Source organism: Acartia tonsa, chromosome 13 (genome assembly GCF_053477335.1).
Source record: "Acartia tonsa isolate MP-2025a chromosome 13, ASM5347733v1, whole genome shotgun sequence".
Taxonomy (NCBI): Eukaryota; Metazoa; Arthropoda; class Copepoda; order Calanoida; family Acartiidae; genus Acartia; species Acartia tonsa.
In genome coordinates, this window is record NC_137272.1 from 39,050,097 (window position 1) to 39,122,185 (window position 72,089).

At 32.3% G+C, this 72,089-nt stretch overlaps 1 protein-coding gene across 1 annotated transcript; it reads right to left on the reverse strand.

Annotated features, from left to right (window-relative positions):
* Positions 1-683: 683 nt before the first annotated feature.
* LOC145303726 (uncharacterized) lies at positions 684-23,685 on the reverse strand. Its single transcript, XM_080145330.1, has 15 exons — positions 23,621-23,685; positions 21,793-21,900; positions 19,828-19,872; positions 18,775-18,878; positions 15,683-15,783; positions 15,175-15,299; positions 14,302-14,410; positions 13,472-13,526; positions 4,455-4,505; positions 3,961-4,074; positions 2,784-2,842; positions 2,208-2,294; positions 1,617-1,701; positions 1,305-1,412; positions 684-869 (listed from the first exon to the last, which is right to left on the reverse strand). The coding sequence occupies exons 2-15, from the start codon at positions 21,886-21,888 to the stop codon at positions 824-826; spliced, it is 1,185 nt and encodes a 394-aa protein (XP_080001456.1). The 5' UTR covers positions 21,889-21,900; positions 23,621-23,685; the 3' UTR covers positions 684-823.
* Between the last annotated feature and the right edge of the window lie 48,404 nt (positions 23,686-72,089).

The window sequence follows — 72,089 nt, forward strand, 5'->3', positions numbered from 1 at the left end:
GCATACATGTTTATTTCCTCAAAAAGACCTGGCATTTATCAGTTGGGAAGCGGAAAAAGACTTTTTATTTAGAAATACCATCTTACATTACTGTTACTGAAGAAAATAAATATATTTTCTACTTCCCAACTACATTCACAGTGTGCTAAGAGCAAACAAAAGGTGGTGGTGAGTTTAAAGCTAAAAGAAAACCACTCTGGCACTAATATTCTCCTGTCAATAAAAGTTTTTAAAATTGTATTTTTAAATAATTAATAAAAGGGTCAGTTTAAAAAGAATAATTAAGAATTAAATCATGAAATGTTGATAAAATTGTAAAATTTCTGCCAAAAAGAAATTATCTAAATCTTATTAACAGGAAAACTTTGATATACACTAAAAATCTAAATGTGCCTCTCTTTTTGGCAATTATCATACCTACAACTTTTTTTAGTCTAGCACATTGTGAATTTATATTACTAATAGGGTTGGGCCGGATACTTTTTTGGCCGGATACCAGATAACCGGCTGATTTCTAATGCCGAATATCCGGTTCCGGCCGGATATCTGGCCAACGTTCGATATCCGGCAAATTACCGGATATCCGGCGTCAAAAATCAGCCGGATATCCTGTAACCGGATAGTTTAAATATCCGGTATCTGGCCGGATATTGACAATGGCCGGATATCCGGAATGGCCAACCCTAATTACTAAATTACAATAATAGAACATATTAATAAATTACTCAATATATTTATCAGCAAGGGCAAATCTCTAATATTTACAGCCTGTTACAAAATTTTTATAATTTTACATGATAAAAATAATAATTTTTGTTAAAATTTATATTACATATTCATTACTTGAGTGTGCATCGTTCTCTTGATTGCTGAAATTTAATAAAAGTAATTAATCGAATCATATGATAGATAGATTTCCGCGGATATTAAAATATATAGATAATAATCGGTTTTGTTAGCCCAGGTTAAAAGAAAAAATGGTAATAATTTTAGTCTCGGGATGGTTTTAGGCTGTACTATCTTAAGTTTTGGAATGGTTTTAGAATATTTTTTCGGCCCCTTTGACTATTAATCAATAAAAACGGGATAAGATAATGGTTAAAAAATTTATGTACATCCCCAATTATAATACAAAAAAACTTCTGTAGATTACAATTCTAGGTTGAAACGTTTAGACATTCAACTTAATGAATTAACCAATAAAAATTCATTAAAAGTTTAAGTCAGCAAATAAGAAAATGTTAATATAAAACTTTTGAACTAGAGTAAAAAAACAGCCCAATGTCCCCTTCCTCCCTGTCTACCTGTCATATTCAGCTGACAAATCAGACACGTGATAGCTGTCATACTCCTCTCCAGCAGTGATGTCTGACCGACCTAGCCTACTGTATTTATTGCTAGATCTACCCAGCCTAGATGAACATTATCCTTGTTTTAATATTGCAGCTACTCCATAATAAACCTTTCATCGCAATGTGTAAATTTAAGAAACATTATATTTTTAAAAAGTCCATAAAAATCGATATAGAATCAAAACTATATTAACATTTAAGATGTATTTAAAGAATGTGCCTAATTTCAATAGGAAGCACTATTTAAATAAGGATAATGCCTGCCTGCTATATTTATTAGGTGACCGGCCTAATCTGCTGTACATGTTATCTGACCGGCCCAATCGGCTGTAGGCATTAGCTGATCTACCTACAAGAAATAGAAAAATCACATAAAAACCTTTCCAGTATGGCTTCGAAACCGCTGTTTTACAATCAGTTCTAGGCCATACTGAAACATCATGTATCGCATCATATTATATACAGTTTCCAAAAAATATAATAATGTACAATCATAATATTAAAACCACTTTTATATCCGCGGAAAGCTGTTTATAATACGATGCAATAAATAAATATTCCTTAAGTTTTGAAGTTGAATTAAAATTTCAATAATTTTGGTGATTGATATGACTTAAGAATATCTATTAAGTAGTTTTATCTAATTATGTATAAGGATAAATACCCTGAAAATTAGTTTTAATAATCACTCAACCTTTGCAACCTTATTTGATATATTTTTTAGCAGAAATAATATGTAAAATGCTTATGCTTAAATACGTTTACCTTAGAAAAAACGTAGTACACTTGTTTTGTGCATAAGGGATGATTAAACAAAAAAAATACCTACTAAAAAAATCACTCAACCTCGTTTACCTAATCTGCTGTATTTATTGGGAGAGCGACCAAGCCTGCTGTAGGTATTTCCAGATCTTAATTTGTTGGGCTTTGGGACTGATCTTCCTGTAAAAAAAGGATGACAACATCAATAAGTACAAAAAATCATAGATAAACAAATGAACAAAGTAAGTTATATACCAGATGCCCATTATTCCATATTGTAACAACAGATCTAAAGTATAGATGTATATACAGACAACTACCTCCCTTTCTTTTTCAATTACCTTTCTCGTCTGCTTCTAAATTATTTTCTGCTACTTGGCTGTGTTAATATAGGCGACACCATTGGTTGATTTTCATTGCCCCAAAAGAAAGGTTGCACAAGAATGATGCGATTGGGAGATATAGTTATTTAACCCTTTCTCCCTCTAGTGTTTTACTCTAATATTGTAACATATGAAAAAGATATATTGTTCAATAATTCACTAAATCCTTAAAGAGATAGAGTGTCTATGTCTTATGAAGCATAACTGACAGACCGACGAACCAAGTAAATGATTTGATGCTAATTTGTACAAAAATATAAATTCGGAAATGTTTTGAATAGCTTACCTAATCTAGAATATTTATTTGAACTTCCTCTAATTAATTGGTTAGCAGCCCTTCCTAGTCTAAAATAGGAATTATTTATATAAACGTAGAGGACTGCAATTTCGCTATTCATATTGATAGGAATGTTGACAAGAAGTTTCAGCCTTATATCTTTTACAGAAGCCGAGCAAATCAGCTTTGAAAAATAAAAGCGGCTAAAAAGCTGCTTAAAAGCTTTCTGACCGCTATTGATGTTTTATACTTAATAATGCTTCATATCAATAAGATTGTTGACAAGAAGTTTTAGCCTTCTCTCTTGTACAGGTGCCAACCAAATCAGTTTTGAAAAATAAAAGCGGCCAAAAAGCTGCTTAAAAGCAGTCCAACCGCTATTGATGTTTTATACATAATTATGCTCCATATTGATGGAAATGTTGACAAAAAATTTCAGCCTTCTATCTTTTGTAGGAGCTGAGAAAATCACGTTTCCTCCAAAACGTTTCAGACATACAGACAGACATTTCAAATTATAGAGTAGCTTCGCTACTAAAAAATGTTAGTAGGGTAGACCTGAAAAGAGAAGGACAGAGAAATGGTTATAAAATACATGCATATTGTGAAAGTTTCTAATAGTAGAATGTTTCTGTAAGCAGGCTGAAATCAAAATACCCCCATCCCTCTCCCTTTATGACTCTACCACAAGCCTAAATTAGAAACCTAAATTGTCGTAAAAAATTATCCTGTCACAAAATCCCTACATTACCGGCTACGCCCCTAGAGGCCTCTAGGGGCACTTGAGGAGGAAAGAGTCGAATTTAATAACCGAATTTCTTATTTTAGATTTTTAAAAGAAAAAGTAAGAAAAAAAATTTTTAAGGGGGCGATTTTTTTTTTTTTGGGGGGGGGGGGTTCTCCCTTTCACTCATTTTAAACTTTAGTTAAAAAAAATAATTTTTTTTGGGGGGGGATGGTTGGGGCTGTCCCACCCCCCAAGAAAATAGGTATAAACCTTCCCGGGATCTATGAGAAGCTACCCTGTTAAGGAGAACCTGATCGGTTCAGCGGTTAGCGAGATCCTTCGGTACAGACACACAGAAACACAGATACACAGACAAACAAACATCCTGTTACTTTAGTATAAGGATTTATATCCATTAATAGAGAGAAGGGTAGGATAGAAAGCTGAAAAAGTGTTTACCTAGCATACAGCCGGGAGTCAGCAGCCCTTCCGAGCCTGGTCACCTTAGCATCTGGGGCTGACCGTCCTAACCTGGAATACAGGGTGGGGTCACGCACCACCCTATCCCCTGCTCTAAACATAGATAAACAATTTAATTAATAAATAGATACAATGTTTGATAAAATAATGAGTGACAGTAAGAAAAAATAAAAGTTTGATTTTTAACTAGAAGATAAATAAATAAGATAAATTGCTTAAAAGCATTCTGGGATCAATGCAAAATTTGCCTAAAATGGAAAGCTTAATCAGTTCAGAAATTAAAGAAATCTTAAGCAATAGAAAAAAAAGCCATACTACTTTATCTAATAGGGTATTTGTGCTTATGGTTGCTATTAGATATAGATGCTTTTATGAGTATTTCCATAGCCATCTATTTTGTTGTGTAGACAAAATTAATAAGAATTTCTCAGCTTCTATTCAATATAGATATAAGTCCGAGATTCTTTTATTACCTTCCAGGGCTGGGAAATTTAGATTTTTCTTCTGCTCTTTTCATCTTTGTACTAAACATAAAAAGATATTGAAATCAAATAAAAAAATAGTTTAAACCTCCCTCTTCATACTTTTTTTGCTAAAACATTTAGATGATGGTCCTATCAGCCCCTAAGGGATCGAGTAGCAGTCATCATAATTTTGAAAACTAAAAAAATGTAAGAATAGTTATTTCTCACATCGTATTATAAACAGCTATCCGCGGATATGGAATGTACAATTATGCACAGGCTAAAAAAACTGGTTTTAATCTTATGATTGAACATTTTTATTTTCGTAGAAAGCTGGATATAATACGATGCTAGACAATGATGTGTCTACTAGATATTTTAAATATTAACTATTCTAAACCCTAAACGTATCGTATTTCGAGTAAATTTGGAAGGGAATTTAGACATATGAAAATATTGAAATTGGGGAATATTTATATACGTGTGCAAGAATTCTATTTCAAAAATAGGATATTAATTCCCCTCTCACTTCGTTCAAAAATACATCCCTATTTCTATTTTTCTAAATATTCAAATTTCTTAATATTTATATACGAAGTACTTGGTAAATAAATAGAAGATTTTGAAAAATAATAAATTTTTACGTTTTATATTTCTATTTCGAAATAAATCACGCAATCTTAAATTAAGTATGTTCGTTAAACAATTCCGAAATAAAATTTACTAGATATATTAGACTTTTAGGTTCTTTCTATGAAATTAATGTGATGACATAATTTCCTTACTCCAAAAAGTCTACCTGTTAAGAATACGACATTTTAGACGTCTTACTTTTTTCATTGCTTTTTTTACAGGGTAAAATAAAAATTCTTCCTAATATTAAAAAAGGATAATTTTGCATTACGTAAAAAAAGTATATAACGATAATGAAATATATTAAAGTTAACTTATAATAGTTTGTAATTGTATTTGTAAGTCTAGATTAATCAAAGAAAGACATTTTGAACTTTAGACATCTTCCATTACTTTTACCATATGTGAAAATAACATTTAAAAAACATAAATAATGTTGATAAGTACTCCATCTCTCTCTCTCTCTCTTTCTCTGTTTCTCTCTCTCTGAGAAGAGTAATATAATCTGATCGGCTGTCCCCTCTTCAATTTTCCGTTCAAAATTTGCAAAATATCCGTGAACTAGAAAACTCTTTCCTTTTCTTGTAATTCTACATTACTTACCCCCTTCCCTTTTTTAAATATGTAAGAAATAATAATACACATATTTTTAATACAGAGAGAGGGGACAATGGACTGTTTATTGCACTAGTTCCCAAAGTTTTATAAAAATTTGTTTGCTTGCATAACAACTTTGGGGACTTTTTGATTGGTTGGTTAATTAAATGGGGTGTTTAATGTTTTAACCACTAATTTTAAGCTACAGAAGGGTTAATGTTGTGTATCATGATCGGGGATGGACATCAATTTGTTGGCCATTATCTTACCCCTTTAGATCCTTGCATTTATGATCTATCTATTATCTATATATATGTCTATTTATCTGTGTGTAATTTTTATTTTTTAGGTCAAATGAATTTTTAATGCGTTGACTTAATGTGTTGTCCATACAAAGACATAATAATATTTAGTATATGTTAAAGTGTTAAAGGGAAGATTTAACACAACAAGGACAATTATTTTTGATGAGCAGTGCAGCATTAAAAAATTACAAATTTTTAGATGCTTAAACCACAAATTGTAATCTAGATAAGGCGTAATTATGTGTAGCATCATTGGGATTTACACAATTTTTTAGGCAATTGTCTTATCCCTTTAGATCCCTGAGTTTTATAGTTATTTAACGCTTCGCTTTCCGCGGATATTTTGACTGAGAACTGGTTCTAATCCAGCAGATATTAATCAATTTTAACGGATAGAAGGACACGCCCTTGATGTAGAAAAGGATTTTCAAGTCAATTTTTGTGGTATTTCCAAAAGGGATTGAGAGAAAGAGAGAGAGGGGGGGGGGAGAGAAAGAATACAAACGTATTCCGAAACGGTGTGCTATCACATCCACTTATTAATATATCCAATAGAAATAACATAAAATATTTAACATACAAAAGAAAGCATTTTAAAAACAGAGAGAGAGAGAGAGAGAGAAAGAATGAAATAAAGAAAGAAAATTAAACTGATTATATTCTTTGTCTTTTTAGGGATCTAAAGAGATAAGACAATGGCTGATAAATTGATATACATCCCCAATCATGATACACAAAATTGATTTTTGTGTTGTCAAGTGTAATTTTTATAACTTTCCCTTTTTTAACATATTTATGGGGATAATTAAAGTTGACATTTTCTCCAAAACACTTTTCATGTGTGGTGTGTCTATATTCCCCCAATAGTTTCATTTTTGCTAGTTGTTAAAACAGTCTTAACTATACCTTATACTTTGCCTCTCTTTCATCATTGTACACTCCTACTTTTTTGTATTTTGTTTATTATCATTACTTTAAGTCTGGTTAGGTTAGGTTATATCAGTTATATTTGTAGCCCCGCTGGATTAGAATTATGCCCTGCAGGGGTTAGGTATTGAAGAAAAACCTACCCCTACCTTATTTTCAATTTATCATAAAATTAAATGGCGCCTCTCATAGGAAAGCACTCAATGCAATTAATTATTATTTTTTAGAAAAAATAAGTGGAATTATAGACACACCCATATGAGTAAGAGAGAATGAATAGATAGATAGATGGGGGTGGGATAGAAGAAGGGTGATTTTTGTATCTTTACTCTGAGTGACCTTGCACCCCCTCCCCCCACACACACACACAAACACGTTCACATATACTCTGATATGCCTACCCACACATTCTTCTTTTTTTGTCTTATCTCCTTTCTTGAAATCATACATTATTATATTCTCTATATTTATCACTTTTTACAAAGTCTGTTTTATGAGTTGTGTAATACAATTTTGTCTAAACATTTCAATAGTATATTTATTATTTATACAACTTTACAAAATTACTTTTGTTAAAATGATAAAAGGAATGATAAATAATGTGTATGATTTTCACAGGGGAGATACATACATGGCTTCATTTAAAACTTGTTGGCTCATGATTTAAAGTTTTAAATTCACATTTTAAAAATATATTTCAATTATTTTCATTTATAATTTTACCCCCTCCAAATAAAAAAGCAAGTACGTCCTTGTATGTCTGTATTAGTTTTTCTGTCTGTTTGTGGGTACCAAAGGATCTCACTAACTGCTGAACAGATCGGGTTTTCCTTTACAGGGTAGCTTCTCATAGGTCCTAGGAAGTTTATAACTATTTTGGGGGGAGGGTACTACCATCCTCCCAAGAGAAAATTAATTGTTTGAATTATAAATGTGCACCAGGATATCAAAACTGAAAAGGATCAAAAAAATGTCCCCTCCCCTCATTCTGCCCTCCAAATCTTATAGGGTTAATTTGAAAAATGGGGGGGATAAAAATTTTTTTAAGAGGATGGGTATAATTATTATAATTAGTGCTGAATATATGTTTGTGTTTTATAATGCTAAATAGTAAACTTTGTGTCTATGAAGTTTTCACCCCCCCCCCTCCCCCCGTCTACTTGTTTCCTAATGAGAGAATGTTTCCCCTTCCTCCACCAAACCCCCCAAAACTCCCCCACATTGTTTTAATTTTTCCATAGCAACATAAATTTCCTTTCAACGATTTTCTCCTTTTTGATTTTTTTATGCAAGGCTCACAAACAAGGGAAATTTGAAGCTATACCAAATATCTTTCTTAAGTTAAAGACAGGCGAATAGCTAATTAAAATGGAAAGCTAAAATTTTTGGTGAAAACTTGTAAGACCTATGCACATCAAGGCTACATACATCTTCCCTTATTATATTATACCAGGGAGGGAGACGACATTGGGCTGTTTATTACACTTGTCCACAAAGTTTTTTTGTCGAACAACTTTGGGGACTTTTGAAGAATAATGGTTGGTTAGTTCAATAAGTGTCTTAACGTTTCAACCACCAATTGTAATCTACAGAAGGGGTAATTTTGTGTATCATCTTTGGGGTTGTACATCAATATATCTGCCATTGTCATATCCCTTTAGATCTCATACATGCTCCATTATTACATTATACTGTTTAAATTTCCCTCCTTTTTATGAAGTTCTCATGATAATACTTCACCCCCCCCCCCCTCTTTAACAGTTATCCCACGAATCGATGATGAAATTGACTATAGGATTATAGGGGGGAAGGGGTTTGTATTTGTAACTTAAGAAGGGGTCATCTTAAACGGGTCAACAACATATATTTTCTTTGGGGGAGGGAGAGGATTAAGAATAAAATGAGAGATAAAAAAACAAGGATGACAACTTCCTTAAAAGCAAAATGGTAGTACAAACAAACATTAACACTTGTATTTTGTCTGTTGTTATAACTGAATAATCAGAATATAAATGTTTAAGTAAAAACAAAATTATAAGTGAATATTATAGAGTTGCTATGTTTTCTAAATTGTACAATAGAACAATACTAACAAGCCTAAATTCTAAAAATTCTAAAAAATCTATCTGTTCCAGATGTACAGACGGACGGACGTGCAACCAACCCCAATTATAGAAAAGAAAATTATGATAAGAGATATCAGTAAAGGACGGAGCGGCCTTGATTATAGAAAAGCTTCGCTTTTAAAAATTGGTCCTTAGAAACACATTCTTACAAAGGTATATCTAACATTGTCTCACATGAAAGTTTGTTTTGTTTTAAAGATATGTATTTCATAAAGAAAAGACATATACATACAGAATTACATATTATAGTACGAGACTTTTATTTACATCAACATAGCTTAGTAGCTAGAAATTAATCAGAAAAACAGGAATCACTGTGTTATTAAAAACTCAAGAAAATCAGAGATAAAATTAGTTTCTTGCCCTGCATTTTGTAACAGTTTGAAGGAAAATTGGGTTAGGAGAATTGTATGGGCATGCAGGTTGTTTTTATTCCAATTTGAAATACAGTCTTCTTTGCTTAATTTGAGTGATTTGTCTAAAAGCGAATTACTTAGGTAAGATTTAGAAAGCGTAGCAACTCTATAATCAATTTTGCATCAACTCTTATACATTTATAATCTGATTATTCAATTTTGACACTATACAAGTGTTAATGTCCGTTTGTCCTACCAGTTCAGCGCTTCGCTTTTATGGATGTTGTCATCCTTGTTGTTTCTATAAATGCTCATATTTAAACTTCCTATTGTATAGGATTATGGGGGGTGGGGTGTGATCACAGGGTTTTTTAACCCCCCCCCCCCCATATTCAATTGAATATGATTTACTTTACAAGGCATAGGAAAAAAGCAAGCCGTTCTTATTTTCTCTGCTCCCTTCCTGAACTACAAATGAATTCTTAAGAGCAACTTTTTTTTTTGGGGGGGGGGGGGGAGGGAGATTAGAATATAGAATTAGTTTTTTTCTTCGGCACCTCGGGGCTAAAAAAACTGGTTTTAATCTTATAATTGTACATTCTATATCCGCGGAAAGCCGTTTATAACACAATGAAAGAAATAACTATTATTGTCCATGTTTTACCTTTTACCTTTATTTTGGCAGAAAATAGTAGTAAATCATATTCAATTGAATATGGGGGGGGGGGGCAACTCTGTTTAACTTTAGCCAAATAAAGGAAATCGGAGGGTTTATCAACAAGGATGACAACATCCATAAAAGTGAATCAGTAGTACAAACAAACAGTAACACTTGTAGATTGTCAGAACTGAATAATCAGAATATAAATGTATAAGTATAAACAGAATTATAAGTTAATATTATAAAGTTGTTCCACTTTCTTAATCTATCTGTTCTAGATGTACAGACGGACGGACGTGAAACCAACCCCAATTATAGAAAAGCTTTGTTTTTAACAGCAGTAGATATAATTAACACCCCTTCCCATATCATCTTACATGTATGATATGACCCTTCCCCCCTCTACCTACCCCTATTGGATAGATAACTAAAAGCTTTTCCTTAATCTCTTATAATATTACCCCCCCCCCCCCCCACGCCAAACATGTATAGACTCATAGAGTCATGGAAAATTTTAATTTAAAATATATTTCTGTTTTCATAAAGTTAATATTTCACAACTCTTCCCCCTCCCCTAATTATTATCATATCAACAAAGTACAATGTCATAAGCAAAGCATCTCTAAAATTGATTCCTAAAAATGTAAGTATGTACTTCAACATTATCCTGTATTTCAACAAATTTACTAACAATTTTGTCTCTACTTTTATACATTTAAATTCTGATTATTCAGTTCTGACACTCTACAAGTGTTAATATTCGTTTATCCTACCGTCCCAGACCTTCGAGTTTAGGGAGTTTATGTCATTCCTGTTTTATAGCTTAAATGGTAGTATCAAACAGCGTTAATTACAGCTTTAAATTTTATTAAACAAATTTAGCTGCTAGTCAAAATATAACCATTCTTGTTATATAGACAAGAACGATGACGTCAAGTACTAACGAAGCTTTGTTGCTAAATCAAAATTAGAGTATTTTTATTTTAAACCATAAGAGCCGGCCATTGGATTTTAAACTGATCCAGATTTTTTACAAGACAAAATTTCATGGACATATAAATAAACAGACCACTGAATAAAGCTATTAAAATATCTAACTTTTTAACCATGCATAATATTAGTATCAAAGCTTTGCCTTTTACCTTTTATAACATAAATTTTTTAATAGATATAATAATCCTCTTTATCTTATTCTTAAAATACTGATTCCTATTCCATAAAAAATATATTTATAGTAAAACAAGGATGACAACATCCATAAAAGCGAAGCTCTGAAACGGTAGAACAAACGGACATTAACACTTGTATAATGTCAGAACTGAATAATCAGAGTGTAAATGTATAAGAGTCAAAGCAAAATTGTAAGTAAATTTGTTGAAAAACTGCTTGATACAGGATAATATTTATGTACATACTTATATTTTTAGGACTTGATTATAGAGTTGCTTCGCTTATAATATTGTACTTTGTTGTCCCATGAATCAGAAAACCAAAAATCAATTCTAACATGCATAAATTAACGAAAAAAGCTATCCGTTACGGACGGACGGACGTATGGACGGACCGACCCTAATTACAGAAAAGCTTCGCTACCCCTTGTTTTCAATTTTATGGGAGAAGGGGAGTTTATCTGCACAATTGGGTACTTCGAGTGAAAACGCCAATATATATACTTCTATTTAATAATTTATTTAAGTATTTTAAAATTATTTCTCGTATTCATTTAAATCCGGTGCAGTGGTTAGGCACCGGTTCTCATCAATACGAAAAAACTATGTCTATCATCGTATTATATCCAGCTTTCTACGAATATAAAAATATACAATCATAAGATATCCGCGGCAAGGCGTTTATAATACGATGCGAGAAATAACTATTCTTTTATCTAATTTAAATTTTTGCTCATTGTAAACAGCAAAGAAATTCTACAATTAAAAATAAAATATTAAATCAATTTATCGTCCATTGTCTTATCCCGTAATAATATAGTAATTGTATAAAGGTGTTATTTGGAGGTTTCCTTCATTTTCCCTTTTTAAAAGCTAGGTTTTTCCGTACGAATGAGATGGATAGCTTTTTTCATTAATTTAGGCATGTTAGAATTGTCCTAATTATTAGCATTTCCCCGTAGGGGGGGTGGGGGGTTCAAAAACTTTGGGGACTTTTATTAAATCTTGACTTGACTTCAAAATTTAATCTGCAGAAGGGGTGATTTAGTTTATTATCTTTGGGGATGTAAATAAATTTTTTGCTCATTGTCTTATATAGAGGAGCTTCGCTTCTAAGAACTATCTAAATGTATTATTTTAGATTTTATAGTCCTTGTTTCACCTTCTATTTTTATTTTGTCGGAGAATGGTAGTAAAGTAAATCATATTCAATTGAATATGGGGGGGGGGCGGGGTAAAATCTCTGTGAACACCCCACCCCCATAATCCTTTGCAATAGGAAGTTTAAATATGAGCATTTATAGAAACAAAAATTAAATTTTACTTTTATTTGAGCCAATGTTAGATATACCCAATGGTAATATTTAAAATTTTCACTTGGTTAAAAAGTGAAGACACTGCTAGTTTTAACCAACCAATTAAAATATCCTTGTATTTATGTTTTGACATGTCCTATACTCAATAGGCATCTATTAAATGTAATCTAAATAAAACAAGGATAACAAGATTATCATCCATTGTCTTATCTCCTAAGTTGTTTACAACCCCCTCCCCCACACATACTCACACAATACAAATACACATAATAAATACTAGGATATGACAATGAAAGAAAAATCGAGATTTTTGGAATAAAGAAAGGGGAGAATAAATTATTTAAAAGTCTTATCTATTATACAAATTTTATATCTAAGTTTTCATATTTATTGAATTGTTTAAAAGTAAAACTGATATGGTTCTGAGTTCTGATATCGCAAAAACCAATCAACCAATATTATTTTTTTTATAATTCATTCTATAAAAATAAAAAACTCATCAATATTTAATTTTTAAAAAAAATTGTATAAAAAGTAAAAAAAAACACTGAGAAAATATTAGGTGTAGAGGTTTCGTGTTTTTTCTAGACAGCCATATTGGCTATTTTTCCAAATTTTGACGAAACGAAAAAATTTATTGGAAAATATCAGTAAATATTAACTTTCAGGATCGTATAAATTTAGAAAAGATTTTAATATTTAGGTTTCCTGTCCAAATTCAACCCTTTCCCTAATTATTATAAACGTCTTTGGACAGTTAGAATATAGGGGGAATATTAAAGAAATATTGACCCGACAGTTTCAAATTTCCATCGTCTAAGATCTATTGAATAGATTTCTAGTAGACATATGTCTGATGCTAGACATAGTTTTTTCGTATGGATGAGAACCGGTTCCTATCCACCGGATTCGAATGAATACGAGAAAACTACTTACCCTAAGTCTTCAACTAAATTTGTCTCCATCATTTCAAGACTTGAACTGTTTGTACCTGTAAAAGATTTAAATACAGTAAAAGGATCTCTGTTTGTTTGTCTGTACCAAAGGATCTCGCTAACTGCTGAACCGATATGGTTCTCCTTTACAGTGTAGTTTCTCATGGAAAGGTCCTAGGAAGGTTTTAAACTATTTTTGGGGAGGGTGTCTTTAACTCCCCACCACGTCCCCTAAAAAATATTTTTACTCTTTTGAAACTCAAATTTGAAATGGGATGAGGGCAACTTTTTCCCCTCCTACCTTAAGTGACCCTAGAGGCTTCTAGGGGGTGTAGCCGCTAGTATTAAATAAAGTAGTAAGTTTTTTTAATACATCTATTAAGATCTCGCAAAAACTGAATCAATTGTCTTCCATTTTAGGGCAGTTTCACATATGTCGCTGTGATATGGTTTAAGGATATTCTGTTTTATATTAGTCTTCTTGGAATGGTCTAGAGAGCCTCTAGATGCTAAGGGAGCAGCCGCTAGTACTAATGTAAAATCTTTAAAATAAAATTATATTCTTCCATTTTTATCCCAATAATTTTAGTCTACCAAAAGGAAGAACTTTGCTTATTACAATTGGTATGTTAATTAATTCACCAATCATTGTTTGCACAGTCATTATGAACCCAGCTATCCTAATTTTAATCAATTGATATCATTTCTGTGATCGTCTTCATTTCAATCAATCAATAAGTGTAAAAAGAGGCTCTTATTGGTCTGCATTTAATCAAAAACCACAAATGCCGCGCAGTTTTATATAATAAAATGACAAGAACAAAAGCTTACCAAGAATTGCATCAATTTTGTACAGGATATGCGCAACTTTCTCTGGTGAAAAATGTTTAAATTCTGGAATTTCATCGCTTTCCTCTTCAGTAAATATCTTGTTAAAATCCTTGATAAAATAAGTTATATTAGGGGTGAGATCAATTTTTACCTTCCTTATTACTATCTATGATACAAAGTAGAATGATGTATGTCCGTCCGTCTGTAACTTAAGATCTTGGTAACTACTGAACCGATCGGATTCTACTCTTTAGGGAATAAACCTGATGGTCCTGTGGTGGTTTTAGGCTATTTTCTTGGGGGTTGAGACACTCCAAACCCCCCCCAAAAAACAAAAAAAATCCCCCTCCCATTTTGTTTATTTTTTTAAAAAAAGAATTTTTCCGAATATTTTTTTTTATTATTTTTTTTCGGCTGGGTAGGTAATAGAAGATGTAATTATTTCGATACTCACATCATTTTTTAGGCACGTACCTAATGTTTTTTTAATTACCTCTAGGGGCGAAGCAAAGCCGCTAGTCCAATTAAATATAGGTTTATATACACTTTCAATAGTTGTCTTATAAACAATTTGTTCTTTTCTTGAATTTTGATTGGTTGGTTCTAAACTAGTAGTGTCAAAACTTTAAAAACACGAGTTATTTTTAAATTATTATTGTGTATATATATAAATTTATTGCCCATTGTCTTATCCCTTAAAATCCCTGGAAACAAACAAGCTTTGGACGACCAATTCCGTCAGTTTTATAATTAAGTCATAAATAACATACACACAAACAAGAAACAACATGTTAGACTTTGCAGTATGGCGGTCCGACTGACATGCTGACACATTCGATTGACAAATAAAATTTATATCAGCTTTACACTTACCTTTACTACCATCTTGAAATCCGGATCTTGCATGAGAGCAACTCCATCTTCCAATAGTGCAGTAGTATCTCTCTCCTTGATGTCGCTTTCATCAACATTACATATTGAGTTCTCCTCGCATACACCTATTACAAGGATTAACTTGGTCAGCACTAACAAGATTATGATATTATAGTCAAAATAATGTACAAGCATATTTGAGCACTCATCTTCAACTTATTTTTTTGAATTAAAAATTAGAGGGGAGAGTTTCTTATTAGAGTAGGCAAGGTTACAATAGGTACTAGGTAGGACCGAAGGGTTAGGACATCGCAGGTATTAAACCTGTGAGGGTAAGGAATATAAAAAAACTTTATTTGGTAAATGTAATATGATCTACTTCTAATCTGTTTTATCTATCTATCTACTTAAAAGTAAAACAACATTTTATCTTTTATTTTATTTTATTTTACTCAGAGTTTCATGCTTCTGCAATCATCAGAAAGATCTAACTAACTATCTATCTTACCATCCAAACAGCAGATCCCATCCAGGGCACAGAAACCTGTATTCTGGTAGCCACAGGATTTAGCCTCCGGCCGACACGGGATAGGGTTCAACATTTCATCCCTAAAAATTCAGAATTCAGTGATATGACTATTGATGATAAATAAATATTCCCCCAAAGTCTTGTGTTTTTAAACATATCTAGGGGAAAAAAGGTTGTAAATTCATAGATTAAACAAAATCAAACTTCTGTAGTAAAACAAGGATTAACTAATAACTTAAAACTTCAAATTTTCATATTTTTAAAGAAAATACTACATAGTACATATTGTTAAAACTCGCGATGGCCTTGGCATCTAGGGCTCAGAATATATAGTCTAAGATAGGGGGTAGAACATTACTCCAAAACCTAACCTTAATAGTGTCAGCCAGAAAAATACAGACAAACAAAACATCTTACTACTGTATACAATGTGATAGTTGTCATTCTAAATTTACTTGTTTAAAAGGAAAAAAACACTCTAAATTTAAAGACATTGTTGTTTATTTGTAAAATCAGAAAGAAGGGATATGGCATCGAAAGAAAAAAACACGCAAAATATATTTAATTCATTAAGCACAGTTATTAAAAGTACCATTATTTCTTTATTTGCCAGTTTATTAAGTTTTGTCTTCAAATTAACTTATTGACAATCGTATTTTTTATGTTTTGTTTAAGTCAGGCTGAATAAGGTTATTGAAAGCCCCTAAAGGCTCAAAAGAAGGTTTTAAGTTTATAATAAGGATTTATGTTGTTTTTTTAACGTAGACTTAAAAATGTTGACCAAAAATATTTTTTCTTTTGCTGCAATTTTCCTTATCCCTGGTCTAAGTAAATGAACAAAATGTATGTCTGTCTATCTAGCTGAGCTACTCTTGTATTACAGAGGTCCCTCTGTTCAAATAAAATAGACAGCTATTTGAATAACATTAATTTCTTGGCTGCAATTAAAGACAAACGCCTAAAGTTAAAGTAAACAAAATATATGTGTTTCGTCTATTCAGTTAAACTACCCTTAACTGACGAAGCCCAAAATACATAACTTTTGCACCACGTCGTTTTCCTGTGACGTCATATTCTCCATCTCTTTTTTAGGGATTTTCTTTCCCGCTTCTCCTCTCATCTCCCTCATTTTATGACGTCACAGGAAGACGACGTGGTGCAAAAGTTATGTATTCTGGGCTTCGTCCCCTTAAATTACAAATGTTGGTCTCTCCAGAAATTTTTAAGATAGACTTCTAAAATGAATCAGGCAATTTAATGGATATCTCAAGATAACTTCAATTTCTTAGTTGCAATTAAAGATAGATGGCTCAAATTATGTGAAATATTTTCTTCTGTTTGTCAGTTGGTAATGCTACTACTACTTAGGAATCTAATTTGAATTATTTTCAAAAATTGTTCTGTTTTTTTCTACTTATGGATATTATCATGCTCGTTTTTTATTTACTTTTCCTTTTCTTTATAAAATGAATGGCTAAACTAATTTGCCTAATTTAAGATACAAATCTAGGACTGTAAGGTATTTTTAAAAGCTAAGCTTTTCTATAATTAGGGCCGGTCCGTCCATACGTCCGTACGTCCGTAACGGATAGCTTTTTTTGTTAATTTAGGCATGTGTTAGAATTTTCCTATCGATTTCAAACTTTGCATGGTGATTCCTGTAGAAGTTAGGTACGAGTTAGAAAGCGTAGCAACTCTATAATCATTACCAGAATGTCCGTACGTTCATTTTAAACATGTTGATTTTTTTTTACTCTTTTAACAACAAATTTTTATGTGATCAAATCATCGGATTGATCTGATTTTTGGTATATTGATTCCTGGGACAACAAAGTATAATGTAATAAGCGAAGCAACTCTATAATCAAGCCCTAAAAATGTAAGTATGTCCATAAAAATTATCCTGTATCAAGCAGTTTTACAACAAATTTACTTACAATTTTGCTTTGACTCTTATAAATTTATATTATGATAATTAAGTTCTAACACTATACAAGTGTTAATGTCCGTTTGTCCTCCCGTTTCAGTGTTTCGCTTTTATGGATCTTGTCATCCTTGTTTTTATACTTATGGATGTTATCATGCTCGTTTTTTATTTACTTTTCCTTTTTTATAAAATGAATGGCTAATCTAATTTGCCTAATTTAAGATACAAATCTAGGACTGTAAGGTATTTTTAAAAGCGAAGCTTTTCTATAATTAGGGTCGGTCCGTCCGTCCGTCCGTACGTAAGTAACGGATAGCTTTTTTTGTTAATTTAGGCATGTTAGAATTGTCCTATCGATTTCAAACTTTGCATGGTGATTCCTCTAGTATTTAGGTACGATTTAAAAAGCGTAGCAACTCTATAATCAAAACCAAAATGTCCGTACGTCCATTTTTAACATGTTGACTTTATTACTTTTTAACAACAAATTTTTATGTGATCTAATTATCCGATTGATCTGATTTTTAGTATACTGATTCTTGGGACAATAAAGTACAATATTATAAGCGAAGCAACTCTATAATTAAGTCCTAAAAATGTAAGTATGTCCATAAACATTATTCTGTATCAAGCAGTTTTTCAACAAATTTACTTACAATTTTGCAACGACTCTTATACATTTGTATTCTGATTATTCAGTTTTGACACTATACAAGTGATAATGTCTGTTTGTCCTACCGTTTCAGCGCTTTGTTTGAGAACAAAACAGAACAAATTCTTCCCATCTTCTAATAAAATAAGTAAAGAGACAAAAAAAAGTTCCGTATATTCAACTCCTCTGGCTTCAACCCTGCAGGATCCTATAATTCCAGAGAGAGATAGACTATAGGCTGTTTTATCCCCAAAGTTTTATAACAATGTTTTCTTATTCGTTGGCTTAAAAATTTGGGGACTTTAGTGAATTTTAATTGGTTAGTTCATTAAGTTGAGTATTCAAACGTTTCAACCACAAATTTTAATCTACAGAAGGGATAATTTTGTATATTAACATTGGGGATGTACATTGTACATCATTTTATCGGCCATTGACTTTCTGTTAAAGTGAAATCGCCTAAATTTGGAGTGCAGCAACTATATAATTTACCTGCAGGAAGCTGAAAACCTTGACATTGACAAACAGCCAAAAGGTCCACAGCAGAGGTCGGGGCCAAAGCATTGACCCTCCCGCCCAGGCCCGCAGGGGGGACACTAGATAGAAAGAAATTTTACAAGACAAAAATACCCAATATATATGAGAGGAGGTTAGAAAGAAGTAACTGTACAAAGTGTTTAAAAATCAGCCATGTGATGTCATAAAAATGAGGGAATATCCATCTTTTTTTTATGGGTTTTCTTTCCCATTTCTCCTCTCAAATCCCTCTTATTTATGACGTAACATGGCTGATTTTTGAGACACTTTGCAAAGTTTCTGGGGAGAAGGGAGGGATTGCGATTGGCAAGGCACCTAGAGGTAAACCACCAGATGTCTGGGTCTATCTTTACGTCTATTGCTCACAGTTTGGTAAATTCTATTGCGGACATTCTGGTGAATCCTAATTATGGAGTAGCTACTCTTTACAAAAATATAATTTATAGCATTGTATTATAGACAGCTTTCCGCGGATATTAAATTTATAATATCAATTCAAGTTTTAATTGACTGGAGAGACCGGATGCCTGAGCCAACAAAACTGGCATTTTCATTTTATAATTTGTGGATAATTGTCTTTCAAGTTTCATACGATACGATACATGATATTTTAGTATGGCTGAGAACCGTGTCTAATCCAGGGGATATTTATCGGATTCGGAGCCATACTAGAATAGTTATTTCTCGCATCGTATTATAAACAGCTTTACGCGGATATAAAATTATGAAAGATTAAAACCAGTTTTATATTCGTATACGATGCTAGACATGTTTTTTCAGTATGGCTAATAATCTGTTCTAATCCAGCGAATGTTAATGGGTTCCGGAGCCACACTGGAAAAGATATTTCTCGCATCGTATTATAAACATGTTTACTCGGATATAAAATGTGCAATTATAAGATTAAAACCAGTTTTATATTCGTATACGATGCTAGACATATTTTTCAGTATGGCTGAGGACCGGTTTTAATCCAGCGGATATTAATCGGATTCGGCAGAGCCGTACCTTTCTTATCCCGGAACTTCTCTTCCCAATTCTGACTGACCTTCCCTAAATTAAAAAAGAATATTAAAAATTCATCCAAAATTTTATATTTTTGGTAACTTGTAACAAAGTGTCTCAACCATTAGCCATGTGACGTCATAAAAACGAGGGATTATCCATCTTTTTTTATAGGTTTTCTTTCCCACTTCTCCTGTAATCCCTCTCATTTTCTTGACGTCACATGGTTGATTTTTTAGACACATTGTAAAGTTACATATTTTTGTATCTTAAAAGAATTTAAGAAAATTCATGGCGTTACAATTACAGCACAAAAATAGAAAATTCAGAACGTCATACTTATTTAGTAATCTATTTATAAAAAATCTGTATATATAGAAAATATGAAAAACAAGGATGACAACATCCATAAAAGCGAAGCTCTGAAACGTCAGGACAAACGAACATTAACACTTGTATAATGTCAGAACTGAATAATCAGAATGCGAATGTATAAGAGTCAAAGCAAAATTGTAAGTAAAGTTGTTGAAAAACTGCTTGATACAGGATAATGATTATGGACATACTTACATTTTTAAGACTTGATTATAGAGTTGCTTCGCTTATAATATTGTACTTTATTGTCCCAGGAAGCAGTATACCAAAAATCAGACCAATCGGATAATTAGGTCACATACAAATTTGTTGTTAAAAATGTAAAAAAAATCAACATGTTTAAAATGGACGTACGGACATTCTGGTAATGATTATAGAGTTGCTACGCTTTCTAACTCGTACCCAACTATTACAGGAATCACCATGCAAAATTTGAAATCAATAGGACAATTCTAACATGCCTAAATTAACGAAAAAAGCTATTTAAAAAAGTAAAAAAATCAACATGTTTAAAATGGACGTACGGACATTTTGGTAATGATTATAGAGTTGCTACGCTTTCTAAATCGTACCTAACTACTAAAGGAATCACCATGCAAAATTTGAAATCGATAGGACAATTCTAACATGTCTAAATTAACGAAAAAAGCTATCCGTGACGGACGTACGGACGGACGGACGGACCGACCCTAATTATAGAAAAGCTTCGCTTTTAAAAATAGTTTTATGATGTGTTTTTTAATTACAGTATAAAACTGAAAACAGTAGAAAGTTCCATCAAAGTGTCCTTCCCCCCTTACTTTTTATAAATGTATTATAAGAGGGGTAGTTTTTCCTTTTGATATGGTTAGGTTAGGTTATATTGAGTACTAGAAGCCCTGCAATTATTGGCTCTGAAGGGTTAGGGACTCCTAGAGAGGCTTGGAATAAAAATAACAAATACCACCACCCCATAATTAAAAAATAAGGATGGGTTGTTTTTGTTGCAACAGTTTATAAACCATAAATCACCAAACCTTCAAAACCTGGGCTGCCAACTTTTACTTACATTTCTGACATTATGCAGACAATTTGAAATAGTTCTGTTTTCATAAATAAGGAATTTAACCAATGTTACATTTATACCCTTTTTTCATATTTAAACATAAAAATGTTGCAATAGTTTAACAATAAATCACCAAACCTTTATAACCTGGGTTGCCAACTTATTACTTACCTCTCTGATATTATGCGGACTATTTGAAATAAGTCTGTTTTCATAAATAGAGAATTGTCTGGATCATGGATCAAAAATGAAGTAGCCGGTTTCGTCGTGTTTTCACGGTAGCTTTTCTCCAATTTCTAGTCCCTTTGGGGAGCTCTTTAACCCTGTAGTGCAATCATTAGCATTTACCTAACCTAACATAAAATAAACTATCAAAAGCTACTGTGAAAATACGACAAAACCCTCTACTTTGTTTTCTTTCCATGATCTATTTATCCCCTTGTTACATTTATACCCTTTTGTACATGTATCTAAACATAAAAATGTTGCAATAGACATAAAATAAATCACCAAACCTTTATAAACTGGGTTGCCAACTTATTACTCACCTCTCTGACATTATGCGGACAATTTGTGATAAAACATGCGTTGCAAAGGTCAAGAATTAAACATACAGTTGCCAACCATAATACACGTACACGCATAACAACCTTCCCCTGAAGAAAATAAAAAGATTTGTCTGATTGTTTTTCATGATACCAACGTAAGTGCCCCTAGAAACATCTCAATGGAATCTAGTATGAAAAAGGGGACAAATTATACAACATTTGGCCAACTATTTCAAATGACGTCATATTAGAAGGCAATTTTACGTCAATCAGGATACTTTGGCCAAAATTTCTCCCTTTTTACACGGCACCATTACCAGCTTCAATGAAAGGGGAAGAGTCATTCCTTCCTACAAAAGTAGACATTTGAAGGTAAATACTGTTTTTTTTTTCAAGGGCAATTTTAATAGAAAGGATTAAAATAGATAAATATTTAACCATGACATATTATAGGCTGTAGTGAAATTAAGAATAATGACAGTCCAGTAGTTGAGAATGCTTTTACTAAAAAAGACAAACAGATAGACATTTGCTGCTCTAAAAAGGACGAGCGACACATAGTTTTTGGCATTAAGTTTTTATACTAGTATCGAATGCTTCTTAAAGTCAAAAAGACATAAACTTTAATATCAAGAAAATCAAGAAACACGTCCAAAACAATTGAGAACTGACAAACATAGACACACAATTATACTAAAGACTCTTAAAGGTTAAATACTAACTGTGTACAATCTACTTGCTGCTGCAACCCTAGCTTCTTTAATTTGAAAATAAAATTGATGAAACCCTGTCCATGGGACTATTATAATAAAAATTATTATAAAAGAACTTAACCATATCAGAGCTATGCAAATCTTCACAGACTAAAAAATCCCTTACTACTTTACAATATAGAATGAGCAAAATTTTAAGTTTTAATATTAAAATAGTTTTTCCCTGGTACCATATCCCTCGTTTAAATTATTTTGGATCAAGTCAAAATTAACAGAGAAGCATTATTTACACAATTAAACCAGTATAAGAAGGGCTACAAATATTCTATAATAACCAAGACTCAATGCAAACCTTTTAAAAACATAATAAACAATCTTTTTTAAAAATACTTTTATGACAAGTTACCCAACGTTTGGCAGTCCTAAATAGACAATCTTTGTATTCCCGTCTTGATCCAAATATTAAATCTGGGGAAGTTCACGATAAAATGTTCCAGGGATTATATCCAAAAATCTATAAACTTTTAAGAGACTGCTAGCTGTTAAAAGAACACAGCGGCATAGAAGACCTACAAATAATCTATAATAGCCAATATCCAATGATGCCCAAGTAAAGCTTGACTGAAAAGACGCGCATTAAATCAGCATTTTATTGCGCATTTATGTAGGCTGTGAGATACCGTGTGCATCGTTGATGTATGTATGGTTATTCTAGATTATTTATAGGTCTTCTTTTGTCGGTTAAAACGTTATGCGAACATAATATATACATTCAGCCGTTTGGAACTTAGCAGCTATTAACGGACTAAGACTTTTGGAGATAATCGATCCCAGAAATAATTTTACGGTCAGCTGAATCCAAATATTTGACTGATAGGTAGCTGTCTGTAGTGTCCTAGCAAAATGGGGATAGATGTCACTGCGTTTGGCCTACCTATTCTATATTAGGAACTTCCCTATACCCCATCTCTTTTCTAGGGGGTTTCTTTTCCCCATCCCCTTCTCTTTCAATCTACTATGACGTCAATTGAATAGGTTGGCCAAAAGCGGTGATATCTCCCCTAATTTTTTTTAGGGCACTAAACACAGCTACTGACTGTTGTATCTGTTCTTACCTGTCTCTGAGTGTTGGCAGTTCTGGGGAGTTTCTTCCTTTTATATACTCTACTCCTCCACACCCAAACACACCCAATCACTCACACACACACACACACATACATTATGCACAGAAAAATCTCCAAATATACATTGACGCAAATAGAGTACTTTTTGTATGAGATAAATGGTATCATAAAAAACCACAAATTTATCTATAATTCAAAGTAGAATGATGTATGTCCGTTCATCTGAAGCTAAAGATCTCGCTAACAGTGATTAAAGGCTATGGGCTAGTATTTTTATAAAGTATATATTTCAGGAAAGCAGATTTTGGCATATTAGTAACCCCAAATGATTTTTACAGAATACAGAAAAATTACATTAGGTAAAGGGGCAAGGGCCAAGGATGTCCTAGCTTTAAATATTTTTTTTAATTCATAAAAATCTTGTATGGGAGCCGAGGGCTATTCACGATTATAATCAAAATATCCAGAACAGATGGACAGAAAAAAGTATAGTTTGCTATCTTCTGAAAAATCTAAAATGTATGAACACCACATGAATGAGCGCTCTCGAATAGTTTCTTCATATTCACGCACATTAGAGAAGTTCTCTGCTTTTTAGCTCATTCTTAAACGCGAAGCTTTTCTATAATTAGGGTACGTCTGTATGTCCGTCCGTACGTCCGTACATAACCATTAGCTCTTTTCGTTTATTTAGGTATTAAAAATATCCTATCAAATCCTATATTTCAAACGTTGGATGATAATATACCTGTAATAGTTAAGTATGATTTTGAAACCTCAGTAACTATATTTCTCGTATTCATTCGAATCCGGTGGATAGGAACCGGTTCTCATCCATACGAAAAAACTATGTCTAGCATCGTATTATATCCCGCTTTCTACGAATTAAAAAATGTACAATCATAAGACTAAAACCAGTTTTTTTAGCCCTTGTTTTTAATCTTATAACTGTACATTCTATATCCGCGGAAAGCGGTTTATAATACGATGAAAGAAATAACTATTCTGTTACCATATAGTCCGCACGTCCACTTAAAACATGCTAATTTTAACTTTTTTGACAACAATTTTGTATTATTATGCTGCTATTATCGCTATCGAAGTATCGCTATAAATAAATCCTAAAATGTAAGTTTGTACTAACATTTACTACATTTACGCAATTTTGCAATAAGTTAATAAATATACAATTGTGGTTATACTTTTGAATAAATATTCTGCTTATACAAAATTGATTGATTGATTACAAGTTAGAAGATGTTGGATATTTATGTCTTTATTGCGTGTTTAAAAATATCAGCAAGAATGGTTTACATATAGACGATTAAAAAAATTGGTGATTTATCCCCTTTTCCCCGCTAAAAATTCAGTAATAAGAGGGGGGGGGGGGGAGTAATTTAAAATATCTATTAAGGGAAAGGGGATAAAAGAGTTATTTAAAAAAAATGTTGGAATATAAGAAAACACTCCCCCTTTAATTTGCATTACTAAAATTCAGGTATTCAAGGGGTTATTTCACTGTAATTGTAATCAATATAGAAACAGTTCAATATTATTTAAAATATATTTCTTTGTATTAATTGTAATCATATATCTATGTTGTTTTTATCCTAAATAGAATTTCCATTAATATGTTTTTTATTCGAGTGCTTTATAAGTGGAAAGGGGAAAAACACTTATTTATCTATTTATTAGTAGCGATGCTACTCTAAAAATAGGTTCAATATTAATCCGTGGTATTTAAAAAATTAATTTGCAACCAAAAGACTGAAAATTATATTAAACCATGCGCACTTTTAGACATAATACTGGTGGTGATTTCACTCAAAGTGCCTAGTGAACACAGAAACCCCCTATTCTAGAAATTCATTCAAAATAAGAGATGCGGCTAGTTTATGCCTAATAACCTAATCTAGCTTTTCTGTGATTGGCTTGGAACTTTGAGAGAAATCGCCAACTACTCAAATATCGTCTAAATCAATAAATAGTTCCCCCCCCCCTACATTTGTATTCTGTAAAAACTAAATGAAATTTTTTGTTGGGGGTGTATTTTTTTTTTTGGGGGGGGGGGGTACGTTGGTTGGGGTTTAGTTTATGGCAACAACGAAATTAATTTTTAAAAATTCACATCACCTATATGTTATTTTCAGCTGTCATTGGGTGCAACACATAATAAAATTTACTATCTTTTTCATTTGCCCAAAAATCTTATTTTAGATTTTTTTCGCTTATTGGCTAAACCTTATTCCTGGTTTTGGGTACCTGTATAATTTACCAATATTCTCGTCCTCCCTGACATAATCCTTTTAATAACCCTCAATAACAAGTGCTAATAATAATATACTTTATTATTAATTTTTTTCTTCTAAAAAGCAATATTACAAATATCATTCTTTTTATAGTCTGTTTTATTTACTTTTTCAAAGGGTGGCTTCGCCCTTTCCTCGTTTTTATTCTTTTTCTTAAAATGAAATTTTAAAGCTATGCATTCTTGAGAATTGGGGATTCATTGGTCCCAGGGATTTAAGGGACAAGACAATGGCCAATAAATTGGTGTAAATCCCCAATGATAATTCACAAAATTTACCCTTCTGTAGTAAATTAGTGGTTGAACGTTGGAACACTAAACTTAATTAACCAAACAATCAAAATTCACGAAAGTCCCAAAATTTGTAGAGCCAACGAATAAGTAAGCGTTATTATAAAACTTTGGGGACTAGTGTAATAAACTGCCCGTCGTACCTTCTCCTTCTGAATTGGTCCAGCCGTTTACAAGATCTTACTAAACGTAAAGACAAACTCCCCACTACTATATACCAGGATATATACCATATTGTTGGTTGATTAAATCGTAACTGAAATAGGAAACGTTCATACAAAACAAATAAAATTTAAAAAACAATAACAATAATTTCTATTAATTGTGCAGATATAACCAGCTGATAAGAACCTTAACATAAAAAGAAAACAGTCAAAAATAACTTTTGGCACATATTGGCAATAAAATTTTCTAAATATCTGGCTAATATAAAACTGTTCAAAGACCTTGATTTCTACACTTTACATTTCATGAGTAAGGATACTTTGTGTCTGTATGTCTGTCTGTCCGTCATTCTGTAAAGTAATTTCTCTCTATCTCTCTCCGTCTCTCTCTTACACTATTACTCTCTTTCTTTCTCTTTCTTCCACCTAAATGTCATTTTAACTTAAAAAAACTTAGCGACTATTGGAGGTATTTATAATTGTTTTAAAAACACAAATATATTGTTTTATTGATTTTTAACTATAATAATCTTAGTTGCGCTGTTGTTTAAATATTTTTGGTTGTTTTCGAAAAACATAAGTTGAATTAAATTGTTGAATTTCCCTTTTTTTCTTGTTTTGCCTACCGTGAAAAATTATATTCCCACACTTCGAGTGATTTATTTTCATACAAGAAGATTATTAAGTCCCCTCTAGCCCTTTCATATATCGTAGATGCTCTATAACTCAATTAATTAAGGTATGTACGTACATATATTAAGGCTGTTTAAACTAAAATAAGCGGTACAACTTTATAACTTATTTCATTTTGATTTATTTTCATACAAGAAGATTTTTAAATAAATCTTTAAATAAATAAATTAAGGTATGTACGTCTATATAATATATATTAAGGCCTTTTAGACTACTATTAGCGGTACTATTTTATACCTTTTTTTATTTATTTTTATAATAGTAGATTATTAAGTCCCATATAGCCCTTCATATAGCAGACATACTCTATAACTCAATTAATTAATGTATGTACGTCCATATATCAGCCCTTTTAGACTATTTTTAGCGGTACAAATTCATAAATTAATTTTTCTATACAAGAAGATTATTAAGTCCCCTCTAGCCCTTTCATATATCGTTGATGCTCTATAACTCAATTAATTAATGTATGTACGTCCATATATTAAGGCTGTTTAAACTACAATAAGCGGTACAACTTTATAACTTATTTTGTTTGATTTTCTTTCATGCAATAAGATTATTAATTCCCCTCTAGCTACCAGAGATACTCTATAACTCAATTAATAAAGGTATATACGTCCATATATTCAGGATGTTTAAACTACAATAAGCGGTATAACTTATAACTTATTGCATTTTGATTTTTTTTCATACAAGAAGATTATCAAGTCCGCTCTAGCGCCCTTTCATATAGCAGAGATACTCTATAACTCAATTAATTAATGTATGTACGTCCATATATTAAGGCTGTTTAAGCTATTATTAGCGGTACAACTTTATAACTTATTGCATTTTGATTTTTTTCATGCAAGAAGATTATTAAGTCCCCTCTAGCGCCCTTTCATATAGCAGACACACTCTATAACTTAATTAATTAAGGTATGTACGTCCATTGACTACTATTGACAGAATAACTCATTTTCAAACTTCCCAAACAAAGGTCATGTAATTAAAGGATTACACAGTGCCTTCGAAGGTGCTTTGACTTTAGTGTCAGAACCTAAATTGGGACATAGTGCACTTCATTACCCTAGGTTAGGTAACTTCATTTCACTTTTCAATAAAATCTAAAATGCAGCGGTTTTTGAGAAAATCAGATTTAAAAATTTCAAGTTCATTTTTCATCCACTGGGAGTTACCGCATAATCATGACAAGAAAAGCAAAGATTATTTATTTAAAATTTTGAACAACTTTGCTTTTATAAGTTCTTCATAAAACCACCCCTGAAGTGAGTTAATTAATGGCCATTTTTATCAATTGCTTTGCTAAGGTCACGGATATTCGGCCTTAAATAAATCATATATAGAGAGGTTTTATGGCTGACTTTATAAAAGCAAAGTTGTTCAAAATTTTAAATAAATAATCTTTGCTTTTCTTGTCATGATTATGCAGTAACTCCTAGTGGGTGAAAAATTAAATTTTTAAATCTAATTTTCTCAAAAACCGCTGCATTTTAGATTTTATTGAAAAGTGAAATGAAGTTACCTAACCTAGGGTAATGAAGTGCACTATGTCCCAATTTAGGTTCTGACACTAAAGTCAAAGCACCTTCGAAGGCACTGTGGTTAGTTGTCTGCTTAATTTTCCTATATGTTTAGACATAGTTATCCTTGGCTGTAGTACCTGATATTATAGTGTCATAGATAGCCTAAATCATGATACTTATGGATGTTGTCATCCCTGTTTGCTAAAAATGAAAATAAAAAAGTCATAACATAAGGCAAGGGAAGTTTCTAATCGTTTATTGTTGCAAAATCTAATAATAATTTAGGACAAAAAAAGAAAGCAGGGCTCGGCAACCGATTATTTTGGCGGATTGTAAAATAAATGGAGTATTGCTAATGATGCGAATAGTTAACAATATAAAAGCGGTAAACTGTGGATGGCTACTGAACGAGTCACCCCCCTTCTCCCATAAATAAATAGTTTGACGGCTTAGTCTTGCTAAAAATGCATTGAACGCTGTTGCGGGTGCAACGTTCTTAGAGAAAGCTATCTTTTTTATCAATAATTTCAAAATTTTACTTATTCTTTCGAAAATTTACGTTAATTAAGGGGGGGGGGGGGGTAATACCTGAAGAAAAGGGATACAATAGAAAATAAATTTCTTATTCTTTCTAACACTTTTTTTAAACAATTAAATTTATATATTTTTTTGGGGGGTTATTCTTTTGACCTTAAAAAGACCAATATGTAGCTTTTCTGATAGGAGAGCCAATTATTTATGCTGTTTATAAGAACTTAAGTAACATACAGCTTAAAAGACAAATGGACATCCAACATCTTCTAGCTAGCTTTCATCCAATTACTTTCTTTTTTGGTTAATTTTCTGTTTGAAATTTTGACAGCCAGGGGAAAAACAATAAATTTTAGGAATAATTATTTAAATGCTAAAAAACATGTTTCTTTTTATTAATAAGTTCCGTTTTTCAGATCGGTGAAATGAGATAACATACCTTATCGGATAAATCAGATTCAGAGCTTTAATGAATTTTATTAAAATAAAAATTCACGAAACCTGTAGGAGAGAGTAAGGATGTTTTAAAGTCAAATTAACATCTTTTATATTTCGCTATTAATTAATTTAAAATCAAAGTGACTCCACCATTTATCACATTTCATTCAATACTTGAAACGAATAATAACATTTTCATAACTTTTTGACCAAAAATAAGATTTTATTTTAAAAGAAGTGAACTGTTCTTTTTAAAAACCATTTAAATGAATATTTTATCTCGCTTAGCACTGATCTGATCTCTTTCTGTATTTATAATGAAGTGTCTCCATGCTAGGGGCGCAACCGCTAGTTCTAAAATAAACAAGGATGACAACATCCATAAAAGCGAAGCACTGAAACTGTAGGACAAACGGACATTAACACTTTTATAGTGTCAGAACTAAATAATTAGAATATAATTGTATAAGAGTTGAAGCAAAATTGTAAGTGTAAATTTGTTGAAAAATTGCTTAATACAGGATAATGTTTATGGACATACTTACATTTTTAGGACTTGATTATAGAGTTGCTTTGCTTGAAACATTATTCTTTGTTGTCCAAGGAATAAACATACCAAAAATTAGATCAATCGGATGATTAGATCACAAAAAAATTTGTTGTTAAAAAAGTAAAAAAATCAACATGTTTAAAATGGACGTACGGACATTCTTGTAATGATTTTAGAGTTGCTACGCTTTCTAAATCGTACCTAACTACTAAAGGAATCACAATGCAAAGTTTGAAATCGATAGGACAATTCTAACATGTCTTAATTAAAGAAAAAAGCTATCCGTTACGAACGGACGTACGGACGGACCTACCCTAATTATAGAAAAGCTTCGCTTTTAAAAAGTGTACACTTAAATAAATTTCTCCATTTTAAAATATATATTACCTACATGAAGTAGAATAACCCTACATATTTCAAAGAATAATTATCTAGAAAAAAACAAAGAATAACTTGTCATGGAATATAGCTTCTAAAACAGTCTTTTGGCAAATGTGCACCTACTCTTTAACTCACGTTATCTGTATGCTTTGGACATGTGGGGGATATGGAATTAAAGTAACAGGATGTATGTGTATCAATAATATAATAAGGTTTATCATTTTGAAGAGAGAACCTTACATAGCTACTGGAATAGTTTTATGTTATTCTTTATCTGAATTAAAGTCTTTATTTAAAGTTTTTAAAATCTATTTCTTGCAGGCTATTGTAAAGGAAGCTTGCAAGTAATGCACCGATCTGACTGTTGATAATTTTGCTTCTAACTTTTTGTTATTGAAGATCAGCTATGGTAGTCTTTCAGCAATAAAAGTGGTGTACTTATTGCAGGCTTCCTTTAATCTCCATATGATTGAAGACCCTAGATGGTAGAGAAAATGCCACTTGCATGTATATATAAATAGTGTATCTACCTTATATTTGTTACTCTAGGGTTTGGTCTAATACTACATGTATTAAATATAATATATACAAAACTATAGTATAACTACTCTATACTTGTTACTCTGTGGTTTGGCCTAATACTACTTACACTAAATATAATACATATATAAAACTATAGTATAACTACTCTATACTTGTTACTCTATGGTTTGGCCTAATACTACTTACACTAAATATAATACATATATAAAACTATAGTTTAACTACTCTATACTTGTTACTCTATGGTTTGGCCTAATATTACTTACACTAAATATAATATATAAAACTATAGTATAACTACTCTATACTTGTTACTCTATGGTATGTCCTAATACTACCTACACTAAATATAAAATATAAAACTATAGTATAACTACTCTATACTTGTTAGTCTATGGTTTGGCCCAATACTACATGCACTAAATATAATATACAAAACTATAGTATAACTACTCTATACTTGTTACTCTATGGTTTGGCCTAATAATACTTACACTAAATATAAAATATAAAACTATAGTATAACTACTCTATACTTGTTAGTCTATGGTTTGGCCCAATACTACATGCACTAAATATAAAATATAAAACTATAGTATAACTACTCTATACTTGTTACTCTATGGTTTGGTCTAATACTACATGTATTAAATATAATATACAAAACTATAGTATAACTACTCTATACTTGTTACTCTATGGTTTGGCCTAATACTACTTACACTAAATATAAAATATAAAACTATAGTATAACTACTCTATACTTGTTAGTCTATGGTTTGGCCCAATACTACATGCACTAAATATAAAATATAAAACTATAGTATAACTACTCTATACTTGTTACTCTATGGTTTGGTCTAATACTACATGTATTAAATATAATATACAAAACTATAGTATAACTACTCTATACTTGTTACTCTATGGTTTGGCCTAATACTACTTAAACTAAATATAAAATATAAAACTATAGTATAACTACTCTATACTTGTTACTCTATGGTATGGCCTAATAATACTTACACTAAATATAATATATAAAACTATAGTATAACTACTCTTTACTTTTTACTCTATGGTATGGCCTAATACTACTTACACTAAATATAATATTTAAAACTATAGTATAACTACTCTATACTTGTTAGTCTATGGTTTGGCCTAATACTACATGCACTAAATATAATATATAAAACTATAGTATAACTACTCTATACTTGTTAGTCTATGGTTTGGCCTAATACTACATGCACTAAATATAATATATAAAACTATAGTATAACTACTCTATGCTTGTTAGTCTATGGTTTGGCCTAATAATACTTGCACTAAATATAATATATAAAACTATAGTATAACTACTCTATACCTGTTACTCTATGGTTTGGCCTTATACTACATGCACTAAATATAATCAGAGTCATAGTTCTTGAATTTCAATCTACCATAGCACAGGGGTAAATATATTCAATCATTAGAAATGTGAAAACTTAGTAATAAATTTGATTCTCGGCCCAAATTGTGTAATAACCAAAGACATTAAAAATTTTACTGCTATGAAAGATGTGCAACATTAATACGAAGAGGGATTGGCTTGGCCCAATGTCTCACCCCCTAAGAAAATAGACTAAAACCACCACACGAGCAGGTATATTCCCTGAAAAGTAGAATCCGATCGGATCAGTGGTTACCGAGATCTTAAGCTTCAGACGGACGGACGGACAGACATCAAGCTACTTTGTATTATAGATATTATGAATTAATTTTAAGTTTATTTACTTGTCTACTAAGAATTTTTGTAATTTGTCTAATAGGCAAGTTTGTATAAATTACAATTTTACACTAATATCTGAGGAATAAATAAGTTGAACGTATGATTTACTGGTCTAATGTCATCTACATATATGACACTGACTTCAGAATTATTTTTTTTATAAAAATTATGTTTGCTATTGAAGTCAATAAAAAGACGTAAGGGGGGGGGGGTTGCTTTTACTCCCCAAAGGAAAATCTATCTATTGTTGTATGTGTGACATTAATAGTTAGATTAGGGGGAATGTCTTGGCCTAATATAGCCGCAACTCATTAGCATGTACAGTTAGGACTATAGACTAAGGTCGTGCAATCAAGAAGTTGGTTATCTGTTGGGTGTTTCTAACATTACCCACCCCCCGAAAATATTTATCCCTGTTTCTCGCGCATAGGCCACCACATGCCGAGATTCAAATGAACACTTTCGTTTCAATGCTTTTCTTCCTATGCCAGGACATTCACACAAACCAACAAAATATTTAGAATTCTTTTTAGTTACAGTACACAAATATTTTACATTTAAAAGCAAATAAAAACCTAAATCAACAAGGATGACAACATCCATAAAAGTGAAGCTCTGAAACGGTATGACAGACGAACATTAATACACTCTTACACTGAATATACAAAATAAGAATATAAAAGTTTTGACAAAGTTATACGTAAATTTGTTGCAAATTTTCTTAAATACAGAATTCTGTTTAAGGACATACTGACATTTTTAGGACTTAATTATAGAGATGCTTCGCTCATAATATTGTACCTTATTGAAATTGGAATCAGTAATCCAAAAATCAGATTAATCGGATGATTTTATCGCATAAAAAATTGTTGATTAAAAAGTTAAGAAAACAACATGTTTAAAATGGACGCACGGACATTCTGGTAACAATTAATTATAGAGTTGCTTCGCTTTCTAACTACTACTACAGGAATCACCATGCAAAGTTTGGACTCGATAGGACAATTCTAACCTGTTCAAATTAACGAAAAGAGCTAACTGTCTGTGACATACGGACGAACCGACAGTAATTATAAAAAAGCCTCGCTTTAAAAAAAACATCAATACTATAAAAAAAGTGAGAAAAAATACAATTAATTTTCATTTTTTCTTAACGGTCAGCAGAAAGCATATATTTATAGAGCATCTGCGCCACTAAAATTATTGTAAAATCTGCTAATCCAGAAATCTTTCTATATTGCATGAACAACATTTTCTTTTCAACTATTGAGATTTCTAACGTTCTTTAATACCTTAAAATTACCATACGATTATGCCTATAAGCTGTTATAATGGTATTGTGATTTTATAATTTTGGAAACCACATCAATTAAACCCGTTTCTATCTTATGTAATATGTATCTTGAGTAGACTATAAGAGAAATTATTTTTCATCTATCTATCTGATCAACCAAAAACGTCCTATTAACAAAAATATACAGGAATAATGCCTTGATTTTATGGTATTTCGGGAGGGAAAATACGTGAGAAAGGTTTCGTGATTGATTTCTCTATTCTTGATTTTAAAAAATACTCCTCGTCTCTAATCCCGTCCATGATTTTTTATGCTTTAAATTTTATGGATGTTGTCATCCATGTTTTTAATAGCATGGACGCGTTTGTATAAATACAGAAAACAAGGATAACAACAACCATAACATTAACTATAAGATTGGTAAATGGTAGGTTTTTTTTTTAGGATCGTTGTTTCCCCATCTTTGCCCACCTTTTATGCAGAATTAAGAAAGCTTTACATAGTGTCTATAAAATCAGCCATGTGACGTCATCAAAATGAGGTATTATCTATCTACTTTTTTAGGGGTTTTCTTTCCCACTTTTCCTCTTAATCCTCATTTAAATGACGTCACATGGCTGATTTTTTTAGACACTTTGTAAAGCTTTAGAATTAGGGTGACTAAAGCGAAACTACTCTACAAGTGTTGGTGTCTTTCTGTATTTTTTGTTGTCTTTCCTTCTCATTTATGTAGAGATTCATAGATAGGACAAAGAACGATAAATTAATCTTGACTTTAATTATAATTTTATAAATATAATTAATACATTATTAGTTTTTTTGGAAAAACAAGTTATTATAATTTAAAGTTAGAATGTTTTTCGACCTATTTTTTTAAAATACACTATTATGAAACATTTAGCAATCATTTACAATTTATTTTGTCTCTTAAAAGATTATTTACCGTCTTTTTCCTTTAAAGCGCATATAATGTGAGAACCGACCGACCGACTGACAGACCGTACAACCTACCTGTTATAATTAGAGAGTAGATACGCTACTAATTCAAAATGCAGACTATGGATTTAAATTTTTACGCCATATTGTCTGAATTTAATAGATTTTTCATATACATAGAAAGCTGATTAATAGTAGGGTTGGGCCGGATATCCGGTGTGGCCGGATATCCGGCCATTTTCAATATCCGGCCGGATACCGGATATTGAAACTATCCGGCCGGATATCCGGCAATATAATATTTTATGTTTTACAACAAATATCTCTGTTTTTTAAATCTTAAATGGCTGTAATTTTCTTATTATTGAAGCTAGAAGAACATTTTTTTTCTGAATATGTTTATCTTCATTTAAATTTTATATTAGAAATCTCAAAACATAAATTTTGGCGGTGGCAGCAGTACTTGGCAGCTGCTAGCCGCAAACTGACGGTTGGCAGGTAAACTGCAACGGATTTTTTGAAATTGTAATATGTCATGAAGATATATAAAAAAGCCTAAGTTTAAAATTTGAAATCTTCAAGTAAAAATTTGCGGTCACAGGAACCGTTTAAAGATTTCTGGAGACCTGGAGGTTCAGGACTTGCAGGATTATACCTGGAACCTGAAATCGACTTGAACACATATATTACATATGAGGATGTACGACTATAGGATATTTTAGTATTAAATAACATGAAATGCTTTGTTTAAGTAAAAAAATATTTTTACTTTTTATTTGAATGACCTTACCAGATTTGCTGGCATCCTGTGCCTGCCAAGAAGGAGGTATTAAAAAAATTTCAACTCTCAGTTATGTGTCATACCCATATTTCGAAAGTCACTCAGTTATAGCCCTCTACCTTTTATACACAGAAAATAGGATAGAAAAAACAAGGGGGGGGGGGGGCAGGCATTCAACGCCACCTCCCCGCCCATCCTCAAACCATTAAGGGTTGATATTACAGATTGAGGATAGTAATAGTTAATTAGATTTATTTGCTAAGAGGATAGATCATTTAATAGTTACTTAATTTTTACGTTTTAACCTTAATTTTATCCTATTATAAGTAGTAAGCTTTTTTGTCTGTAGCGAAGGATCTCGCTAGCCTTTAGAGTGAAGCTTTTTATAGGTCCCAGGGTGGTCTTAGGCTGTTTATTTTTTTTTTAAATCGTTTTTCTTCACTTTCATGTCCCTTCTAATATCCCTAGATACTAGAGACGCAGCCGCTAGTATAATAAAAAACACCAGTTTATGAAGAATTTTTTTTTTGCGGGTATAGTCCCTTTCGTGGTAACGCCCCTTAAAGAGCGATTATTCGTATTTTCACAGTAGCTTTCCCCCTATTTCTAGCCCCTCGCGGGGTACACTAACCTTGCGGGGCAAATTGTCTAACCCTACGGGGCAATCACCTGACCAAATATAACCTAACCTAACCTAAAATAACCTATTAAAAGCAATTTTAAAAAGTCAACGAATCGCCCCTTAAGGTGCGTTGCCACAAAAAATGGACTATATCCTTTTTATATACTTCAATATGTAGTAATTTGGCCAGTTATCCGGCCGGATATCCGGTAATTTTGCCGGATAACCGGATATTTGCCGGATATTCGGCGTTGGCCGGATATCCTGTATCCGGTATCCGGCCAAAAAAAAACCGGCCCAACCCAAATTAATAGGTTTAAGAATCCCTATGTACTTTTTCGAAGGTCAAATTTTCTATAACTATGGTCTGTCTGTCTACAAACCACTATGGGACATTTCAAAACAAATTTTTTTTTTCTCAGAGTTTCTCAGAGAATTTTTTACATGAACGTGTAGCTTTTGATGAGTAGATTTGACTTTATTTCATCCACTTTAGGTAAAAGTCCCGACTATTATGCTTTTTTTGGCTTTAAAGTTTTTGTTAAAAAGTAAATGATTTGAACGATAAATTTTAGTGCAACGACATTTGTTTGCATAACATTTATATGTTGTATGATCGCCTCAAAACTAGGGGGTGTGTTGTGCGTTAAAGGGAGGGGACTTTTAAGAAACAGGGCTAAGATTAACTGTCAGAAGAAGGGGGAAAAATGAGATGAAAACATCTTTAAACATTTAGTAATTAATTTTAATTAACCAAGATAAAATTTACTTATGAGGTATAAATTTATATAATCAAACATATTTTAATCTAAAAGTTAAAAACTGAATAAAATGTCAAAATAACCCCCTAAATTTACCTATTTAAAAATAAAACAATTTTAACTAACCTTACTAAATGCATGGAATACAATATTATATTTTATTCCTTACTTTTATTCTTTCTAACTAATAATGAATTACCTCATAACTATATGACTTAATTCTTTCTTAAAAGTTTAAGTTTTAAGTGATTACTCTTAGCTTGTAGAAATAAGATTCCCCTTTCTTTATGTGCACCTGGGGGTGTTCTTACAATACTTAAAACATTTATTCATGATTATTAATTTTATTAATTTTTTAATTCTTAGAAACACATGGAATACAAAATCATATTTTGTTCTCAATATATTTTTAAGTTGCTAAAATGAGTAAATATTTTGCTGAAATGTAAGACCACCTTGGTAGGTGCTAATTTCCCCCTCCCCTCAATTTCTGGGATGGGATCGGAAATATCATATGTTCTAAGATTGTAAAATTTCTATAATTAGATTTAAAGACAATAAGTAATAAATATGTCCTTAACAGAGCTCTCAATTAGCAAACTTTAAATCTCAGAAATGAGTTTGATATCTTAATTATATTTTATACAGATATCAAATTTTATAACCTTTAAGTATGTACACTATGCAAATAAACATAGAAATGTATGAGAATAATAATAAGATGATCAGAAGAGAATTTTTAATTTTTTCACACATCTTTCCTTTTACAATTGTTAGGTACATACTTTTTATCCCTTTCTTAATTATTTTACTAAGTATGATTGTTTATGAATATTAAAAAGATTATTATTTAAAGATTAGGTACTCAACTAGTTTTTTGGAGCAAAAAAATCTCTTCTATATAAGCACTAATGTAAAAAAGGGTACTAAATATAAATCAGATTATTAAACTAATGACTTTTAAAATGTAAAAAAAATATTTAAAAATTCTAAACGTTTTTATAATAGAATCTAAAAGAATTAGATTGGTGAAATATAATTTCAAACTAATATTTTGTATCCCAACCCTTTGAAATTACATAAGAAGACGAAATGAATTAAGTATGTCGTCATTGTGCATAGCAAAATTTAAGTTATGAAAAAATGAAAAATAACAGCAAATAAATAATCTTTTTTGATATTTTTTTAAAGGAATTTTGTTTTGAAGTCCATAGATTATAATCGAGACATATTTCAAATCTCTATCTTAAGCAGGGGAAAAATGAAACAAAACATATATATTTGTCCCATAGTGCAAACATAGAAAGCAAAAATATTTTTCTTTTAATGTTTTGAGGGTAAAATTTGTATCTATGTGTTTCCAAAAATTAAGGGGGTAAACACCCTTCTCTTTCCCTCGTGGATGAAATTGGAACCAACAGGAAGGTAGAAGACCTTTGATTGTAAATTATGTTGGTTTCCAAAGTTTTATATAATGTATTTTAATTTGCTTAAACTTAATTGGTTTAAACTAGATGTGTCCGAATTTTTCAGCCAATAGTTTTAAACTATATTATAACTGGTTTTAAACATTCTATTGAAAACTTGTTATTGATATATTTTGATGTTGAAGATTGATAGCATAACAGAAAAGTTGCATTTTATTACACTCCATACTTCCAAGGATCTAAAGGGATAAGGCAATGGCCGATAAATTGATGTATATAATTGACGAAACACAAAATTATCCCTACTGTAAATTTCAATTAGTTGTTGAAACGTTTGGACACTCTACTATATAAACAAACCAAACAGAATACAATAAAAATGTCCCCAAGGTTGTTATGTCATCGAATAAGAAAACGTTTCTATAAAACTCTGGGGACTCTTACAATAAACAATCCATTGTCCCCTCTCTGTGATACTACACTGAAAAAAATATTAAAAATATTAAAACTTAAAACAAAATTCAACATATTAAGATCATCATTATCTTGCATTTAAGGCAACCCTCCACTTTTTATTTTAATGTTTAATAAGATATTTAAGGGGGTATTTTTTTCAAGGGGCTATTTCTCTTAGGAGGGGTAGATTCCCCGAAAATAGTTATACATTTTCTCTAGGCCCCTAAAGCCTGATATACAAAAAGACAGACACAAAGATGGATAAACAGGCAGACAGGTAGACATCCTGTTGCTTTCATGTAAGGATTAACATAGATTTTTGATTAAGAATTCTGTAAAATATAATATCTATTTTAATTTCAAAAGTTTTACTACGCAAAATGTGTTAATTTGATTTAATGAGCTTTTATGGATGTTATCATCCTTGATTTAGAATTCGAATTTTGATCTGAAATTTTGCATGAGTAATCCTTGGTAGGTCTATTTTCCCTAAATCAAAAAAAGTTGTAAAAGTAACGGATGGCGGCTTAGCCTTAGCCGTTTTTTGCCTATTTTCAGAGCAAATTCATCATTAATTGCATAGGAATTAACTTTTTAAAACATATTTTTGGATTAATTCATGTTAAATGATAGCAATAACCATCTTTAAAATTTCTAGCACCAATAGCTACCGTCTAGAATAGTTTGATCACGTTTTGGGGCGGCAAAGAGTATTATGTAGAGATAGTTTTCATGACTAATTTACCCTGAAGATAGCCAAAAAATGGCAAAACGGCTGAGCCGCCAGCCGTTAGCCCTTACTTTTGTTCGATTTAGGGAAAATATATCTACCAAGGATTACTCATAAAAAAATTTCAGATCTAAATTCGAATTCTAAGTGCCAATTATCATTGATTACGAGATGCTTGCATAAAACAAAAAACCTTCTACTGCGCCACTGAAGAACATAATCGTCCTTGTTAAAAGCAAAGATCTTCAATAAAATATATGTCCTTAAACAGTATCTTGTATTTATACAAATGTTTGATAAACTTGTTTAGACTTATAAATTTATATTCTGCTTATTAAGTTCTGACTCCCTTCGAGAATAATGTTCGTTTGTCCTGCTGTATGATTTTAAAACTTTGCCTATATGGATATTGTCATCCTTGTTTCTTTTTGCGACAGTGATAGATGTATGTCTCGCGACTGTGAAAGATAGCTTTTTATGGGCTAGTTAATGAGAGTTAAATTTTGGCAAAATTTTGTACTTTGCAATTATAGCATCTCTATAACTTAGACTAAAAATGTAAGTACGTCCATATCAAGTATTCAGAGCTGGATCTTTAAATCATTTTAGTGGTGAGCCAGATCGGGGTGAGCCAACTTTCCACCAATGGGAGCACAGCATTTTATGAAATGCCGCGCTGTGATTGGCTGAAATTCGGCGCACCCCGATCTGGCTCACCACTAAAATGATTTAAAGATCCAGCTCTGAATATTTATTATTTTGACAACTGATAAGTATATAAAACAGACTTCTATTTAAAGAACTAGTAGCACTTTAAATATTTTTTTATTTCAAACGATTTTATACATGTTAACAGATTTTGGTAGATTATTTCTATGTTGCGTTGAAGCCTCCAAAAATATTTTTAAAAGAAGTTGTATCAACTTTTTCACTTTTTATTTAAGATAGCTAGCCGGCTCTTTTAGTAAGTAGTAGATTCAGATAATTTTGTGTATCAACATTTTTCCTATTCGTTGGCTTTAGAACTTTGGGGACTTTTGTCAATTTTTTATTATTTGGTCCATTAAGTCAATTGGCTAAACATTTCAACCACAGCTTGTAATCTACAGACGGGATAATTTTGTGTACCATCATCTTGGGTAAACATCAATTTAACGGCTAATGTCATATGTAAGAGGAGCTATGCTTTATTGGAGATTGTTATTCTTGTTATTATACGCTTAACAAATTCTTTTTAAGGAATTAAAAACTAAGATTTGCAAATTATAACCATATGTATTATGTATATGTCTCTTGGATAGTTTCACAAGCACAAATATCTGCAAAAGCATATATAAACAACAATAAGAATACATTTAGATGTAATAAAAACAGAACAGAACGTGTGTATATTTTGTTGGGTCAAATCTCTTTAAAAAGTTGACCTTTTTAAAACATATAAAGATAATATATTTTTTTTAGTAAAATAAAAATCACCATGTTAAGAATGGACATACAGCTATTTTCTGGTAATAATTATAGAGTTGTTACACGTTTTAAATTGTAATTGTTGACAGTTTTAAATCAATAAGACAATTCTAACATGCCTTCCTTAAGTGTAGGTGTATTCTTTAGTCCTAAAATATAGAAAAGCTTTACTTTTATGAAGATATGCTTAGATTTTTTATTTTTTACATACTTTAATCTTAAATTATAATTATGACTTTGCAGGCGAAAAAGCTTTTTGAGTAGCTACGCTTGAAAAATAATGACCTTGATATATCCAATGAATAGAGATAATATGCTCTCTAAATCAGTCAATAGTTAAACATTAAAAGGACATCTGGCCGTGTTATTGAATGAAATGCCTAAGAGCTTTGATAGTCGCATTTCTCACTATAAAGCTTCTCTTGGGTAATCAATATCGTGAAAATTATGTGAATTATGTATTTTAGATTAGGGGGGGAGGGGGATTTTTGTTGTTAAATGTCTTAAGATAAAGTTAGCTTTCTAGAAATTCTATCGCCATTTAAATTACTTGAATAGATCTTAAATAACAAAAAATAAAACAAAGGTGTTTGTCATTTCAAGTTTGACGGATTTTGGAGCCAGTCTGACCATCTTGATGTGCTATATATATTATTCAGTTTATTTGGAGGCGAACAGTTTTGCAGACTAGATTATTCAATTAATATAATACTACTGAGAGATCTTAATGTATTATAGAAACTAAATGGCATTTTTTCTAGGGGCAGTTTATCTTTGGAGGGGATGGTACCCTCCCCAAAACAATTATAAACATTCTATGGACATAAACAAAGCTTTATTGTAAAGGAGAGCAGTAAGCGAGATTTTTTGCTACACACACAAACAGCCAGAAAAGGCATTTAGATTATATTATAAACTCCTAGAATACTAAAGGAGGGGGATAAGTCAATTTTATTTAAAAGAAATATATTTAAAATTTTTGTTGTGTCATTTTTTCCAGTGACAATTTTTTTGTGGTAACCTCCCCCACAAAAATTTATATATTTTCCCTGAACCTATGAAAAGCTTAACTATAAAGTTGAACCATATAGATAGGTTCGGTGGATATTATCAGTGCTGAAATGTGTTTAATCTAAAGACATTAAAAATATTAGCTACTCCTACTTGGCCGGAGCATTACATCAATTATTAAATAGAAAATTGGAAGTATATGCCTTGGCCCACAAGCAGACAAATTCATCGCCATTCACAATTGTGGCCCTCAGACAAAGGCCATGCAATCAAAGTATTGGTTTTCGGTTGATGTGTTTGCGATAACGGTACAATCTCTTGAGTTTACGGAGATATTGAAAGTATCATGTGTGACGTCATAAAAATACGTCTAAAGTGGAAGTATGAGAGGAGAAGTGGGAAAGAAAATCCCTGAAAAAAAGAGATGATTTAGACGTATTTTTATGACGTCTCGTATGACACTTTCCGTATCTCCGACTTGGACCTAAAAATTACGGGTATGTTAAATATTTTACTATTCCTCTTTCATCAAAATTTATTGCTATTGCTTCACTAATTTTGGTAAAATATTGTCCTTGTTAATGTATAATTCTGTGTATGAAAGTATCTAATTAAAACCAATGAGGTAGAAATTAAATATAAAGAAAATTTAATCAAATTAAACTGTATAAAAAATCTGGTAGAGAGTGGGGGGAAGGGACAATAGCAGCTTAATTAATCTACACTCTAATTTTGCGAATCACAGAAGTTGCAAGATTCTGAACCCTGGAAGCAGCTTATAGTACCTAATAAAAAATGACGTCATACAATACAAATGACCAATGGCAGGCCCCCCCCCCCCATAATAACATCTACAATCTGCCAAAATTCTTTGATACCAATAACATACAAATCATGAATTAGTCCTGAGTAATTAATTGGGCGGCTACAATTCAAATTTCATTCATGCGATATAAAATTGTTTTATATTAAAAGGGATACTTTTTAGTAGAAATTTTGTAGTTTTTTCCCAGAAATTAAAAGCCGCAAGGGAGGGAGGGGACATTGGGCTGTATATTACACTTGTCCCCAAAGTTTAAAATCACGTTTTACACAAAAGAAATGCAGATTTTTGCAAAATTTGCAAAGTAACAAATATCTGAAAAATTATTATTTTTTGACACACTAAAACAGACGGACTGGTTGACTTACAGATACTCAAAATATTTATTAGCTGCGCTACTTATTGCATAAAAGGATCTTCAAAATTTCCATTTAAGACTATTAGTTTTGCTATAGTGATTATCCTTTTAAATCAATAAAAGAAATATATACATAAGCTAATCAAATAAATTTCAACTATCGGCTGCGCCCCTGGATTTTGGTTTAAGGGGGTTGTCAAAAATTTAAGCTACCATGTGCAAGCCATTGCTTATCTTCTAGATATGCAATATATGGTTTTTTGGCTATATTACATTTTCAGCTTAGCAACAGATAGCCCTGATCGTTAATTTAGGCATGTTAGATTTGTCCTATTACTTTTAAACTTTTTAGGAAGCTAGTAAAAGTGGCTGACTCAGATTATGCTTTAACATCCAACTTAATTCAAGACTAAAGAGGGTGCAATGTCCACCGACATATATTTCAATATACAATAACTAAGAAGTATCAAAGACTTTTTCACTCAGTGAATTTATCAGATTATGAAGTTAAAAAAATTAACCAATGAGAGGCCACTATAAATTTTACCATTGGTCAATTACAGTGTATACTGGCCTCTCATTGGTTGATTTTTTTGGCGTCATAATCAGAGTCAGCCACTTTTACTAGCTTCCTTTTTAGGAGTATTCCTGTAGCACTTCGGTATAATTTAATATATCCAATGACATATATATATGTACTTCAAAGTTGTAATCAAATTTTGAAATAATATTCTATTTATTTCAGTGCAGTTACTCTATGTTTGTCAATGTTAGTTTTTTTAATTAATTCATTGAGTTTTACTTTATTGGATGTTTTCATCCTTGTCTTTTTTGTTTGGATAGAAATGTGACTGATCAATATCATATTAAAGAATCATCTTTAATGTAACAGGAGTGTTTTTATAAAACTAAAAAAAATATTAAGATTTTAATTTAACCATTATTTTTCAGGAATGCCCAAAAATGTAAAAGATATCTAAAAACCATACCTGGACCGATAATGTTTCTTGATTAGGTGCTTTCCTGCAAAGTTTCAATCCAGCACAGAAATCTCTCCTCTATTTCAATTTAATTAGAGGCAAAGGGGAAGAGAGAGAGATTTTTGTTCTATGTCTAAACACTGCGGGAGCCCTAACGCTGCAGATCTAACCAGTATCCAATATAACCTAACCTAACGGGACAGTTTTTATTTTTTTTTGTAGGGAAAATGTAAAATTTTTTAAGTTTCTACTCTTTACATAGGGAATTGACATGACATAATTATGATATATGATAGTGTTATGTGAAAGGAATATTATCTTCTACATTGTGAAAACACTCTTATGATAGTATTATGTGAAAGGAATATTATCTTCTACATTGAGAAAACACTCTTATGATAGTGTTATGTGAAAGGAATATTATCTTCTACATTGTGAAAACACTCTTATGATAGTGTTATGTGAAAGTCTACTTTTGTTCACTTAATTAGGCCTTAGGTTGGGTACAAGGATTCATGGATATGACAATTTATGATAAATTAGTCTTTTATCAATCATATCTTATGCTTTTACTAAAATAGCTGGAATTATGTACATGTCTGTGTGTCCATTTAGTTTTCGAAAACGGTGAGGTAGTTAGATCTGCATTCTTTATATAAAAACATAGTTTTGACATTATCAGGTTTTATGCCATTTCTATTTGCATCCCCCCTCGCGTATTATCTTATAAGATTCGATTCAAGACCAAAATGAATGAAAAGTATTATCAATTCTAGAAAGCTTCCCTGAGAAGGAAGATTGAATGGGCTCATTTGATAATAGCTAGTAAATAAATATATGTCAATTTAAAATATGTCCTGAAGAATTTGCTTATAGTCGGCCAAAACCATCGAAATTGCGTGGCAATAGAATGATACAACTTTTGAAAGGATATAGTTTTTCTCAAGTTGCAATATCCCTCGTCCCTGAAGGGACGTTCTGTCCCCCTGGGGTAAATCTTAACATACTCGCACCATGACAGATCATCAGGGAGATAGGGATAGATACAGTGGCATGTGGTAGGAGGAGATAGGGATAGATACAGTGGCATGTGGTAGGAGGAGATAGGGATAGATACAGTGGCATGTGGTAGGAGGAGATAGGGATAGATACAGTGGCATGTGGTAGGAGGAGATAGGGATAGATACAGTGGCATGTGGTAGGAGGAGATAGGGATAGATACAGTGGCATGTGGTAGGAGGAGATAGGGATAGATACAGTGGCATGTGGTAGGAGGAGATAGGGATAGATACAGTGGCATGTGGTAGGAGGGGGTTGGGGGTTCATACCACCTTAAAATTAAAATTTGGTGAGGGGTAAGTATTTATTCTACAGGGGCTATTTCTCTTCGGAGGGTGGAGTTAAAATAAACTAATTATAGTTAAAAAACAAGGATGACAACATCCATAAGTAGCGAAGCACAAAAAATTGTGGATGGGAATACGTAGAAGTAGATTTAAAGTGTATTTATTAAAATCAAGAATAGATGTATTGGAGAAAATAAACACGAAACCTTGTTTTATTTTGTATGATGAAGATGGTTAAAGTAAATTACATACTAGATGCACATAACAATGGGGGAAAAAAATTTGAAACTGTTAATGCAAAAAAGTTTTAAAATTGGACCAAAAATACCAAAGATATGAGAAAATATGTCAAACATATAAAAATAGCCAAAAACCTGCTAAAAGGCAGTTTGGCCGCCATTGTTTCTTTTCTTAAAACACCAGAAATTTAATGTTAATATCTTTAACTGAAAAAGTTTTGAAAATTGGACTATAAACACCAAAGATGTGGGTAAAAATGTGATAAATACAAAAATAGCCAAAAACCTGCAAAAAGGCAGTCTGACAGTCATTGTTGTTTTCTTCAAATGACAGGAAATTTAATTTTGATATCTTTAACTGAAAAAATTTCGAAAATCGGACCATAAACACCAAAGATATGGGGAAAAATGTGAAAAATATAAAAATAGCCAAAAACCTGCAAAAAGGCAGTCTGGCCGTCATTGTTGTTTTCTTCAAATGACGGGAAATTTAATTTTGATATCTTTAACTGAAAAAATTTTGAAAATCGGACCATAAACACCAAAGATATGGGGAAAATTTGCAAAGTATAAAAAATAGCCTAAAACCTGCTAAAAAGCAGTTTGACCGCCATTGATGTTTTATAGTTAATTGTGCTCCTTAATGATGGGAATGTTGTCAAAAAATTTCAGCTCTCTATCTTTTATAGGAGCCGAGAAAATCACGTTTCCCCCAATTCATTAATTACGGACGGACAGACGGACGGACATTGTGAATTATAGAGTAGCTTCGCTACTAAAAAATAAACTGTGTTTATACATATAATAATTATAATATATGACATATAAGCAACTGCTCTATAAAAGAGAACAATATCTGTCCAGCGGTTAGCGAGATCTTAATCTACTTACAGATATCCTGTTACTTTTAAGTAAGTTTTAACAAATAGACACATATATACATTGCTCTGCAGCTAAAAAAATAATTTTTATTATTTGTACAAAATGTTTACTTTTCTATAAATCCCTAAAAAGTTAACATACTTACTTCATGACAGAGCAGTAATTGGCAGAGAGAGAGGGGACATTGGGCTGTTCATTACACTAGTCCTCAAAGTTTTTGATAACGTTTTCTTATTCGTTGGTCTACCAACTATTGGGACTTTTAATGAATTTTGATTCGTTGCTTCATTTAAGTGATTTTCCGAGCGTTTCAACCACTGCAGTGCACTGATTGTAATCTACAAAAGGAGTAATATGTGTATCATCATTGGGGATGTATATAATTTTTTTGGAAATTGTCTTATCCCTTTAGATCCCTGAGTAATTGGAACGTAGGAATAAAGGTATTGATTGACGCACTTGCTGTTTTAGCGAAGCGTAGCTACTCTAATAATAGTGCCGATCGTAAGTACGTCTGCCAGTTGTTTGTTACATAATCGTTATTTATAGTATATTATCTACTCAGGAAAGAAATCAAATATAAACTGAAACAAACATAATCCAATTTAAAATGAATAAAACTTTCATTTAAAACAACGACCAAATGAAATGAATTTAATTTAAATTAGTTTGTCAATTTTATGTCAGTCTTAGCCACTTTTTTTAAAAAAAACCAAGGATCATTGAAAGAAAACAAAGTAGCAGGTTTCCTCGTATTTTCACAGTAGATTTTGATAGGTTATTTTAAGGTAGGTTTGGTAAATGAATATTAATGATTGCCCCGTAGGGTTAGGAAATTGTCCCCGCAGGGTCTAGAAATAGGAGAAAATCTACTGTGAAAATAAGACGAAATCAACTTCTTTGTTTTCTTTCCTTATCCAATAAAAAGAACGATGACAAATTCCATATATTCTACAAGCGGATACGCCCCTAGCCTCTACAGCTTTGCCCAACGAGGTATATAATCACATCTTTTATTACCTGGAGATCCGCCACTATTTTAAAAAGTTAAAAAAATGGCGGGGGGATTGTTTGTTTTTTGGGGGTTTGGGAGTGTCCCACCCCCCAAGAAAATAGCCTAAAACCACCTCAGGACCAGTAGGTATATTCCCTGAAGAGTAGAATCCGATCAGTGGTTACCGAGATCTTAAGGGGCAGACGGACAGACAGACGGACAGAAATCAATCTACTTTGTATTATAGATTACAGAAATCATAATTCAAGGTTTGAAATTGATAGGACAATTCTAACATATATGCCTATAAGTTAACTATAAGATATATTCATTACGTACTGATCGTTCGACCATAACAATAGAAAGGCTCCACCTTTTAAAAATTAGCATGGTATAAATAGTAGTGTAAACACCTATAACTAGGACAAATCAAACAAAAGTAGAACAGCAATAACAATCTTACAGTTTTCTATTCAATTATATATAGATACCAACAGCTACAATCCTTGTGGCCTTTAGGGGCACTGTTGATAAGGGGCAAGGGAAATTCGACACCTCCTCCCCCTATCCCCCATATTCAGTTTTTAAAAGAAAAAGAATGGTTGCCTTTTTTCTAGGGGCGATTTCTATTAGATGAGTGTTGGTACCCCAAAATTGTTATGAGTCTTCCCAGAACATATGAGAAGCTACATTAGAAAGGAGAAGCATGTCGGTCCAAAGGTCTGTGTGATCCTTAAGTACAAACAGATAGACAGACGTACATCCTGCTACTTTTATATAAGGATATATTTTGTCTGTAACTTAGGATCCAAATAACTACTTTTCCGATTGAGTTCTTCACTTTAGGAAAGCTTTAATTTTTTTGCGGGATCGTTTAAGTATATTTTTTCCCTTTACTAACTTTCCCTTCAAATACAAAGTCACTAGATGCTTGGGACGCAGCCGCTAGTGTAAAATACAATAAAACAGTAAAATTGGATTTGGTTGTGTGACATGTGTAGTGTGTTGTAAATTGCAAACCAAATTACAGACATACAGACATAAGGACGAGTTATAGAGTAGCTGCGCTCCCTAAAATCAATCAAACATCCAATAGGCTGCACAAATGATCGCCTGTAAAGGAATATAAACAAAAACACAGGTCATAATAATGGATATGTTATCACTTGGATCAATCACCAGATTTTTATGTTCTTTAATAAAGTGAGACTAGCAGCGGATTAAAATAAAGGTTTCTTTTTTATCCCCTTTACTCCATCCCCTCCCCTCCTACTGAATGAACGAACTAACCAATAAAGAAGTTCCATGTTAGCAAACTAAATTACTGTCATAGTATCCACGCATATTATACATCCATTCTCATGATATGCAAACATTATGCATATAAAGACAGGAACGGAAAGGAAATTTAATCTACAACTCTTTCTCCCCCCATCCCAACCCACCGTTCTTCAGTATTTTAAGCTAAAAGGGTGTTACCAACAACCCCCCAAAATAAAAAATAAATTGAAAACTTTTATTTCATCCCCCTCAAAAATTCAAACATACATTAGATTACCCTCCTCAAAACTGTTGAACCCTTAAAACCCCCTCTAAAAATAAAAGATCACTTCAATTATCCTATCACTTTATCCGTGGAATAAAGTACACTGTTAGAAAAATAATTAAATATAAGCATACATAAACATCAAATACACACCTAAAACTTTTTCGGAATATATGATTAATCAAATGCAAACAGATTGGGGTGTTGAGACTTTACTACAAAAGTCATTTTGCATTAAAACAAGGATAACAACATCCAATAAGAAGCAAAGCCATTGAATGGAGAAGATTTCTGTGCACTAAATAATTGGATTTTGTGACAGGGAAAAAAATTTTTCGTCAATTTAGGTTACTAGTATAGTTGTCAATGTGTTTCATCATGGTCAGGGGAAAGGATGGGGTAAATCCATATAATAGCCAGCTGAAAGAAACATTTTATAAGGGTTTGCAAGGATATCTCACAATATGTACGTATTCTATAATATCCATACTTCTGTTTTTAGATGTTTTTGAATAAACACCACAAAATACTTTCTCATATTCATTCGAATCCGGTGGATAAGAACCGGTTCTCATCCATACGAAAAAACTATGTCTAGCATCGTATTATATTCAGTTTTCTACGAATATAAAAATGTACGATCATAAGATTATAAACAGTTTTTAGCCGGTGCCTTCAGCACCTCAGGGCTAAAAAACTGTTTTTAATCTTAAAATTGTACATTCTTATATCCGCGGAAATCTGATTATAATACGATGCGAGAAATAACTATTATTCAGTTATTAATCTCAACAAACAATTATGTTGGCTAAAGATAAAATTGATTGCATTATAAAATTAATAATCGTAGATTTGTGCATCTTCAAATTATGGACTGGGTTTAATTTTTATTCCAAGTCAAACTATGTGCAATCAAAGGGTTGGTTGACTGCCAACCCTCGCCAGATATGATAGAAGAATTATATATTTTTGTTTAAATCCTGATATGCAAGTAACAGGATCAGTTTAACTATATTTGTCTCTTTGTACTAAAAGATCTCGCTAGCTGCTCAATTGATCTGGTTCTCCTTTACATTGAAGCTTTTCATAGGTTCTAAGAAGGATGTTAATCATTCTGGGGTAGGGAACTATCACACTCCAAAGAGAAATCACCCTTTAAAAAAATATTCTAAAATACCCCCAGAGACCGCAATTGCAAGTTACGAGGCTTCTCTTTGAAAAGGGTGTCAAAACTTTTTTCTTTTTTAAAACTAAATTGAAAGTTGTTTTTTTTTGGTTGGGGGGGGGGGGGGCGTCGACTTGATTCCCCACCCTCCGCCTCGAGGGCCACTCTAGGGGCGTAGCCGCTAGTTTTGTATAAGGTCTTGTTCTGATTTGGGAACCTTCCTAAACATCAACATTAAAGATTGACTGACAGACAGACAAATTATTATAGATGGACAATAGACAAACAAACAATAAAAGGTGGATTGATAACAGACTAACCATTACAGTTGGACTGATAGACAGACAAACCATCACAGATGGACTCAAATTCAAATTCAAATATTTATTGGGACAAAACAACATATACATTTAATAATCAACATGTATAAATAATTACATTGCATTAAGAATTTATTAATAAACTATTCCTTTTGTAAATAATGAATACTATAGGTTTAACACAATATAATACAAGTATCCAAGGACTGAAAAACGCCTGGGGGCGGTGTTGACAAACCATAACAGATGGACTGATAGAGAGACAAACCATTATAGATGGACTGATAGAGAGACAAACCTTTACAGATGAACTGATAGACAGTTAGAGACATACAGACAAGACTCAGAATGGAAGATTGTAAATTATAGAGATACAGGGATAGAACAAATGATGAGAATTCTATCTTTTTTATTTTCATATGCTGGAGATTTGTTATTATTTCAACTGATTTTTAATGTTTCGGGACAATATGAATGACAATTAATATTATAAACAAATGCCATTATTCATTGAATAAATTACAACCTTTGGATTACACAACCTTTATCTTGAAGTCTTAACTATGAATGGTAAGAAGTTATGCCTGTTTATGGGCATGTACATTCTCCCTATGATAACTATTTATGTCTGGGTCAGACCTGACAGCTGTAGAAGTGAAAGTGTCATGTGTGACGTCATAGAATACGTCTAAATCCATCTTTTTTAGGGGTTTCTTTTCACCCTTCTCCTCTCATCCCTCCTATCAAGTCGTATTTTTTTCCATTGCTTTCAGCTGTAGGTGCCTTTTTTTATCCTGACAAGGATGACACTTTCAGTAGAAACTTAATCAATTTTTAAAGATTTAGCTCTGAATTAGATTAAAAGTTTGTCAATTGTACTATCTCTGGTACACATATAGATCTGCAAAGAAATATAAAAGACATAAAAAAGATAAAACATATTTGGAAAGCTGTATGCATAAAATTTAGAGGTTTTAACTGCATATGTTTGTTTAGAGAATAGAGATTAATGGGATAATAGAGTTTTAAAAATGGTAATTTTTTATTGAGAAAAATATTGTCTTATGTGAGAAATATCGCATTGCATCGTATTATAGACAGCTTTCTGTGGATATTCAAATAAAAACTCATGAGATTAAAACTAGTATTAATATTATTATTTTATTTTAATATGTGTGGAAAACTGTCTATAATACAATATATACATGAGGGCCAACAAATCTGGTATTAACTTTATGATTTTTAAATTTTTATTCGTGTTTAAATTGTTTAAAATACGATGGGATACATGATTTTTCATATAGCTCATAATCTATTCTTATCCAGCAAATATTAATTGCCATACTGGAACAAACTATTCTGGTTCTCCATTACATTTCTTAACTGTATTGTATTTAAGTGTTTGAAGAGTGTGCATGATATTTCTGTCTACAAATCACATTACACCATGCCAAAATTCAAACTTTAGGCTGTATTTTGCTACAGGGATCTAAAGGGATAAGATAATGGCCGGTAAATTGATGTACATCCCCAATATTACACCTTTAGCAGATTACAATCAGTGGTGGAAACGTTTGGACACTCATTTTATAAACCAACTAATCGAAAGTCTCCAAAGTTGTTAAGCTAACGATTAAGAAAACGTTGTAGAAAACTTTGGGGACTATATTAATAAACGTCCCAATGTCCCCTCCCTACCTGGTTTGGGTGTAAGTGTGTGCATAAATAATCGATATAATATCACTTGGATAAAGTAATACTCGCAGCTGGCTAAAAAAGCGATAACCCCATCCCCTTCCTTGACCATAGAGGAAAGTATTGACCAATAAATGAGGTCAATATTAGCATGCTAAATTGACGATAATTTTTTTCTCCTGTCAATATATCCACGTATATTCTATATCCATTGCAGAAACATATATTTAAATGCAGATGCTCTGGGACTTTTTCAAAAAGAATTAAAGCGCCACATTTTAAAGAACATTGATATATTGGTACCAGCTAAAAAAACGATTTCAATTAATTAAAGTATTTGTCGGTCAAATAATCATTAAAGACATTCAATTTTCTATATATTATTTTGATATATGTAGATGTAAATGTATTAAATCACTTAAAAGTGTAATACTTTTTTCAAAATAGCGGCTTCGCCCCTAGAGGCCTCTTGTGGCACTTAGGGGGTAGTTGAATCCCAAAACCCATTTTTTAAATTAAAATTTTAAAAAAGTTTTTTTTAATTTAAAAAGGGGGGGGGGAGCTGTTGCGATTTCCCTTGGGAGGGTAATGGTATCCTCCCCCAAAATAGTTATAACCCTTCCCGGGACCTATGAGAAGCTACCTTGTTAAGGAGAACCCGATCAGTTCAGCGGTTAGCGAGATCCTTCGGTACAAACAAACATTGTTCTACTTTGTATTACAGATAATGATAGTAAGAACTAGGCTATGTTTTGACTTTTGATGATTATATTAATAAAAAAATCTATTTTTGAAGAGAAGTTCCAACATTTTAGATACTTAAAAAAGGACCATTCTATATTTTGTTGACGTTTGTCTAAAAATGCGTGGGGGGGGAGGTTGATGATATTCACTCAAAATAAAACAAGAACAAACCCATCGCAAAAACTGTAGCAGATTCGATTATTTTATTATTGGAAAGTATTAAAGAATTATAGGTATTTTTCCTCAAATTGTCTAGAAAGCACAAAACCCCTTCCCTTGTTTTTTTTAAAAAATAAATTGAAATATTGTAAGGGAAATCGCTGCGGGAATCCTTATCTGTGGGGTTTATACCAGAGTGGTGACAACCCAGTACTCAATAAAACCTAATCTAAACTTACCTAAAATTCCAAACAACACAATTTATGTTAAAATTAGGTTGTGGTGTGGGGTGTCCTGTGATTGCCAAGGCACTTTAAAAGAAACCACTGGAGTATGACACCAAGACCAAGGGGGGAAAGAACTATACCCATATAATTAATCTAAAACATTTAGGCATCGATCGAAAATTCTGGAATTAAAATGACTTTCTTCGTGTATAAAACTTGACCAACCCTTGCCTACCTCTTCTTTTGGGAAAAAGAAACTTAAAGACAAGAAAAACTTAATCGATGCTAAAAGAAAAGGGAGACGTACATTCTAAACGAATTATAGGGCAGCCACGCTGAAAATAAAAAGAAGAATATTTGTATATTTATTTAACCATTTTGTATGTTCATATATTTGGTGACTTTAGAGTGAAGCTCTCCTTAAAATTACTGGTAAAAAATAAAATTGTCCGATGCGTTTCAAACTTAGTTAATAAGATAAATTCTCTCAATTATATGTGTTTTTTTCTAAGAGAGCAAAATTAACAAATGTATAAAATGTAACACTAACAGAGCTTTTTAAATTATACCATGTTATTACAAGAATCTTCACATTAAATGAATAGGACATTTGTAGAGGAAATAAATTAACAATTAAAGCTTTCTGTGATGGACGTATGGGCTGGCCTTTAATGTATAAAACCTGTGCTTGTGAAAATGCATGTAATTGGCAATGCCATCTATACTTCCGTACACCTACTTTTGGATAGGAAGAAAAAAAAAACTAAGGACGACATTTTCCATCCTTTACAGCCTATGATATAAATTGATAAGTTTTTTGCCTGAAGCTTAAGAGCTCAATAACTAAGCTTCACATAGGTCATTTGATGTTTTAAACTATTTTATTTAAGGATTTAAGTCTTTGGATGGTGTTTGCTATTTTATAGTCCCTCAGTCTTCATTCTAATACAGTGCCCTAGATGCTAGAGGCGTGGCCTTTACTTTGTGATAAAGCAGAGCATTAACAATTACATGGAACAGATGGACTGACACAATTTGCTTAAGAGTAGATTCCTATTTATCAGGAGAATTTAACTATAAATTTCATTATTTTATCTTAATAAGGGTGGAGTAAATCTTTATAGAAATCAGATTTTTTACCTTGCTTCATGCATTGACATACGGTCGGACGTACAACAATAGTTTGTGGAGTAAGAGTTAGTTGATTACTATGCTGCCTTCTTTTTGAGAATTCTTTTTATATTTATCTATAATTTTAAATAAGATTAGATTCCCCACCCACCCGCCCCCCAAAAAAGATCCATTAGAATCGAAGCACAAAAGATTTATCAAATGCGGAATAATGAAATCAAGAATACAATTATTGTAAAAATCACAAAACATTTCTATATATTCTTTTATAAGTTTTGTTATTTTATTTTTGTGATTAACAGACAGACGGACTAATTAAATGATGTACTTAATACTCATTGCTTTTTATGTCTAATATCTACACAGCCGTTATCTACAATGCCCTAGCCCTTCAAAGGTATCTCGTACCCAGTATAACCTAACCTAAACTAAGCCATCATAATGTATGAACACCCCATCATAATTGCCATATGAATATTCATTCGAATCATAAGAGTGTTAAATTTCACCACGAAATATTCAACAGTTTTTAGGTTGTAGGGCTATTCTATAAACAGGAATTTTCTGTACGTCTGTCCAGCAGTCACTTTACCTTTGTCAAGAGGACAACAGAGCACAAACACAGCAGAGATACTCTATAATTTGCTATTATCTAACTAAATTATGTTATAAATACTAATTAAGTGTATTATTTAAAAAAAAACACTAATTCTTTTCATTAAAATCTTAAATCAAAGTCATAACTGTGCTTGCAGCGATATAAAAAAGGAGTTGTGAGTTTTGAGAGTGTAAAGAAAAGAAAGAAAGAGGCTTACATTACTTTTTTCCAGGGTTTGGCGGGGGGAGTTGTTGTAACAGACAGACCACCACAATAAAGACATACAGATCAAACAACCAATCACAAAATATAGACAGACAAATACAACTATCACAAAAAGACAGACAGACATACAAACAGACCAACCACTTTAAAGACAGATGGGCCTACAGATTAGACATAATAAAGACAAACAGACCAACTAAGCAAACAATATATATTACTGACATAACAACCACTAAAAAGACAGATAGACCTACTGACTAACAAATTGAAATTCAGATAGACCTCTATAAAGACAGATGGACTTACAGACCAACCACTGCACTGTAAAGACAGACCAACTAACAAAAAACATATATATCACAGTCAACCTACCAACTATAAAAATGAAAGACAGACCTACAGACCAACCACTATAAAGACAGATAGACCTACAGACTAACCACTATAAAGACAGATAAACCTACAGACCAACCACTATAAAGACAGCTAGACCTACAGACCAACAACTATAAATACAGATAGACCTACAGACTAACTACTATAAAAACAGATAAACCTACAGACTAACTACAATAAAGACAGATAGACCTACAGACTAACCATTATAAAAACAGATAGACCTACAGAACAACCACTATAAATACAGATAGACCTACAGACCAACCACTATAAAGACAGAAAGACCTACAGACCAACCACAATCAAGATAGAAAGACCTACAAACCAACAACAATAAGACAGACAGACCAATCTACTAACAACTCAAAAATGACAGACAGACCAACCGACCAACTACTCAAAAATGACAACGTGTAGTATTCATATTTTTTGTGTGTCTAATTTTTGGCATAGGGGTATATACATGCCATGATATTAGTATAATGGATACAGAATACGTGGATATTGTGAGAGGTTCTCGCATACCCTGATAAAGTGTTTCTCCCAGCTGGCTAATTTAACAATACCCCTCCCCCCCCCTCGTGATTTTCCCCCATTACCTCCCCTGGCCATGAAGGAACTTATTGACCAAAAAACTAAGGACTATATTAGCAACCTAAAATGGTGATAAAAATTTCCCCTTTCACAATATCCACGTATAGTATATCCATTATCAGTATATATCGTCAGGGTTAAGTATCAAGGTAGGAATTATAAAGTGTTTGGACTCAAATACACTAGGTTACATAAGTTTACACTAGGTGCACGAAAAAAGAACTAAATTTTTTTTGAAAATATCTTTATTATGAATACTAGCGACTGTGCCTTAGAATCTAGAGGCTCTGTTTTCGATTGGGGCAAGGTTTGGCAGAAAACTATAGACTGAAATAACCCAAGGACTTAAATCTGAAGATAAAAAATCCTACAGCGGTCCACGACCTACGTGAAGCTTTTCCTTTAGCCTCAACTTAAGGAGAGAGGGGACATTGGAATGAAAATTAAACGTGTACCCAATTATTTATCTGTATTCGTTAGCTTTTGAGTACTTTTACTAAATCTTGAATGGTTGTTCATGGTCTTATTCATTAAGATCCATAAAATGACGAATGCCTAACATTGGCAAGATTCTAAAGTATTTTTGGGTATAGTACCTTTCGTGGTAACACCTCTTAAGGGGCGTTTAGTCGTATTTTCACAGTTGCTTTTCATAGGTTATTTTAAGTTAGGTTAGGTGATTGCCTCACAGGATTAGGCATTTGGCCCCGCTTTGTTAGAGCCCACCGCAGGTGCTTGAAATAGAAGAAAAGCTACTATGAAATTACGAAGAAACGCCCCTTAAGAGGCGTTGCTACGAAAGGGACTATACCCGTATTTTTAACTGGCTTCCTTTGTAGATATTCTTGATTGAGACCAGGTGTACTTAGTTCACACCCTAGTTTTTTTTCAATCCAAGTATATTTTACATACATTGATTTTTAGTGGTATATTTGCTCTACAAGTCACCAGTGTCTGTCTGACTGTCTCTGTATTTGTTGAGTGCACGCGCGCGCACACACACACACATAACATGCCGGTATGAGGCAGGTTTCCAGGAATAAGGTATAACAAACTAAAAACTATTTTTTGGAAGATACAATTGTTAGTATCAAAAAAGCCATACATGGATTTTGCACAAGATTTTCATGAACTGTCATAAAATTATACTCGCAGCTGGCTAAAATAACGATAACCCATGCATCCTCTTTACCCCATCCCCTCACCTTCTACTGGATGAACGAAATGGCCAATAAATGATGTCCATATTAGCAACCTAAATGGACATCCAAGGGTATGAAACAGGTTAAAGTTATATAGATATACTTTTTGTATTGGTCCAAAAGTTCTTTACCGACTCATCCTTGTTAAAACATCTAATTTGGCACCACATTGTTATTTGTTTGGGGATATGTTTTTAAATGCGATGCTTTTTTACAATTAGGGCCCGTCCGCCTGTCCGTAACAGTTAGCTCTTTTCGTTTATCTAAACATGTTATAATTGTCCTATAGATTTTAAACTTTGAATGACGATTCCTTTAACAGTTAGGTCAGTGTATTGTATGATAGTTGTATAATAGTTAGTTATCCTATTTATCTGATTTTTGGAATAATGATTCCTAGGATAACAAGGTAAAATATCATAAATAAAGCATCTCAAATCCTAAAAATGTAAGTTTGTCCTTTTACTGTATCCTGTATTTACGCGAGTATGCAACAAATTTATGTACAATTTTGTTCAGACTTACAAATAATGTTCTACTAATTAAGTCCTGACACTATACAAGAGTTTTTGTCCGTTTGTCCTTCGCTTTTATAGATGTTGTCACCCTTGGTTTTATAAACCTATACAAAGACAAATCATTATCATACGAATTTTTAAAAGGGAAGCTTTTCTAGATTTAGAGCCAATTCCAAAGTCCACAAGTGGTTTTGAATTTACTAATTGCTTTGCCCCCAGCCTCTAGGTGAGGTCAGCAAAAACAGCCTAAAACCTCTCCAAGCTATTTATAAAGCTTATGGGAAAAGTACAACGAAGTTGGACCTGCAATATCTGAGATGTTTATCTTCAGAAAATAAAACATTACTACTTTAAAGTGCACCCGTGCAGTAGGGGATTTAGTGCGGGGGGGATTTCAAATACAAGTGTAAATCTTATAAAAATCAATATTCCTCCCATTTACCTGACTTGTTCTACAATAGGTAAAAAATGGATTGATCATCATTTGTAGTTCAAAATTTAACAGTATTCTGTCTTATTTGCACGAAGCGCCCTCCAATTTTTCCCCATGCCTTTATGCTTGTTGACATTCTTGTTTTCAAAAATGATTATAATTAAATATTTAAACTGTTGTGACCAGCTGTGGAGAACGTAACGGCTGCTAAACAGACCGGCTGAGATTAGCTGCGACTGCCACGTCCTGGCTTAAAGTTAGGCGATATTTCCATATAAAGATTTAGGATTGGTTGTGATTAGTTTTTCTGACGTATGTACACAGGTACAGCCTATAAATTTACATACAATGTCTAATTGTTTTTCGTGAAGATTCCCTAAATCAATTGACATCCACTCAAGACTTACTTTGTCTGTCAGTGCAAGAAATGCAATTTTACATCAACTAATAAAAATGGATGTTTTAAATTTGGTATTTTAGTGGTTTTTTTAAAATTTATAATCATCCGGTTATACTGGATGTTTGAACAATTAATAAAATAATGCACAATGTGATATGAAATTTGATTTTTGAATGACGGAAACGTAGAAGAAAATCTAGTTTTTTGTTTGTTTCAGATGTCTTTGAAGTAAATTTAGAGAACAAATGTCCTCATTATACAAACTTTAAGTGAGTGGATGGAGAGCTAGGGAGGTTATTTAACCCCCTAACATTAAACGTACACCCCTCTTGTATCTTGTTATACACCCCCAAAGATCTTTATCTAAGGGGGGTGGGGGTATCAAAAATCGTAAGAACGTGTCAAATGTTTCGAGTGTACATCGCCCACCCCCCTGAAAAAAATCCTCTGCACGCCAATGTATCAAAGATAGAATAAAAATGTACATTGTATACAATGTACATAAAATTGTAACTAATCAATGGCGACCAAATTTAGGCCTTTTGAATATGCTTAAAAGCTAAATGCGTCCAGACAGCGTGAAAATGGGAAGACCGAACAAATGAACAACAGACAAAAAATCGACATGTGGCTATTTTTGTGATAATTTGTATGTCTATCAATCAGAATGTTTATTTGTCGGTACATCGGTATGTCCTTTAGTAAGTATATCAATATGTTTATCTGTCTGTCTATCACTATCAATATGTTTATTTGTCTATCAATATGTTTATTTGTCTGTCTATCAATATGTTTATTTATCTGTCTATCAGTATGTTTGTATGTCTGTTTATCAGTATGTTTATTTGTCTGTCTATCAGTAGGTTTATTTGTCTATCAATATGCAAATTTGTCTGTCTATTATAGTATGTTTATTTGTTTGTCTATCACTATGTCGATTTGTCTGTCTATCAATATGTTTATTTATCTGTCTATCAATATGTTTATTTGTCTGTCTATCAGTAGGTTTATTTTTATGTCTGTTAGTATGTTTATTTGTCTGTCTATCAGTATGCTTATTTGTCTGTCTATAAGAATTTATACCCGTTTGTCTATCAATAAGTTTATTTATCTGTCTATCAATATGTTGATTTGTCTATCAATATGTTTATTTATCTGTCTATCAGTATGTATATATATCTGTCTGTCTATCAGTATGTTTTTTTGTCTGTCTGTCAGTATGTTTTTTTGTCTATCAATATGTTTATTGGTTTGTCTCACAGTATGTTTACTTGTCTATCAATATGTTTATATGTCTGTCTATCAGTATGTTTTTTGTCTGTCTATCAATATGTTTATTTGTCTGTCTATCAATATGTTTATTTGTCTGTTTATCAGTATGCTTATTTGTCTGTCTATCAATATGTTTATTTTTCTGTCTATAAAAATGTTTTTTTTTGTCTGTATATCAATATGTTTGTTTGTCTGTCTATTAATATGTTTATTTATTTGTCTATCAATATGTTTATCTGTCTGTCTATCAGAATGTGTATTTGTCTGTCTATCAACATGTTTATTTGTCTGTCTATCAATATGTTTATTTGTCTGTCCATCAGTATGTTTATTTGTCTATCAGTATTTATGTCTGTCTGTCTATCAGTATGTTTATTTATCTGTCTTAAAGTACGTATATCTGTCTATCTTTATGCTTATTTGTCTGTCTATCAATATATTTGTTTGTCTGTCTATCAGTATGTTTTTGTCAGTCTATCAATATGTTTATATGTCTGTCCATCTGTATATTTATTTGTCTGCCTATCAGTACGTTTGTTTATCTGTCTACGAGTATGTATATCTGTCTATAAATATGCCTATTTGTCTGTCTATCAATATGTTTATTTATTTGTGTATCAGTATGTAGTTCTTTTTGTCTATCAGTATGTTTATTTGTCTTTTTATCTGTATGTATATCTATAAATATGTATTTTAGATTGTCTATCATGAAGTTTGTTTGTCTGTCTACATGTCTATCTTCCAATCTTTTATGATGTGTTATTTTGCTCATTGATAAATTGGTGTCGTCCAAAAAATCCGACTTTCTCTCCATCTCTCGCCTTATAACACTGTACTTTATACCTTTTTAAAATCTTTTTCCCAAGGTTTAATTATATGTATGATGTATAGCAGTAGGATGTCGTCTATTTGTACGTCTGAACCTTAAGATTTGGGTAACCGCTGAACCGATAAGGTTGTACTTCCTAGTGAATATACCAATCCTGAACACCCTCTTCCCCCCAAAATTGCTCAAAATGATTGCAAAAGTAGACTTGACGAAAAATAGAACAGTATCGCTTCCATTGATTAATTAATCTCAAATCTTTTATGTTGAAAGTGACTCTATGATTGTTATTATAGCAACTACGCCTTAAGAAGCACTAGGGATGGGAGAAGAGGGGATAAAGCCCATATTGTCATATTGTGACGTCATAAATTTCGGGAAAGGGAAAGGAGAACCCCATTTCTCCCATCTCATTTGCAGAGATTTTCTTCTCCTCTTCCCTTCTCTATTCCCAAATTTATGACGTCACAACATGACAATGTAGGCTTTGTTAAAGAGGGGGTGCCGACCACTCTAATTTCAGTTTTGAAAAACTATTTAAAAAATTTTAGGGGTTAATTTTTTTTCCTAGGGGCGAATTATCTTGGGTTTCTTCCTTAAAATAGCTATAAACTACCTAGGACCTATGAGAAGCTTCCATGTAAAAGAGAATGATAACAGTCCAGCAGTTAGCGAGATCCTCCGGTACAAACAAAACAAACAGATTCACATCCTTTTTACTTTTATATAAGAACCGTTCGAATGTGAAGCTAAAAAGTTTTTTTTTAATTTATTGCACATTTTAACAAGGATGACAACATCCATAAAAGCCAAGCACTGAAACGATAGGTCAAACGAACATTAAGACTTGTATAGTGTCAGAACTGAATAATCAGAATATAAATGTAAATTTTTTGAAAAACTGATTGATATAGGATAATGTTTATTAACATACTTACATTTTTAGGATTAGATTATAGAGTTGCTTTGCTTATAACATTATACTTTGTTGTCCCAGGAATCAATTTAACAAAAGTCAGATCAATCGGATGTTAAAAAAAGTAAAGAATCAACATGTTTAAAATGGACGTACGGACATTCTTGTAATGATTATAGAGTTGCTACGCGTTCTAAATCGTACCAAACTACTACAGGAATGACCATGCAAAGTTTGGAATCGATAGGACAATTTTAACATGCCTAAATTAACGAAAAAAGCTATCTATCTCGGACGGACGGACGTACGGACGGACCGACCCTAATAATAGAAAAGCTTCGCTTTTAAAAATCTTGCCAAATCTATTCTTCCTAATGAAATTCTTTAGTTAACTGTAAATTGATGTAATCACATGTGCGAATTCAATCAAAATTGCTTTGTACATTTTTGGTTTGGGGAACACGGTAAAAAATGTAGTTTTAGCTACACAGCTTTCCGCGGCTAACAAATTAATTTTATTATTCGTGGAAAGTTGTCTATAATACAAAACAAAAGACAAAATGTTAGCAAATTTACATTGTTAAGGCCTGATTATAGTGATGATTCGCCCGTAACATTGCATGTATAGATGAATAGAATAATCATAAAAAATTATTGTTCCAAAATTTGGAAGTCATCATGTTTTAAATGGACGTACAGAAATCACCATTCCAAGTTTGAAATCGATTGAAAAATGCCTAAATTAACGATAAAAGTTATCTATTACGGTCGAAAAAACCCTAATTATAGAAAAGCTTCACTTTACAGAAAACTTGTAAAAAAAAGCAACACAGTATTTTTTGCAGTGTACTACGGAAATTGGAAGATTTCCCCAAATTTCCGGTGGTATCTTAATTGCAAAATAGTGGGCATGAAATACAAGGGGTGGGGGGGTGGTCGGAGGGTGTTTACCCCTCTCAAACTTTTAAAGCCCATTATTTTTCCTCTTAACTCAAAAAAGCTTAGATGTCCTTGTTTGAAAGGTAAAAAGATCCTGCAGATAATAATATTAAAAAAAAAAACTAAAAGTAGCGAATATCATAAATCTTGGACTAATTACCAGGGCTCAGCAGCCGCGCGTGTCAAATGCCTGTAAACCTTATACAAATCAACCTTTTAAAATTTTATAATTCATCGGTATACAAACAAGTTTAAATTTGGATCTTCGTCGCGGCTTTAAGATCTAAAGCCATTCTAAAACTTACATCTAGAAATAAATAGCAAAAAACCATCACAGTACCTATGTGGGCTTCCCTAAAATGAAGATTTCAATCAGAGTAGTTAATTAGATTTTAGCTTTAACAGTGGCGTGCGAACCGAAGGGGGCATTTGGGGCAATCGCCCCCCCCCCCTGCCCCCCCCCTAGCCACCGCCCCCCTGCCCCCCCCCTAAATGTTGAAAAATGCCCCATTTTGCCCCCCCCTGGTCAATAAAATGCCCCTTTTTGCCCCCTACCCTACAAAAAGCAAAACTATCCCAGTTTCAAAAAAAAGATCAAGAAATACTCCAAAAAAAATTTTTGGCGCTTCGCGCCAAACAGACAGTTACTATTCATTTAACCTTACCAAATTTTTTAATTAGTGTAGAAATTAGGTTATAATCTTTTTTCACTGAACATAACAAACCAGGTAATAGGAAGTATTTTATTTTGTATAATATAAACTTTTTACCAAAGAAATTTTTTACATCCCCAATGATGATACACAAAATCACAAACCCTTATTTAGATTACAATTAGTGGATGAAATGTATGGAAACTCAACTTAATTAACCAACCAATCAAAATTCCATTAAAGTCCCCAAAGTTGTTGAGCCAACGAATAAGAAAATTTTATATGAAATATTGGGGACTAGTGTAATAAATAGCCCAAAAACCCCTCCCTCCCTGCATATTTGAAGAAAAAAATTTGCGCTTCGTGCCCTTCCAAACGGTTTCTGCTTTTTATCACATTGCATTGTATATTGTGTTTTTATTTCTTTAAAAACATGTGTAAACAACAAATATTTAATCAAAAAGTTATTTTACATAAAAAAGAAACAGCGTTGATATTTATCTAAGCCTTTTTCTCAACACTGTATGTCTGTCTAAATGAATAACTATATATGATGTCATATTATTTTCAGGATAAGTTTATCATTTTCTTTGTGTACATACCCTTACAAAAAGACATGTTTTTTTATGGCAATTTTCATTAAAAACCATTAAAACTAACTCTATATTCCTAACCTGATCAAATACGCCACTCTTGTTGTCTTTAATTGATTTTAGTTCAAAGGGGGAGCAAATATTTTAGGTGCGCTTCACGCACCGCCCTTATAAATCCTTGGAAACACCACTGAATAAAAAATTAACAGAGTTTTAAAGTGCCATTTTAAGAGGGTAGGATATGTTGATATATTTTTTAGCTTTTCTATAATTCACTATGGCTGCCACACGTAATGCTAAGGGGGAAATGTGATTTTTTCAACTGCAATTAAAGATAGAAGGCTAAAACTTAATGTTAACATTCCCATCATTATGGAGTATAATTAACTATTAAAAATTCATGGAGGTTGGACTGCTTTTCAGGACGTTTTTGGCTATTTTTGTATCATTTAAATTTCAGGTATAGTCCCTTTTGTGACATTGCCTCTTAAGGTGCATTTCGTCGTATTTTCACAGTAGCCTTTCACCTATTTATAGCTCCTGCGGGGCCAATTGCCTAACCCTGCAGGGAAATCACCTGACCTAACTTTACCTAGAATAACCTTTTAAAAGCTACTATGAAAATACAACGAAATGCCCCTTTAGAGGCGTTGCCACAAAAGAGACTATACCCTATATTTCTAAGAGATTTTTATATCTGTAGATGAAAGGACAAGTAATTTTTTTGTGGATTATAATATTTAAAAAATAAAATTTCTCGCTGATTCGAGCATCCAGTATGTAATTTACTTTGACTGTCATAACACAACATACAGGAAAAAGGATTTGTGACTTTTTCTACCTAAAATATATATATATTTCAACAGATGCTCTTTAAATTTACTTGTCTGTATTCTTATTCATGATTTTTTGTGCTTTGCTACTTAAAGATGTTGTCATCCTTGTTGTCATACAATAAATAAATATTTAAAATCAGTTTTACATATTAGGTTAATTTTTGGTAAATTATTTCCAAAATGAGTGTTTTTATCTCCCCCCCCCCAAATTTTTTTAAATGAGGTTATTCATCCTTCGTGCTGAGATTTTATAACATCCCCTTCCACCCATAAAAAATGTTTTGTAATGGGGGGGGGGGGGGAGGTAAAATTATCTTCTGTACTTTTTTTCAAAGATGCTTTCTAGCTCCCTTCCCTTCGGTCATTGGAGGGTGGGGAGAAGGGATGGGGGGGGGGGGAGGGAAGATGTGGGATATAAATTGGAAAAAGGGATAAGAACTAGAAGGTCCATAATCAAATAATCCCACCCCTTAAAACGCCCTTATTTAAAATTAGTTTATTTTATCAAAATGCCCCCCCCTAAAGCAAAGTGCCCCCCCCGGGGCACTTTGATTTAGGGGGGGGCAAAATTTTACAAAATCTTCAAAATGCCCCCCCCCCCCCTAGACAAAGTGCTTCGCACGCCACTGAGCTTTAAAAGAAAAGTTTCTTAGGAGAGTTGAGGTATCCTCGTTCGAATTGTCTTATCCCTTATGAGTCTTGCACTTTTCATACCCGTCAATACATTTCTATTATTCAAACAAAAATGTCGCCAGCAGCTGAATAGTTGCGGCCATAATTTTCACTTGAAATTCATAAAAATGCTCGACTCTAAAAACCAACAACAAATGAAAAGTAATAAATATAAGAGTATCGAAAACTTTGTTGTTGTAAATGCAATGATCAGAACCGGTTTTTGAAACATATATTGGAAAAGCTCTCTGCTGTGTAAGAATAGCTCCAACAATATTAATCTAAAAACTAACCGCTAGGCGTCTCTTGTGTTTTGTATTTAAATACATTTGATTGTCTTTAAAAATAATAATTTGTCTAAAATGTCTTTAAAGTAGTACTGATTTTTAACTTAAGTATGAAATTGTTTTAGTTTTAATAATAATTTTGTAATTATTTTATGGTCAAAGTCTTAACTTAATACAATATGTATTAGTATTTAAACTATCCAACAATAGGTAAGGATAAATCATACACCTATCATAGTATCTTCCATTTCTGTAGATCAATGTGATCATACAATAAAGATATACGACTGTTCACGAAAACGATGCACTCAAAATCCTTGAAGAAATATTATCACCGAAGAAAAGCAATGTATTGATTAATGATACATTCTTTACTTAAGATTCTGCATAATAAGTTTTGACACTATAAGTATTAAAGCTCATTCAGTTAAAGTCCCCAAAGTTAAGCTAACGAATAAGAAAACGTTATTGTAAACCCAGGGGACTAGTGTAATAAACAGTCCATTGTCCCTTCTCTCTCTCTCTGAGACAAACACCTAACATCTATGGGTATTCAAAGGTGCAGAGAAGGGTTGAACAATATAGCTTAAAACAATCCAAAGACCTAAAACTGAAAATAAATGATTCTAAAAGCATCGCTGGACAGCTATGTGAAACTTTCCAAAAATGAAGAACTCAATCGGTTTAGTATTTATCAAAATCCTAAACTTCAGACAAAAATCTGTACTACTTTATATTAAAAGATATCAGATTTAGTTTTAACAGATGTACAACTATTGCAAAAAATTCCATATCCTCCCGCTCAGAACAAAATTCACAGAAAAACTCTCATAACTTGATCTCCTGTTAATATGTGGTGTGCTTTCAATTCCGCGTGTGCATCACATTTTCAAAATGGCGTTTTCCTCTCTGGAAATTTTTTTTTAATTTTGAAAATTTGAGTACCCCCCCGACAACGAACAACTATTTTAGTTTAGGTTAGGTTAGGTTATAGGCTAGGGAGCCGAGCGCTGCGGCTAGGCAGGCTAGGGAGCCGAGAGCTGCGACCAGAGTTGTTCGTTGTCAAAATTGAAAAAAAAAAATTTCTAAGAGAATAATACCATCAAAATCGCATATTTTTACATTATCAAAATTTACATTTCCCTTTCTTCCACATCATTGATCTTAAGAGATAAGACAATGGAATTTGATGTATATCCTAAATATTAATAATCAAATTTACCCCTCTTATAGTTATAATCATTTGTTGAAAAGTTTGGATACAACTTTTAAGGAATCAATTTTAGTACCCAAAGTTTTTCAGTATAATTAATAAAAAATCCAATATCCCCTCCCTTAACGATACACACTAAGAGATATAAGTTTTCCGGAATTGTAATGTAGGGAGTAAATTTGAAATCTGCATCAAATTTTAAGGATTTTTTATAAAATTCGTTTTTTTGTATAATTCTTTATCTAAAAGCGGAAATACAAATTAAGTTTATTAATTTTGGCTTCTGTTATTGGTGGATTTAAAAAATCTGCGCTCTGATTGGATGTCGTACATCATTCAACCAATTAGAGCGCAGGTAGTTTAAAATCCACCTATCCTATTGGTCAAAATTAGTTAACTTAAAATGTATTTTCGCTTTTAGATAAAGAATTTTACAAAAAACGAATTTTATAAAAAATCCTTAAAATTTGATGCAGATTTCAAATCTACTCCCTACATTAAAATTCCGGAAAACTTATATCTCTTAATACACACCGCAACGTAGATTTTTATTTATTTGCTATTGTGTCTGTTTTTAAAAGCGAAGCTTTTCTATAATTAGGGTCGGTCCGTCCGTCCGTCCGAGATAGATAGCTTTTATTCGTTAATTTAGGCACGTTAAAATTGTCCTATCAATTTCAAACTTTGTATGGTGATTCCTGTAGTAGCTAGGTACGATTTAGAAAGCGTAGCAACTCTATAATCATTAACAGAATGTCCATACGTTCATTTTAAGCATGTTGATTTTCTACTTTTTTAACAACAAATTTTTATGTGATCTAATCATTCGTTTGATCTGATTTTTGGTATATTGATTCCTGGGACAACAATAAACATTTTTATAAGCGAAGCAACTCTATAATCAAGTCCTAAAAATGTAAATATGTCCATAAACATTATCCTGTATCAAGTAGTTTTGCAAAAAATTTACTTACACTTTTGCTTCGACACTTTTACTTTTATATTCTGATTATTCAGTTCAGACACTATACAAGTGTTAATGTCCGTTTGTCCTACCGTTTCAGTGCTTCGCTTTTATGGATGTTGTCATCCTTGTTTGATTATGAAACACTATGCAAATATGATAATATACGAAAGTGAATTCACCCCAAAAATTTGCGAGTACATCGAATGGGATCTAAAGGGATAAGACAATGGACAATAAATTTAGGATAATATTGATGGAAAAGTTTGGATACTTCTAGAACCTAAAGTAATGAAAGAGCATGAATAAAAACTTTGGGAACCAGTATAATTTACAGTCCAATATTTACTTCATTCCATGATATCCAATAAAAATTGTAATAGAGTGATATACAACAGTAAGAGAGGGAACATTGGACTGTTTTTCTTACACTAGTCCCCAAAGTTTTATAATAACACTTTTTTATTCGTTTGCTTAACAACTTTGGGGACTTTTACTGAATTTTGATTGGTTGATTCATCAAATTGAATGTTCAAACGTTTCAACCACTAATTTTAATCTACAGAACGGGTAATTTTGTGTGTCATTGGGGATGTACATTGTACATAAGTTTTATCCCTGGCTATACAATTTCCTTGGTTCAATTTTAATGCTACCAAAAGCACCACATTTGCTGTCTAAAAACGTTGGAAACTTTTTCTAATTTGATTGGTTGATACAACTATCGTCCTACACGTACCAATAATTTTAATCTACAGAAGACTTTAAGATCTCGCTAACAACATAATTTTATTCTCATATATTTACAAAGTTCTCGTGATGGTTTAAGGCTGGTTTATATCTAGTTTAAAGTCTAGGGATTGTTTTAGGCTATTTTCCCTCGCCCCTTAACCCTTAACGGTCGGGGGGGGGGGGGCGTTGAACGCCCCCCCATCCGGTTTTTTCTATCTCATTTTCTGTGTGTGAAAGATAAAGAGCCCAAACTGCTTGACTTTTTAAGTATGGGTATGACACATAACTGAGAGTTGGAATTTTTTGAAAATCTACATCCTGGCGGGCACAGGATGCCAGCAAACCTGGCAGGGTCATCCAGGTAAAAAATAAAAATATTTTTTTGACTTAAACAAAGCATTTTATCTTACCAAATTACTAAAATATCCTTTACTAGTACATCCTCATCTTAAATACAGGTGTTCAAGTCAATTTCAGGTTCCAGGTATGATCCTGCAGGTCCTGATCCTCCAGGTCTCCAGAAATCTTTAAAAGGCTCCTGTGGCCGCAATTTTTGACTTAGAGACTTCAAATTTTAAACTTAAGCTTTTCTTACATGTCTAGATAATGTATTAAAATTTCATAAAGATCCGCCGCCGTTTTCCCGCCGACCGCCGACTGCGGCAGCTGGCAGCTGCCAAGTACAGCTGCGGCCGCTGAAATTTATGTTTTGATATTTCAAATATAAAATTTACATAAAAATAAACATTTTCTGCAAAAAAATTGTTCTTCTAGTTTCAAAAATAAAAAAATTACAGCCATTTGAAATTTTTAAGTAAAAAAGGACCTAAAAACAAAGGTTGTTAAATAAAAGGGTGAAGGAAGCGAAAATTGACTTAGACTTATAAAAGGTCGGAAATTCATCATAACACAGGGGACTTGCACAAAAAATTTTAGCCATCTAGCTCTAATAGGAACTGAGATAATGAGGGGGGGCGTTGAACGCCCCCCCCCCCCCCCCCCCGACTGATTAAGGTGCGGCAAGGGGCCCGACTGTTAAGGGTTAAAAAGACTCTTAATTCTAGCATTAGTTCTCCTCTAAAGTATCTCTATTCTATTCGTTTCCTTTACTTTGCACGCCTCAAGTTTTTGAAAAAACAAGGATGACAACATCCATAAAAGTAAATCTCTAAAATCAGAGATTATCCTATGATATAAAGTAGTAAGGTGTTTTTGTCTGTAGCGAATGATCTCGCTAACTACTGAACCGATACGGTTTTCCTTTACAGTGTAGTTTCTCAGAGGTCCCGGGAAGGTTTATAGCTACTTTGGGGGAGGGTAACACCACCCCTAATCCCCCCATAATATTTTTTTTACTTTTTCTTTTTGGAACTAAAAAAAAATGGAAGGTCGAATCACTAAAAGAACACCTAGAGGCCTCTAGGGGCGTAGCCACTAGTTTTATATAAATTGGTTGCAAAATTGCGCGTAAATATAGGATACAGTAAAAGAAAATAAATTCATTTTTTAGGATTTGATTATAGTGTGGCCTCGCTTATCACACTTTACTTTGTTGTCCTAAGAATCATTATTTCTAAAATCAGATGAATAATCATATCATATAAAAGTTTTTTTTTCAAAATGTTAAAAGGTCAGTTTGTTTTAAATGGACGTATGGATTTTCTTGTAACGATTATTGATTTACTACGATTTTTAAAATCGTACTAAACTGTTATAGGAATCATCAAGCAAAATTTTTAATCGATAGAACAATTCAAACATGTCTTTTTTAACGAAAAGAGTTAGCCGTTACGGACGGACGTACTGACCCTAATTATAGAAGAGGTTTTGACTTCGGAAAGGTGAATCAAAAATTTCCGTTGTTTCGTGTGATTTTTTGATGCTAGCCTTCCGATGCATTTTACACCTACTGTCAAACTTTGAAGCTGTTATTTTGTCTACAAATCAATGGTTGTCGTCCAATGCCATTATGTTACCCTCAACCTAGCTTTTGTAAAGAAAGGACCATAGAAGGTTGACACGGATAAGAAGTAACTGGTCGAATATATTCCTACTGCGTGTTATATTTGTTGTTAGTCTCTTTTCAACACTAGTACCATGTATTGTTCTTATTTTTAAATGAATCAAATTTTAATAATTGTGGAAAATTGTCTGTAATACAATGCTATACATGATTTTTCAATGTGGATGGGAACCGCTTCCGAACCAGCGAATATTGATCTTTTTCTTAGCCATACTGGAATAGTTATTTCTCGCATCGTATTATAAACAGCTTTCCGCGGATATAGAATGTTCAATTAGCCCAGAGGTGCCTTCGGCACCTCGGGACTAAAAAAACTGGTTTTAATCTTATAATTGTACATTTTTATATTCGTATATAGAAAGCTGGATATAATGTGATGCTAGACATAGTTTTTTCGTATGGATGGGAACCGGTTCCTATCCACAGGATTCGAATGAATATGAGAAAAGCAATTCTGATTACACAAATTTTAAAAAAAAGCTGGGTGGTGGGGGACATTGAAACGTGAATTACTCTGGTACCCAAAGTTTTATGATCATATTCATTGGCTTCAAACTTTGGTTACTTTTATTGAATTTTGATTAGGTTGTTATACTTTTTATTGTCCAAACGTTACAATAAAAATTTTCAATCTACAGATAGGGTTATTTTGTTTATTACCGCTGAGGATGTGTATCAATTTATATTCTAATGCCCTATCCCTTATAAGTATATCCTTTAATATAAGCCTTTAGCTATTTGATAATGTTATTGAGAATATTTCTTAATTTCATTGTAAATGACAATGACAGGCGGACGTTCAATCATATAGATAAGGGACATGTCTTCTGAAATAATTATTGATCAATTCATACCAGGGAGGAAAG

Bases quoted from the DNA above. Each gene is read 5' to 3' on its own strand.
- LOC145303726 (XM_080145330.1), bottom strand. From the start codon at position 21,888: ATGCGTGTACGTGTATTATGGTTGGCAACTGTATGTTTAATTCTTGAC. The intron at 19,873-21,792 runs GTGAGTAATAAG...TTTTTAATTTAG, and splicing joins GTCCGCATAATGTCAGAGAG to GGAAGGTCAGTCAGAATTGG. The intron at 4,075-4,454 runs GTAATAAAAGAA...ATCTATGTTTAG, and splicing joins AAATTTCCCAGCCCTGGAAG to AGCAGGGGATAGGGTGGTGC.